Source organism: Bufo bufo, chromosome 2 (genome assembly GCF_905171765.1).
Source record: "Bufo bufo chromosome 2, aBufBuf1.1, whole genome shotgun sequence".
Taxonomy (NCBI): Eukaryota; Metazoa; Chordata; class Amphibia; order Anura; family Bufonidae; genus Bufo; species Bufo bufo.
This window is the reverse complement of record NC_053390.1, coordinates 109653894-109725982: the sequence shown is the minus strand read 5'-3', so window position 1 is coordinate 109725982 and position 72089 is coordinate 109653894. Positions and strand designations below refer to the sequence as shown.

General features: G+C 43.5%; 1 long non-coding RNA gene across 1 annotated transcript; it reads right to left on the bottom strand.

The window, feature by feature from the left end:
* Positions 1 to 28639: 28639 nt before the first annotated feature.
* LOC120992429 lies at positions 28640 to 56776 on the bottom strand. Its single transcript, XR_005776974.1, has 4 exons — positions 56760 to 56776; positions 55191 to 55468; positions 43335 to 43339; positions 28640 to 28650 (listed from the first exon to the last, which is right to left on the bottom strand). It is a non-coding gene; the product is annotated as an uncharacterized LOC120992429 (long non-coding RNA).
* Positions 56777 to 72089: the final 15313 nt, after the last annotated feature.

Below are 72089 nucleotides of genomic sequence, written 5' to 3'. Positions count from 1 at the left end.
GAAAATGTTGTAGGTGTATTCACTGGGAGCGCAATATGTTCATAAAGTGTCCACAGGAATCCTGATAATGTGAAAAGTCTCTTATAGCATATCCTTTTAAGGTCGATATGAGCTTTGAATCGAAGAAAATTTTAAATCGATATTTGGCTTACCGTCTAGCGTCTGTTGTCTCCCTATTGCTTCAATGGAGCTTTAAATATTTGCAGGCTTATTCATCATTGCATCACTTAGCGAGGGCAAAATTATGGCTGACAGAGGGAGCTCCCTCCCTCTGTCTAACCACTTGGATGCTGCTGTTGCTATTGATCGTGGCATCCAAGGGGCTAAACAACCATTATCAGAGTTATCTCTGATCTTTCCAGCTGTAACAGGAGCCCATCTGTTCCTGACAGCACCCATGCAATCATTATGATAAAAATCGCTGTCATGGTGCAAGAACCAACCTACATTTATGTCACAGGTGGTTAGGATATTAAGCTTTTCTAGTATAAAAAAGAAAGTAATATTTCGGGGTGTGGGGATCTGGTAGTATGTCAGTCATTCTGCTGGAGTTTACTTTCACTCAAGAGAAATGAGTGTAGATGAATACAATGACCATACGATGCTCGAGAGAGAGGTTTTGTGTACAGTGGGTGCCCATGTGTAAAGAATGTGTGCCAAAGGCAGTATATCCACCTGACTTTCTACATGGTCTGGCACACATTACATGTATTTTCCGTGACCTTGTGTTAACCTTGACTTAGTTGATATTTCACTCTAATGTTTGTAGCTTAATTAGGATTTGTGCAATAATATACTTGGCAATAAAGAAGAGGTAAAACCGGATTCTCCGGAAAACGTCTTAAAGGGACTGTGACACATATAGCTGATTATGTGGGTAGATAAGAACAAGTTCTGCATTGTTTCCAGGTAATGCTGCAGTGGTATACTTATCAGACTGGTATTTTAGACTTGCGTCAAGGTCTGCTGTACAGCCTGGATTACATATACCCCAGGAGGTAAACATCACGTGTCTAGGGGATAGTTGCTAAGTTTTTAATAGGCGTAACACAGTGTAGAATCATTGCCATGGGGGCACTTATTTGAGTAGGAGGCATTTGGCTTAGGAACATTGCTCTAGAATAGATGCTAGACGTTCAAAGGTAACTGGCACTACAATTTGTCACATGATCGCGGACCACTGGAATGATTGGTTGCCTCTCAAATGGGCCCTGTCTTCAAACAGCTGATTGGCAGGGGTGCCAGGTGTAGGACACCCACCGATCAGATATTGATAACCTATCCTAAGGGTTGGGTTGGCCATAAATATTAAACTCCCAGAAAACTCCTTCGAAGGGGTTATGCTATGATTGAAGTTAAAAATAAAAATCAGACATCATATGGTACATGACAATAACTTTCTAACAAAGCTACAACCAGCCTTGTACCTCATGTGGATCCAGAGATCTCCACATTCACTGCTCTGCTAGACTATCATCATCCTGGCAGCTCTGTCCATGTAACTGCCACGGCTTCTAACAGGACAAGGGGCAGATTAAATGCATCATAGGCCCAGGGTTGTTTATGTAGCATACCAAACCACAGGGGTGGGCCGATGGGTGCAATAGCTCATGTACTCACGGTTAGCAGATGCCTCCCTGGGCTGGCGTACAGTGGATGGGAAGACAGCACAAAATCTTCCGGGGCACTCTCGGTTACAGGGAACATCAGCCAGATAAAAAGTTGAGGTGCCCTTGATGGTAATGGGTGTAAGGTGCTTTTGCGGCTGGGCCCCTGGTTCGTGATGCCAGCACCGTAAGATGCAAATGTTGAGAGTAGTAGTAAGAATGAGGAGACGGTTTTTGTAAACCAGTTGAACATTTACTTAAGAATCAATAGTCTCTGGACAGTTGGTACAGTTCATCGATGGAAAGCGTTTTGTATAGCACAAATAATAATAAAAAAATAGGGATCGACTGATATTGATTTTTTTTAGAGCCGATACCGATAATCTGTGAACTTTAAGGCCGATAGCCGATAATTTATACCGATATTCTGTGCATTTTCATTTTTGAAAAAAAATAATAAATTCTACACAAATCTGCTGAAAATGAACATGTTTATTGTTAACGTTTAGCTTTTTTTGCAAATCTTTATTTTTAATTTATACTTAATATTTTGGTGTTTGTGTTTTTTTAAGCTTTTTTTTTTTTTTACTAACTATTAGCCCCCTTAGGGGCTAGAACCCTTGTCCTATTCACCCTAATAGAGCTCTATTAGTTTGAATAGGACTTTACACTCTCACTGCTGCTCTGTGCTTTGTGCACACATCAGCAGGGAGCCGACTATGGCAGCCAGGACTTCAGTAGCGTCCTGGCTGCCATGGTAACCGATCGGAGCCCCAGGATTATACTGCTGGGGCTCCGATCGGAACTGCCACTGCACCACCAATGAGGAGTCGAGAGGGGACCGTGTGATCACTGCCACCAATGACTAATACTGGGGGCTTGGGTGAGGGGGCGCACTGCGCCACCAATCTTTTTAATACAGGAGTTGGGGGGGCGCACTGCGCCACCAATGAAGATAACTCGCCCATTAATTCAAATACAGGAGGCGGGTGCTGGCTGCAGAATAATATAGCCACACCTGACCTCTATGTGCGGTAGCTGCGATCCGCGGCAGTTAACCCCTCAGCTGGGGCAGGGGTTAACTGCCGCGGATCGCAGCTACTTGTCATAGAGTTCGGGTGCGGCTATATGATTCTGCAGCCAGCTCCCACCTCCTGTTGAATTTGAATGGAGTAAGTTAACATCATTGGTGGCGCAGTGGCCACAGCCCCTCTTCTCCTCTCTCCTCTCACTGGTGGCAGCATCACAGGGGGGAGGGAGACACTGCTTCCCTCTCCCCTGTGCTGCTGAGGGAACATGGATCGCACTGACAGCAGCGCGATCCATGTTTGTGATTCGTTATCGGTATATCGACAAGATTAGATGCCGATACCGATAACTTTGAAAATCCTAAATATCGGAGGATATCGGTCGATCCCTAATAATAAGTTCACTGATAATCCTATTATCGGGTAGTGGCAGTGCAATGGAGGGATTCTTCTAATGCTGATACTTTACAGGCAAGGATCCTGGTGGTAATCCCAAGTTCACTCTATAGTACTCTGGTACTAAAGTATGCTGATATATCTGAAAGAAGGAAGACCCCAGGAGTGCCAAAAGAAAAAGGAGGGGGGGAGGAGATGCCCACCCAATGTATTCACAGAAAACACCCCTGAGAAATAACTCGGTACAAGCTCCCGAGTACAATGGCAGAACAACAAAGAAAATGGAGCTCAGAGTACCAAATGATAAATATTGTAAATATAGAATTTTTTATCCTTGGAACTTCTGTAACACATTTGCGTTTATATATTCTGTATATTTGCATTCTGTAATTTCACATTCATGTTGATGTATTCCCATGATATCTGTGTTGGTCCCCCTCTTTTTCTGTTTTTCTCCTCTCAAATGTCCTTTTTTTTCTCCCCTCCTTTTTCCCCTTCCTGCCCTTCCCTCCCTCCCCCCTCCTCCCCTTTTCCCCCCCTCCTCTCTCTCTCTCTCTCCTCCCCCAACCTCCCCCCCTTATTTCCCTCCCTTTTTCCCCTCTCCCCCCCTTTTTCCCTCCCCTTTACCCCCCCTTCCCTCCCCCCTATCCTCTTTCCCTTCCCTTCTTTCCCCTCTCCCCCATTCCGTTTGGTTTCCCTACCCCCCCTTTTTTTCCCCCTTGGTCCCCTCCCCCCCCTCTTTTTCCTTTTCTTCTCTCTCTTTTTTGCCTCACTCCCCTCCCTTTATTTCTTAGGAGGGTGTTCACATAATAAACTTCCCGGTTGTTATTCCATCGGTTACTTATTCACCAGCACTCATCACCAATTTAGTCACTTTGTTCAGCACATTGCACTTTATTTATATGTATGAACTATTGGCTTTTTTATATAATCTCGCGATTGTTATACACTTTTTAATTGTTTACGGCATTTTATGTTTTTGCACGTACATATGCATACATCTATTCTTCTGGCTTTATTGTATGCCTTTTCATCTAATCATGGATTTATTGATTATCACTATTATCATGTATATAGGAATCATCAATCATGTTTATATTCTGTTGTACACATGTATGCACTTATTACTTTTGTATGTATTTATGGTCAACTACATATGCTTGTGTGTATTATTGTCTATGCATATATGTATATACGAGGATATCACTTATTAATATTTATTATATCATATACATCTTATATCTTATTCTTTCATTTGTCTCTTCTATATACAGTACAGACCAAAAGTTTGGACACACCTTCTCATTCAAAGAGTTTTCTTTATTTTCATGACTATGAAGGCATCAAAACTATGAATTAACACATGTGGAATTATATACATAACAAACAAGTGTGAAACAACTGAAAATATGTCATATTCTAAGTTCTTCAAAGTAGCCACCTTTTGCTTTGATTACTGCTTTGCACACTCTTGGCATTCTCTTGATGAGCTTCAAGAGGTAGTCCCCTGAAATGGTCTTCCAACAATCTTGAAGGAGTTCCCAGAGATGCTTAGCACTTGTTGGCCCTTTTGCCTTCACTCTGCGGTCCAGCTCACCCCAAACCATCTCGATTGGGTTCAGGTCTGGTGACTGTGGAGGCCAGGTCATCTGGCGCAGCACCCCATCACTCTCCTTCATGGTCAAATAGCCCTTACTTTCAAAGTTTTCCCAATTTTTCGGCTGACTGACTGACCTTCATTTCTTAAAGTAATGATGGCCACTCGGTTTTCTTTACTTAGCTGCTTTTTTCTTGCCATAATACAAATTCTAACAGTCTATTCAGTAGGACTATCAGCTGTGTATCCACCTGACTTCTCCTCAACGCAACTGATGGTCCCAACCCCATTTATAAGGCAAGAAATCCCACTTATTAAACCTGCCAGGGCACACCTGTGAAGTGAAAACCATTTCAGGGGACTTCCTCTTGAAGCTCATCAAGAGAATGCCAAGAGTGTGCAAAGCAGTAATCAAAGCAAAAGGTGGCTACTTTGAAGAACCTAGAATATGACATATTTTCAGTTGTTTCACACTTGTTTGTTATGTATATAATTCCACATGTGTTAATTCATAGTTTTGATGCCTTCAGTGTGAATCTACAATTTTCATAGTCATGAAAATACAGAAAACTCTTTGAATGAGAAGGTGTGTCCAAACTTTTGGTCTGTACTGTATATCACATGATGCATGTGGTCATCCGCATGGGTATATATATATATATATATGTGTTTTTAGCAGTTTTTCTCTTCTATGCAATAACGGAGGTGTCCGGACTTTAGAGTTGACAGGTGGATGTCTGTTGCTCCTCCCCCGTTGTGATGCGTGCGCGCGTCATCCGGCGCCGCCTCCGGCACCCCGCGCCTTCGCGTCCTTACGTCATCTCTGCCCGATCAGGTGACCTTGTCACATGAGGTGGGCGTGGTTTGACGGGCCGCTGGCCGCGGGGTGGCCGGACGTGTCTGCGCTGGAGTGTTCGCGCGCCGATTAGCATATGCACCTGGGGACGAGTAAGTACTGGCTCCTGATTCGTTCAGAGAGACCTTAAAACATCTGATCCACAGTGATGGCGTTACCCCCTGACGAAGGCACGCCGAAACGCGCGTTGGGGTAGCGCCATCCTGGTTGTTTCACTCCCGGTCTGATTTAGGTGAGTCTTGACTGCAATCCTACTCCTATGGTCTTTTCTGGCCTGGATGTTCATTTACACGTTAGGCTTTTGATTTACTGTGGCATGCTGTTTATTCTGTTCTTACTCTACAGCCTTTTGTTCCACATATCTTACTTCATGCCCGTGTTTGGCTTTTGCAGTTGATTTTTGACTCACCCTTTATCATGTATACATACTTGGCTCATGGGCTGGTTACTATACCATGTATATCCCATTGACCTTTATATATTTATGTATTTCTGACCGGTGTGTTCCTCCCAGGGTGGCGCCGTTCTTTCCCTCTCCCTGCTTCCCCTTTTTTCATTGTCCTCTGGCATCACATGTATGTAATTTTAATCATGTTTTGTTATACTACAATAAAATTCAATATTTACAATATTTATCATTTGGTACTCTGAGCTCCATTTTCTTTGTTGTTCTGCTGATATATCTGGTTACTATGAGCTATCCTTTAAAGGGGTTGTCTGGGATTGGGGACATTTGTCTAATGGTAATCTAATAACATAAACATTACAAACATGCATGTGGTATCTTTAGAACATATTGCTGACGCTCCGTTTTCCTCATGATAATTCTTGTCCGGAAGTGAGTGTTTTCTTATCTTCAGTGACATACCAGGTCCCTGGAAGGTAAGCAAAGCCTCCTCTTCCTCTGCTCAGGGAGCCCGTGACGTCACTGGCAGCCTAGATAATTATGCAGAGAGGATGGAGGGGCGGTAACTTAGCCGGCCGGCATCGCGCTAAGCCCTGCCCCCCCCTAGTCTGGTGACGTCACCGGGCAGTTAGTATTACAATGAATGGAGGCAGATCACTATGCTTGTTAGTATAGAAAACTCCACCCATCTGAATTACTTGCTAATGGGGCAGACGGCTTTAGAAAGGAGGAATTCCTTTCACCACAACACCACAGGATTACATAGCCATGCTAATTGCATATATTTCATTTAGACAATGGCATGTTGATTGTGTAAAAAAAAAAAAAAGATAATAAAACAATGGCTCAGTTGAAAGAAAAGGTAATAATAGTGAAATCAGTCTGCTTTTTTTTTTTGTTGATTTGAAATAAACGGATAATCCTATTTATGTAATGAGGCTGCTTTTGTCTAGTTGAAAATAATTTATTTTAGCCCTGTACTTGTGTTTTGGACTGAATCTTTTTTTGCACATCCTACTTTTGGAGTTGTAGTGTGTGCATTTCACTTTCCTTTGGTTATACATCGGTTTCAACTGATTGCCAGGTCAGTATATAAGGTTTACCTTGAAATATGTTTATATACAGTTGCAAGAAAAAGTATGTGAACCCTTTGGAATGATATGGATTTCTGCAAAAATTGGTCATAAAATGTGTTATGATCTTCATCTAAGTCACAATAGACAATCACAGTCTGCTTAAACTAATAACACACAATGCTGTCTTGACACCTTTTTCTGGGAGGTCATTATCACCTACTGACTCCAATTAGGATAATGGGATCAACACCTTTGACCCCATGCTGGGTATAATGACCTCTGACCCATGCTGGGTATAATTACCAGATGTTGATTCAGTTACATATTTATTCCCAGAGAATTCTTGTACAGTCACTCAGAATTGAGAAAGCTCGTTGGAAGAACGAGTGAAGCGTTTTCAAGAAATCTACAGTAAGTCCAGTTGATTTATTCTTTACAGATAATAACACACAAAGAATTAAATGTTACCATGTTTTTATTGAACACACCATGTAAACATTCACAGTGCAGGTGGAAAAAGTATGTGAACCCCTAGACTAATGACATCTCCAAGAGCTAATTGGAGTGAGGTGTCAGCCAACTGTAGTCCAATCAATGAGATAAGATTGGAGGTGTTGGTTACAGCTGCCTTGCCCTATAAAAAACACACACCAGTTCTGGGTTTGCTTTTCACAAGAAGCATTGCCTGATGTGAATGATGCCTCGCACAAAAGAGCTCTCAGAAGACCTACGATCAAGAATTGTTGACTTGCATAAAGCTGGAAAGGGTTATAAAAGTATCTCCAAAAGCCTTGCTGTTCATCAGTCCACGGTAAGACAAATTGTCTATAAATGGAGAAAGTTCACCACTGCTGCTACTCTCCCTAGGAGTGGCCGTCCTGTAAAGATGACTGCAAGAGCACAGCGCAGACTGCTCAATGAAGTGAAGAAGAATCCTAGAGTGTCAGCTAAAAACTTAAAAGCTAAAGCTAAAGTATTTGGCATATGCAAACATCCCCGTTAGCGAATCTACGATACGTAAAACACTAAACAAGAATGGATTTCATGGGAGGATACCACAGAGGAAGCCACTGCTGTCCAAAAAAAAACATTGCTGCATGTTTACAGTTTGCACAAGAGCACCTGGATGTTCCACAGCAGTACTGGCAAAATATTCTGTGGACAGATGAAACCAAAGTTGAGTTGTTTGGAAGAAACACACAACACTATGTGTGGAGAAAAAGAGGCACAGCACGCCAACATCAAAACCTCATCCCAACTGTGAAGTATGGTGGTGGGGGCATCATGGTTTGGGGCTGCTTTGCTGCGTCAGGGCCTGGACTGATTGCTATCATCGAAGGCAAAATGAATTCCCAAGTTTATTAAGACATTTTGCAGGAGAACCTAAGGCCATCTGTCCACCAGCTGAAGCTCAACAGACGATGGGTGTTGTAACAGGACAACGACCCAAAGCATAGAAGTAAATCAACAACAGAATGGCTTAAACAGAAGAAAATACACCTTCTGGAGTGGCCCAGTCAGAGTCCTGACCTCAACCCTATTGAGATGCTGTGGTATGACCTTAAGAAAGTGATTTCACACCAGACATCCCAAGAATATTGCTGAACTGAAACAGTTCTGTAAAGAGGAATGGTCAAGAATTACTCCTGACCGTTGTGCAATTCTGATCTGCAACTACAGGAAACGTTTGGTTGAAGTTAATGCTGCCAAAGGAGGTTCAACCATGTATTAAATTCAAGGGTTCACATACTTTCTCCACCTGCACTGTGAATGTTTACATGGTGTGTTCAATAAAAACATGGTAACATTTAATTCTTTGTGTGTTATTAGTTTAAGCAGACTGTGATTGTCTATTGTTGTGACTTAGATAAAGATCAGATCACATTTTATGAACAATTTGTGCAGAAATCCATATCATTCCAAAGGGTTCACATACTTTTTCTTGCAACTGTGTATATATATACTGTATATATATATATATATATAGATGGGAGCGTGCCCCTTAGGCCTCATGCACACGACCGTGGTGTGTTTTGCGGTCTGCAAATCGCGGATTCGCAAAACAGGGATGGCGTCCGTGCGCATTCCGCAATTTGCGGAACGGAACGAACAGCCTTTACATATAACTGCTTATTCTTGTCCGCAAAGCGTGGCCAAGAATAGGACATGTTATATTTTTTTTGCGGGGCCACGCAACGGCCTCATTGAAGAGAATGGGTCCGCATCCGAGCCGACAAAACGGCGGCTCTGATGCGGACCAAAACAACGGCCGTGTGCATGAGGCCTTACAGTGTGACGATGTCCGGTATGTTTATGGATACATGTGGGAGTGTGCCCCTTACAGTGTGATGCTGTCCGGTATGTTTATGGATACATGTGGGAGCGTGCCCCTTACAATGTGACGCTGTCCGGTATGTTTATGGATACATGTGGGAGCGTGCCCCTTATAGTGTGATGATGTCAGGTATGTTTATGGATACATGTGGGAGCGTGCCCCTTATAGTGTGGTGATTTCAGGTATGTTTATGGATACATGTGGGAGTGTGCCCCTTATAGTGTGATGATGTCAGGTATGTTTATGGATACATGTGGGAGTGTGCCCCTTACAGTGTGGTGATTTCAGGTATGTATGGATACATGTGGGAGTGTGCCCCTTACAGTGTGACGCTGTCCGGTATGTTTATGGATACATGTGGCAGCGTGCCCCTTATAGTGTGATGATGTCAGGTATGTTTATGGATACATGTGGTAGCGTGCCCCTTACAGTGTGACTGTGTCCGGTATGTTTATGGATACATGTGGGAGCGTGCCCCTTATAGTGTGATGATGTCAGGTATGTTTATGGATACATGTGGGAGCGTGCCCCTTACAGTGTGGTGATTTCAGGTATGTTTATGGATACATGTGGGAGTGTGCCCCTTACAGTGTGACGCTGTCCGGTATGTTTATGGATACATGTGGGAGCGTGCCCCTTATAGTGTGATGATGTCAGGTATGTTTATGGATACATGTGGTAGCGTGCCCCTTACAGTGTGACGCTGTCCGGTATGTTTATGGATACATGTGGTAGCGTGCCCCTTACAGTGTGACGCTGTCCGGTATGTTTATGGATACATGTGGGAGCGTGCCCCTTACAGTGTGATGATGTCAGGTATGTTTATGGATACATGTGGCAGCGTGCCCCTTATAGTGTGATGATGGCAGGTATGTTTATGGATACATGTGGTAGCGTGCCCCTTACAGTGTGACGCTGTCCGGTATATTTATGGATACATGTGGGAGCGTGCTCCTTATAGTGTGGTGATTTCAGGTATGTTTATGGATACATGTGGGAGCGTGCCCCTTATAGTGTGGTGATTTCAGGTATGTTTATGGATACATGTGGGAGCGTGCCCCTTATAGTGTGATAATTTCAGGTATGTTTATGGATACATGTGGGAGTGTGCCCCTTACAGTGTGGGGATTTCAGGTATGTGTATGGATACATGTGGTAGCGTGCCTCTTACAGTGTGACTGTGTCCGATTGTTTCTCTGTTCTGCAAACACTGAGCACATGACAGTTGCCAGAGCAAAGAGAAGGTTATGGGTGTATATATGGGGGAGGAATATGAGGTAGGATGCATGAATATGCATGAGGGGGGCGGGGGCAGGGACACCAATGTTAGACAGGAGAAATCAGCAGATGCAGCCCTGCACTGGGATCCGCGGCAGGAAGTGAAGGAACAGATAAACAGATATGTAAACAAGCTGGGCAGGACAGTAGGAGCCATGCTCTAGTGTAAAAGATATCTCAAACCACCTTGGGAACATAGACTTGGCTACTAAAGGTGAGTAAGATGTTTTAAAAAAAATAAGTTTGATCCCGGACAACCCCTTTAACCCCTTAAGGACTCGGCCCTATTTCACCTTACGGACTTGGCCATTTTTTGCAAATCTGACCAGTGTCACTTTAAGTGCTGATAACTTTAAAACACTTTGACTTATCCAGGCCATTCTGAGATTGTTTTTTCGTCACATATTGTACTTCATGACACTGGTAAAATTAAGTAAAAAAAATTCATTTTTATTTATAAAAAAATACCAAAAAATTGTAAAAAATTGCAAATTTCCAAGTTTCAATTTCTCTACTTCTATAATACATAGTAATACCTACAAAAATAGTTATTACTTTACATTCCCCATATGTCTACTTCATTTTTGGATCATTTTGGGAATGACATTTTATTTTTTGGGGATGTTACAAGGCTTAGAAGTTTAGAAGCAAATGTTGAAATTTTTCCGAAATTTTCAAAAACCCAATTTTTAGGGACCAGTTCAGGTCTGAAGTCACTTTGCGAGGCTTACATAATAAAAAAATGCCCAAAAATGACCCCATTCTATTAACTACACCCCTCAAGGTATTCAAAACTGATTTTACAAACTTTGTTAACCCTTTAGGTGTTCCACAAGAATTCATGGACATAGAGATCCAATTTCAAAATTTCACTTTTTTGGCAGATTTTCCATTTTAATAATTTTTTTCCAGTTACAAAGCATGGGTTAACAGCCAAACCAAACTTAATATTTATGGCCCTGATTCTGTAGTTTACAGAAACACCCCATATGTGGTCGTAAACTACTGTACGGGCACACGGCAGGACGCAGAAGGAAAGGTATGCCATACGGTTTTTGGAAGGCAGATTTTGCTGGACTGTTTTTTTTGACACCATGTCCCATTTGAAGCCCACTTGATGCACCCCTAGAGTAGAAACTCCAAAAAAGGGCCCCATTTTACAAACTACGGGATAGGGTGGCAGTATTATTGGTACTAGTTTAGGGTACATATGATTTTTGGTTGCTCTATATTACACTTTTTGTGAGGCAAGATAACAAGAAATAGCTGTTTTAGCACCGTTTTTATTTTTTGTTATTTACAACATTCATCTGACAGGTTAGATCATGTGATATTTTTATAGACCAGGTTGTCACGGATGCGGCGATACCGAATATGTATACTTTTTTTTATTTATGTAAGTTTTACACAATGATTTCTTTTTTGAAGCCCAAATTTTTTCAGTTTTTGGGCCATTACCTTGGGTAGGGTATGATTTTTGCGGGATGAGATGACGGTTTTATTGGCACTATTTTGGGGTGTGTGTGACTTTTTGTGATGTAAGGTGACAAAAAATGGTTTATTTAGCACAGTTTTTATTTTAAATTTTTTACGGTGTTCATCTGAGGGGTTAGGTCATGTGATATTTTTATAGAGCCGGTCGATACGGACGCGGCGATACCTATTATGTAAAAAAAAAAATTCATTTATGTAAGTTTTACACAATAATATAATTTTTGAAACAAAAAAAATATCATGTTTTAGTGTCTCCATATTCTGAGAGCCATAGTTTTTTCAGTTTTTGGGCGATTATCTTAAGTAGGGTCTCATTTTTTGCGGGATGAGATGATGGTTTGATTGTTACTATTTTGGTGGGCAAACGCCTTTTTGATCGCTTGCTGTTGTACTTTTTGTGATGTAAGGTGACAAAAAAATTGTTTATTTAGCACAATTTTTATTTTTTATTTTTTACGGTGTTTATCTGAGGGGTTAGATCATGTGATTTGTTTATATAGCCGGTCGATACGGACGCGGCAATATCTAATATGTATACTTTTTTTTTGTTCCCCTATTTTTTACCAATTTTTTTTTTACTGTATTTGGGGAAAATTGCGTTTTTGTTTATTTTTACTTGAAACTTTTAATTTTTTGGGGGGAAAACTTTATTTTTTCAACTTTTTTTTGGTCCCACTTTGGGACTTCAACTTTTGGGTGTCAAATCCTTTACAATGCATTCCAATACTTCTGTATTGGAATGCATTGGCTGTATGAGTAATACTGTGTGTATTACTCATACAGCTTCCGTCCTGTGAGATCCAGGGGGCTGGATCACACAGGCTCTTTACCGGAAGGCAGCGCGATGCCTTCCTTAGGCATCGCGCTGCCTTCCATGCCATCGGGTCCCCCCCACAGCCCCACAGGGACCCGATGGCACCTCCGACTACCGCCGCCCTCACAATAAAAAGCGTCAAACCGCAGGTCTGAATTGACCTGCGGTTTGCGGCGATCGCCGACACGGGGGGGGGGGTCACGGGACCCCCCCGCGCATTTAGCCTAGGTGCCTGCTCAATGATTTGAGCAGGCACCAGGTTCCGATCACCGCCCGCCGGGCGGCTGTGATCGGAACTATACATGACGTACCGGTACGTCATGGGTCCTTAAGGACTCGGGATCCATGCCGTACTGGTACGTCATGGGTCCCTAAGGGGTTAAGGGCGATCTCCCTTGTGGCAGGCAAATACACCTGCTTCATTAATTGGAGGATACTCTTCTAAATAGGTTTAGGTTTTTCCACTATGACCCGGAAGGCTTGTGTAGTGGATAAGGACAATTCTGCGCACTAAATGTCCATTTGTGTCCAGGCACTCGGAAAGCTACTCTTGGTCACTTGTGCTAATGAGGTCCATAAGCTAAGTTTAGCTGTTACCCTCACTAGTCTCTCTTCATCTTTGTACATAGACTCACTGTCTGGTGCTTGGTTGCTGTGGTAGTCTTCTCCAGGCTTGATCAGGGCCCAGAGGAAAGGAAAACAGCTACATGTTTCTCAGCCTGTTTCTCTCCTCAATGAACTTGCTTCTACTCCTCTCACATTCCAACTTCATCTAACTTCCTGTCAAGACACACCCAAGCTATATGTATTATGTGGTGCCAGCACCACCTAGGGGCGAGTGGGTGTAATGACATTGCCAGCCTGATAAAAGGAAATACCATACAATGCAAATAAACACATACAATGCCTTGCAAAAGTATTCACCCCCCTTGCCTCACAACCTGGAATTAACATGGATTGTTTGAGGATTTGCATAATTTAATTTACAGAACATGCCTACAACTTTAACCACCTCAGCCCCCAGTGCTTAAACACCCTGAAAGACCAGGCCACTTTTTACACTTCTGACCTACACTACTTTCACCGTTTATTGCTCGGTCATGCAACTTACCACCCAAATGAATTTTACCTCCTTTTCTTCTCACTAATAGAGCTTTCATTTGGTGGTATTTCATTGCTGCTGACATTTTTACTTTTTTTGTTATTAATCGAAATTTAACGATTTTTTTGCAAAAAAATGACATTTTTCACTTTCAGTTGTAAAATTTTGCAAAAAAATTGACATCCATATAGAAATTTTGCTCTAAATTTATAGTTCTACATGTCTTTGATAAAAAAAAAATGTTTGGGTAAAAAAAAAATGGTTTGGGTAAAAGTTATAGCGTTTACAAACTATGGTACAAAAATGTGAATTTCCGCTTTTTGAAGCAGCTCTGACTTTCTGAGCACCTGTCATGTTTCCTGAGGTTCTACAATGCCCAGACAGTACAAACACCCCACAAATGACCCCATTTCTGAAAGTACACACCCTAAGGTATTCGCTGATGGGCATAGTGAGTTCATAGAACTTTTTATTTTTTGTCACAAGTTAGCGGAAAATGATGATTTTTTTTTTTTTTCTTACAAAGTCTCATATTCCACTAACTTGTGACAAAAAATAAAAAGTTCTATGAACTCACTATGCCCATCAGCGAATACCTTGGGGTCTCTTCTTTCCAAAATGGGGTCACTTGTGGGGTAGTTATACTGCCCTGGCATTCTAGGGGCCCAAATGTGTGGTAAGGAGTTTGAAATCAAATTCAGTAAAAAATGACCTGTGAAATCCGAAAGGTGCTCTTTGGAATATGGGCCCCTTTGCCCACCTAGGCTGCAAAAAAGTGTCACACATCTGGTATCTCCGTACTCAGGAGAAGGTGGGGAATGTGTTTTGGGGTGTCATTTTATATATACCCATGCTGGGTGAGAGAAATATCTTGGCAAAAGACAACTTTTCCCATTTTTTTATACAAAGTTGTCATTTGACCAAGATATTTATCTCACCCAGCATGGGTATATGTAAAAAGACACCCCAAAACACATTCCTCAACTTCTCCTGAGTACGGGGATACCAGATGTGTGACACTTTTTTGCAGCCTAGGTGGGCAAAGGGGCCCATCTTCCAAAGAGCACCTTTCGGATTTCACTCTTCATTTTTTCCTGAATTTGATTTCAAACTCCTTACCACACATTTGGGCCCCTAGAATGCCAGGGCAGTATAACTACCCCACAAGTGACCCCATTTTGGAAAGAAGACACCCCAAGGTATTCCGTGAGGGGCATGGCGAGTTCCTAGAATTTTTTATTTTTTGTCACAAGTTAGTGGAAAATGATGATTTTTTTTTTTTTTTTTTCATACAAAGTCTCATATTCCACAAACTTGTGACAAAAAATAAAAACTTCCATGAACTCACTATGCCCATCAGCGAATACCTTGGGGTCTCTTCTTTCCAAAATGGGGTCACTTGTGGGGTAGTTATACTGCCCTGGCATTCTAGGGGCCCAAATGTGTGGTAAGTAGGTAAATGACCTGTGAAATCCGAAAGGTGCTCTTTGGAATGTGGGCCCCTTTGCCCACCTAGGCTGCAAAAAAGTGTCACACATCTGGTATCTCTGTATTCAGGAGAAGTTGAGGAATGTGTTTTGGGGTGTCTTTTTACATATACCCATGCTGGGTGAGATAAATATCTTGGTCAAATGCCAACTTTGTATAAAAAAATGGGAAAAGTTGTCTTTTGCCAAGATATTTCTCTCACCCAGCATGGGTATATGTAAAATGACACCCCAAAACACATTCCCCAACTTCTCCCGATTACGGAGATACCAGATGTGTGACACTTTTTTGCAGCCGAGGTGGGCAAAGGGGCCCATATTCAAAAGAGCACCTTTCGGATTTCACAGGTCATTTTTTACAGAATTTGATTTCAAACTCCTTACCACACATTTGGGCCCCTAGAATGCCAGGGCAGTATAACTACCCCACAAGTGACCCCATTTTGGAAAGAAGAGACCCCAAGGTATTCGCTGATGGGCATAGTGAGTTCATGGAAGTTTTTATTTTTTGTCACAAGTTAGTGGAATATGAGACTTTGTATGAAAAAAAAAAAAAATAAGCATTTTCCACTAACTTGTGACAAAAAATAAAAAATTCTAGGAACTCGCCATGCCCCTCACGGAATACCTTGGGGTGTCTTCTTTCCAAAATGGGGTCACTTGTGGGGTAGTTATACTGCCCTGGCATTTTCCAGGGGCCCTAATGTGTGGTAAGTAGGTAAATGACCTGTGAAATCCTAAAGGTGCTCTTTGGAATATGGGCCCCTTTGCCCACCTAGGCTGCAAAAAAGTGTCACACATGTGGTATCGCCGTATTCAGGAGAAGTTGGGGAATGTGTTTTGGGGTGTCATTTTACATATACCCATGCTGGGTGAGAGAAATATCTTGGCAAAAGACAACTTTTCCCATTTTTTTATACAAAGTTGGCATTTGACCAAGATATTTCTCTCACCCAGCATGGGTATATGTAAAATGACACCCCAAAACACATTCCCCAACTTCTCCTGAGTACGGCGATACCAGATGTGTGACACTTTTTTGCAGCCTAGATGCGCAAAGGTGCCCAAATTCCTTTTAGGAGGGCATTTTTAGACATTTGGATACCAGACTTCTTCTCACGCTTTGGGGCCCCTAGAATGCCAGGGCAGTATAAATACCCCACATGTGACCCCATTTTGGAAAGAAGACACCCCAAGGTATTCAATGAGGGGCATGGCGAGTTCATAGAAATTTTTTTTTTTTGGCACAAGTTAGCGGAAATTGATATTTTTAATTTTTTTCTCACAAAGTCTCCCGTTCCGCTAACTTGGGACAAAAATTTCAATCTTTCATGGACTCAATATGCCCCTCACGGAATACCTGGGGGTGTCTTCTTTCCGAAATGGGGTCACATGTGGGGTATTTATACTGCCCTGGCATTCTAGGGGCCCTAAAGCGTGAGAAGAAGTCTGGAATATAAATGTCTAAAAATTTTTACGCATTTGGATTCCGTGAGGGGTATGGTGAGTTCATGTGAGATTTTATTTTTTGACACAAGTTAGTGGAATATGAGACTTTGTAAGAAAAAAAAATAATAAATTCCGCTAACTTGGGCCAAAAAAATATCTGAATGGAGCCTTACAGAGGGGTGATCAATGACAGGGGGGGTGATCAATGACAGGGGGGGTGATCAATGACAGGGGGGTGATCAGGGAGTCTATATGGGGTGATAACCACAGTCATTGATCACGCCCGTGTAAGGCTTCATTCAGACGTCCGGATGCGTTTTGCGGATCCGATCCATCTATCAGTGCATCCGTAAAAATCATGCGGACATCTGAATGGAGCTTTACAGGGGGGTAATCAATGACAGGGGGGTAATCAATGACAGGGGGGTGATCAGGGAGTCTATATGGGGTGATCACCACAGTCATTGATCATGCCCCTGTAAGGCTTCATTCAGACGTCCGGATGCGTTTTGCGGATCCGATCCATCTATCAGTGCATCCGTAAAAATCATGCGGACATCTGAATGGAGCTTTACAGGGGGGTAATCAATGACAGGGGGGTGATCACCACAGTCATTGATCATGCCCCTGTAAGGCTTCATTCAGACGACCGGATGCGTTTTGCGGATCCGATCCATGTATCAGTGCATCCGTAAAAATCATGCGGACATCTGAATGGAGCTTTACAGGGGGGTAATCAATGACAGGGGGGTAATCAATGACAGGGGGGTAATCAATGACAGGGGGGGTGATCAATGACAGGGGGGGTGATCAATGACAGGGGGGTAATCAATGACAGGGGGGTAATCAATGACAGGGGGGTGATCAGGGAGTCTATATGGGGTGATCACCACAGTCATTGATCACGCCCCTGTAAGGCTTCATTCAGACGTCCGGATGCGTTTTGCGGATCCGATCCATCTATCAGTGGATCCGTAAAAATCATGCGGACGTCTGAATGGAGCTTTACAGGGGGTTGATCAATGACAGGGGGGTAATCAATGACAGGGGGGTGATCAGGGAGTTTATATGGGGTGATCAGGGGTGATTAGGGGTGATCAGGGGCTAATAAGGGGTTAATAAGTGACGGGGGGGGGGGGGGGTGTAGTGTAGTGTAGTGGTGCTTGGTGCTACTTTACTGAGCTACCTGTGTCCTCTGGTGGTCGATCCAAACAAAGGGGACCACCAGAGGACCAGGTAGCAGGTATATTAGACGCTGTTATCAAAACAGCGTCTAATATACCTGTTAGGGGTTAAAAAAAACACATCTCCAGCCTGCCATCGAACGATCGCCGCTGGCAGGCTGGAGATCAACTCTCTTACCTTCCGTTCCTGTGAGCGCGCGCGCCTGTGTGCGCGCGTTCACAGGAAGTCTCGCGTCTCGCGAGATGACGCGTATATGCGTGACTGTGAGCAGCGCTGCCACCTCCGGAACGCGATCCTGCGTTAGGCGGTCCGGAGGTGGTTAAAGATGTTTTTTTTTTTTTTTTTTTATGAAGCAAACAACAAATAGGACAAAATAACAGAAAAGGTCAATGTGCATAACTATTCACTCCCCTAAAGTCAATACTTTGTAGAGCTACCTTTTGCGGCAATCAGAGCTCCAAGTCACTTTGGATAGGTCTCTATGAGCTTGCCACATCTTACCAATGGGATTTTTGCCCATTCCTCCTTTCAAAACTGTTCCAGTTCCTTTAAGTTGGATGGTTTGTGCTTGTGAACAGCAATCTTTAAATCTGACCACAGATTTTCTATTGGATTGAGATTTGGTCTTTGACTAGGCCATTCCAACATATTTACTTGTTTCCCCTTAAACCACTCAAGTGTTGCTTTAGCAGGGTGTTTGGGTCATTGTCCTGCTGGAAGGTGAACTTCCGTCCTAGCCTCAAATCACGCACAGAGAATGGTACAGGTTTTGCTCAAGAATATCCCTGTCCATCTTTCCCTCAACTCTGACCAGTTTCCCAGTCCCGGCTGCTGAAAAACATCCCTACAGCATGATGCTGCCACCACCATGTTTCACTGTGGGGATGGTGTTCTTTGGGTGATGTGATGTGTTGGGTTTGCGCCAGACATAGCGTTTTCTTTGATGGCCGAAAAGTTCAATTTTAGTCTCATCAGACCAGAGCACCTTCCTCCATACATTTTGGGAGTCTGCCACATGCCTTTTTGCAAACTCACAACGTGCCTTTTTGTTTTTTGCTGAAAGTAATGGCTTTCTTCTGGCCACTCTGCCATAAAGCCCAACTCTATGGAGCGTACGGTTTATTGTCGTCCTATGTACAGATACTCCAGTCTCTGCTGTGGAACTCTGCAGCTCCTCCAGGGTTACCTTAGGTCTCTGTGCTGCCTCTCTGATTAATGCCTTCCTTGCCCGGTCCGTGAGTTTTGGTGGGTGGCCGTCTCTTGGCAGGTTTGCTGTTGTGCCATGTTCCTTCCATTTGTTTATGATAGATTTGATGGTGCTCCTGGGGATTATCAAAGATTTGGATATTTTTTTAGAACCTAACCCTGGTTTCTCAACAACATTGTCCCTTACTTGTTTGGAGAGTTCCTTGGTCTTCATGGCAGTGTTTGGCTAGTGATGCCTCTTGCTTAGGTGTTGCAGCCTCTGGGGCCTTTCAAAAAAGGTGTGTATATGTAATGACAGATCATGTGACACTTAGATTGCACACAGGTGGACATCATTTCACTAATTATGTGACTTCTGAAGGTAATTGGTTGCACCAGAGCTTTTTATGGGCTTCCTAACAAAGGAGGTGAATACATATGCCACTTTTCTGTTTTTTATTTCTAAACAATAGTTTTATTTATATATTTTTCTCATTTCACTTCACCAACTTAGACTATTGTGTTCTGGTCCATTACATAAAATTCAGATTAATAAAACATTGAACTTAAGGCTCTAATGTAACAAAATACAAAAAAAAGTCAAGGGGGGTGAATACTTTTGCAAGGCACTGTATATATATTCAGATGTTTAAAGTGTCCCATTTACACACTGATGTGGGACGCTGCATTTACCCATCTTGGGCCCCCTCCTTCCATTTACCTCGACCATCCCCCCTTTCCAGCGCAAACCGCCCCATATTTATTCTTTTATGGTAAATATTAAAGAAAACTATACCAAATATATAGTATAACACCCCCAGCCTCTCATAGTGTACAACACTCCACAGTATGCAGTATATAACAACCACCAGAATATAGTACCGTATAACACCCGACAGTGCACTGCACATAGTACCCTACAGTATGAAGTATATAGTATAACACCCCACAATATACAGTATATAGTACCCTGCAGTATAAAGTATAACACCCCACAGTATGCAGTATATACTATAACGACCTCTCACCTTTTCCTGATGTAATCTCCACATCAAATTATGGCAAACTTCTCCTGTAGCAACACTCCTCCTGGAGGAGAAAAGAACTGTGATGACCTCATCTATATGTTACTGATCACACGGTGATGATGTCTAGGGATGAGCGAATCGACTTCGGATGAAACATCCAAAGTTGATTCGCATAAAACTTTGTTTCAATACTGTATGAAGCGAGCACACCGTACAATATTAGGGTCCATTCACATGTAGCACTTTGGGTCCGGATCCTTTCTACAATTATGCGGAACGGATGCGGACCCATTCATTTTCAATGGGGACAGAAAAGATGCGGACAGCACACAGTGTGCTGTCCGCATCTCCGGTTTCGCGGCCCCGAACTTCCCGTCCGCAGCTCCAGAAAAAAATAGAACATGTCCTATTCTTGTCCACAACTGCGGACAAGAATAGGCATTTTTATTGGGGTGCCGGCCTGGTGTTTTGTGGATCCGCAAAACAGTGCGGACGTGTGAATGAACACTAAGAATGTATTAGCTCCAATGAGCCGAAGTTATTACTTCGCGAAGTCTCGCAAGACTTTGCATAATAACTTCAGAAATTGATTTATACTGTAAAAAAACATTTCCCGAACTCGGGTTCGGTTCCAAGTTGAAGCCGAACCCCTGCTCGGGAAATGTTTTTTTACAGTATAAATTAATTTCTGAAGTTATTATGCATAGTCTCGCGAGACTTCGCGAAGTAATAACTTCGGCTTATCGGAGCCAATACATTCTAATACTATACAGAGTGCACGCTCTGTACAGTATTGAAACAAAGTTTTATGCGAATCGACTTCGGATGTTTCATTCGAAGTCGATTCGCTTTCGCTCATCCCTAATGATGTCATCACAGGTCCTTTCTCCTACCAGCATCACACTTTTCCTTGCAATGGCTGTTTTGGGTGGCAATGAGCCCCACAGAAGCGTCGGGCCCAGAGCTACTGATCCAAGTGCCCCTGTTGTAAACCACCATTGAACAGGACATACGGCCAGGGCTTTTTTTCTCAGAAAAAAGGTAGTGGAACTTAGCCCCCCCCCCTTGGCCATGCCCCTACCCACCCCTAGGACCGCCCCCTAAAACCGCCCCTTTAGAGAACAGGGATGCAAGTAAAATTTGGGGGGACTATAAAAGTCCAGCCCAGCAAAGAAACCCCCCAGATGGGGATGGCACTGTTAATGGGGGATCTGGGGATGGCACTGTTAATGGGGGATCTGGGGATGGCACTGTTAATGGGGGATCTGGGGATGGCATCCGCAGATCCCCCATCCTATAACAGTGCCATCCACAGACCCCCCCATCCTATAACAGTGCAATCCACAGACCCCCCCACCCCATAACAGTGCCATCCACAGACCCCCATCCAATAACAGTGCAATCCACAGACCCCCCACCCCATAACAGTGCCATCCACAGACCCCCCTTAACAGTGCCATCCACAGACCCCCCCACCCCATAACAGTGCCATCCACAGACCCCCCCCACCCCATAACAGTGCCATCCACAGACACCCCCCCACCCCATAACAGTGCCATCCACAGACCCCCCCCCTTAACAGTGCCATCCACCGCCCCCCCCACCCCATAACAGTGCCATCCACAGACCCCCCACCCCATAACAGTGCCATCCACAGACCCCCCCCTTAACAGTGCCATCCACAGACCCCCCTTAACAGTGCCATCCACAGACCCCCCCACCCCATAACAGTGCCATCCACAGACCCCCCCACCCCATAACAGTGCCATCCACAGACCCCCCCACCCCATAACAGTGCCATCCACAGACCCCCCCCACCCCTTAACAGTGCCATCCACAGAACAGTGCCATCCACAGACCCCCCCACCCCATAACAGTGCCATCCACAGACCCCCCCTTAACAGTGCCATCCACAGCCCCCCCACCCCATAACAGTGCCATCCACAGACCCCCCCCATAACACTGCCATCCACAGACCCCCCCCCCCATTGCCGCTCCAGTACAGTTATAAAATGTGTAAAATGAATAATGATTCTATTCATGAGGCCCCCTCTGTAGTAGAACATTCAATATATCCATCCTACTCACAGGGCTGTTATCGTAATCCAGGCCGGCCGGGCAGACGAGCGGCAGCGTCACTGACTGACGTCACGTGCCTGCGCCGCCTGCTTCATTCATAAAGTAGGCCGGGCAGGCACGTGACGTCAGTCAGTGACGCTGCTGCTCGTCTGCCCGGCCGGCCTGGATTACGATAACAGCCCTGTGAGTAGGATGGATATATTGAATGTTCTACTACAGAGGGGGCCTCATGAATAGAATCATTATTCATTTTACACATTCTATAACTGTACTGGAGCTGGGGGCCGGAGCACAGTGAACGCACCGGCCCCCAGCTCCTCCTCCCAGTCCCTCTCCGCTGATACATCGCAGCCTGCGATGCTGGAGCATGGCAGGCTGCGATGTCAAAAGGTGGCGGAACGCCGTTCCGGTGCGTTCCGCCAGAAAAAAAGCCCTGCATACGGCTGTTGGCAGTTAAAGATTTAGACGATCGACCAGCTCAGTGAGACCAGCCAGTGAGCTTTTACTGAAAAGCTCACTGGCTATACTAAATATTTACTTACATGCAATTACAAAAGTATTTAGATCCAGGTGCCGGTTAGAAAAATGGTGAATATGTTTCATGACACAACGCAGTTTTGGTCCATTTATAAAAATGTCATCACTTTATTTTAAAAGAGCTAGTTTTTACAAAAAGCGGTCTAGGCAATTTGCGGAACAGGTGCAGACCCATTCATTTTCAATGGGGCCGGAATGTTCTGTCCACATCCGCATTTGCGGATCCACACTTCTGTTCCGCCAAAAAATAGAACATGTCCTATTCTTAAAATCCTTAGTATAGAAGGGCTCACACTACAAAAGAATGGATAGCGGAGGGTTCTCTGCTCTCTGAATCACTCTCAATCCAGAAAATATGGAGTACAACATTTATAGATAGGGCAGGCACACCTCCTTCTGGTAGGGAAGAGATAAAATCGATGACCATTATTTTTCTTGCGGTTTGGAGTATGCACCGCAGTGTGTGGAGGAGCTTCTTCCTCACTGTACGCCGTGTGGGTAGTCACGTGTGAGAGTCACATGCCGTGGTCGGCGATTTTATCTCTTCCATACCAGAAGGAGGTGTGCCTGCCCTATCTAAAATTGATGTCCTATTCTTGTGTCACGAGGGTATCAAGAGCCACGTCTGACTCCGTTATACCCGGGGTCAGGAAGTCGCAGCGGGTGGCTGCGCGCTCTATATCTAAAGATCACGGTGTTTCTTAGTTATTGTTTTCTGTGTTTGCCTTGCTATCCTTTTTGTCTCTCTCAGGGATCCGTAGCTTCTCCTCCTCAGCTGTTTCTTGTCTGCCACTCCCTACCTCCTTATATTCTCCCCTCACACTTCTCTAGTTGCCAGTTATAGAGCTTCCTGCCTGGACATCTATACTGACCCACTGGAGTGGTTAATCCTGGTTGTTGTTCCTGTGTGCTACCCTCCGGATCCCTGTTTGGCTTATTGTTGTCTCCTGTTGTCGCCCACCTGGGAATATATGTTGAGTCTGTGTTGTCTGTCCTCCCCTTGGTGTTTTCCCTTAGAGTTAGTGGTGCGGACTAGTGTTCCCATCGCCCTGTTCACTACCTAGGGCTCAGCTCAGGGAAAGCCAGGGCTTTAGGCACGTGATCGGCGTACGGGTGAGGAACCCGTCTAGGGACGTCAGGGCAGCCAGGTGCCAGCCGCCAGGTGAGTCAGGGGTCACCATCTTCCCTCTCACTTGGGCAGGGCCTTCCTCGTTCCCTCCCTCTGTGTCACGTATGTGATAGCCACGCCGACCGTGATATTATAACTGGCCCTTACTTTTTGAGAAAAATAAAATAAAAAAAATAATATTTTTTTTTAATTTTTTGTTTGTTGTTTTTTTTTTTCTCTCTCTACTTAGAATCCAATATGGATCCTATTGATGCCTTGGCAGAACAGCTTCAAAGCCTGTCTTTGGAGGTGGCAGGATTGAAGGCGTCTGTTCTCCAACAACAGCAGCAAATGCAGCAGACCGCACCCCTAGCGGTTGCTATGGGTAACCAGGTTGTCACTGAACCCAAGGTTGCTCTTCCCGACAGATTTTCTGGGGGAAGGGACAAATTTGCGACGTTCCGTGAGGCCTGCAAATTATATTTTAAGTTGCGCCCTTACTCCTCAGGTCATGAAGAACAGCGGGTAGGGATTGTCATTTCCCTGCTTCAGGGGGATCCGCAATCCTGGGCGTTCTCGTTACCCCCTGGTTCTCAGGCTCTTCGGTCAGTGGAGGGATTTTTTGGGGCTTTGGGTCTCATATATGATGACCCTGACCGAGTCGCCCTGGCTGAGTCGAAGTTACGGAGACTCCTACAGGGAGATCGGTCAGCAGAAGAATATTGCTCAGAGTTCCGTAGGTGGGCTACGGATACTCAGTGGAACGACCCGGCTCTCAGGAGTCAGTTCTGCTCTGGGTTATCTGAAAGGGTTAAGGATGCACTGGCGCTGTATGAGACCCCCCTTTCCCTTGATGCTGTTATGTCCCTCTCTATCAGAATAGATAGACGTCTTAGGGAGAGATCGAAAATTCCGGAGCAATTGGTTACCTCTCCCAAGCAACAGTCAGCCTGTACTGACTTAGATGAGCCTATGCAGCTAGGCGGAACTTCTCGTCAGGTCCGTCCTCCCGAGGTTCGCCGTAGGAGGGGGCTTGTTTTTTCTGTGGGGGGAGGGGTCATTTCATTAATGTCTGTCCCTCCTTTCTCAAAAACAAAAGACCGTCGGAAAACTACTAACCCCGGGCTGTGCGGAGGATGTCAGCCGGGGGGTATACGTTTCCTCCATACGAACATCTCAATTTGTGTTACCAGCGGTCATTGTTTTTGGTGTTAAGACGGAGTCTATTTCTGTTTTTCTAGACAGTGGAGCAGGGGTAAACTTGATTGATGCCCATTTTGCCCGCACTACGGGTTTGTCTCTCTGTACGCTGCAGAGACCTATTCCCGTATTCGCTATAGATTCTGCTCCTCTGTCTCAGAGAAACCTCACCCACATTGTTCGTAATTTACACCTTCGGGTAGGGGACCACCATAATGAGTGTCTTTCATGTTACGTTCTGGAGGGCCTTCCCTCTCCGGTGGTATTGGGTCTTCCCTGGTTGGTAGCGCACAATCCAGTGGTGGATTGGCAGGCCAGGGAGATATTGGAGTGGAGTGAGCATTGCAGAGAGAATTGCTTAAATAACAATTGCTTAATCGCCTCCATAGCTTCCCTACCTACATTTATTTCGGACTTTGAGGACGTTTTTTCTGAAAAGGGTTGTCAGAAACTACCACCTCATCGTCCTTATGATTGCCCGGTTAACCTGATTCCCGGGGCAAAATTACCCAAGTCCAGGTTGTATAATCTTTCGGGTCCCGAGAGACAAGCCATGAAAGATTATATCTCCGAGGGGTCTGGCAAAGGGACACATCAGACCCTCTTCTTCACCCGTGGCTGCAGGGTTTTTCTTTGTTAAAAAGAAAGATGGGGGCCTGCGTCCTTGCTTAGATTTCCGTGAGTTAAACCAGATAACCATCCGTGACCCATACCCTCTTCCTCTCATTCCTGACCTTTTTAATCAGATTGCGGGTGCTAAGTGGTTCTCCAAACTTGATCTTAGGGGGGCCTACAATCTGATTCGTATCAGGGAAGGGGATGAGTGGAAGACAGCTTTTAACACCCCTGAGGGGCATTATGAAAATCTAGTTATGCCTTTCGGTCTGACCAATGCCCCTGCTGTCTTCCAACATTTCGTTAATGATATTTTTAGTCATCTCATCGGCAGGTTTGTAGTCATATACCTAGATGATATCTTAATTTATTCGGCTGATCTGAAAACACATGAGGTGCATGTCAGGCAAGTACTGCAGGTCCTACGGACGAATAAATTATATGCGAAAATTGAAAAATGTGTCTTCGCTGTTCAGGAATTACAGTTCCTGGGATATCTATTATCTGCTTCAGGTTTCCGCATGGATCCTGGGAAGGTCCAGGCAATTTTAGATTGGGATCTTCCTGAGAACCTTAAAGCCCTACAACGGTTTTTGGGTTTCGCTAATTTCTATAGAAAGTTCATAAAAAATTATTCAGTGATCGTTAAACCCCTTACCAACATGACTAGGAAGGGGACGGATTTTTCCAAATGGTCTGACGCCGCTAAAGATGCATTTTCCTCTCTAAAGGAGAGGTTTACCTCGGCACCTGTTCTAATTCAACCTGATGTCTCCCAGCCTTTTATTGTCGAGGTAGATGCGTCAGAGGTGGGAGTGGGAGCTGTATTGTCTCAGGGTCCGTCTGCTGGCAAATGGCGTCCTTGCGCTTTCTTTTCCAAAAAATTATCTTCTGCGGAGAAGAATTATGATATTGGAAATAGGGAACTGTTGGCGATTAAACTGGCGCTTGAAGAGTGGCGTCACTTCTTAGAGGGAGCAATCCACCCCGTCACGGTGATTACGGATCACAAGAACCTTCTGTACCTAGAATCGGCTAAACGTCTCACCCCTAGACAAGCTAGGTGGTCGCTATTCTTTACCAGATTTAACTTTGTAATCACCTATCGTCCTGGGGCAAAAAATACCAAGGCAGACGCATTATCTCGTAGTTTCCCTGGAGGGGGTAATGTTTGTGATCCGGTACCTATTTTACAAAGAGGAGTGGTTGTCTCTGCTGTACACTCTGTTCTAGAGGGAAAGGTGTTAGAGGCTCAGGGGGACGCCCCGGCCTCTTGCCCCTCAGAGAAATTGTTTGTACCGTTAAACCTGCGTCTTGAATTATTAAAAGAACATCATAATTCGGCACTTGCTGGACACCCGGGTAGTAAAGCAACCTTGGAGCTTTTATCTCGTCGTTTTTGGTGCCCAAGGTTGCGTCAGGATGTAATGGATTTCGTGTCTACTTGTTCTACTTGTGCACGCGCGAAAGTCTCTCATACACGTCCAGCAGGGTCTTTATTGCCACTTTTCATCCCCAATAGGCCATGGACACATCTGTCAATGGATTTCATCACTGACTTACCGTTGTCGGCGGGTAAAACAGTTATCTTGGTAGTAGTAGACAGGTTTAGCAAAATGGTACACTTTATTGCGCTACCCGCACTTCCTAATGCTAAAACTCTCGCTCAGGTGTTTATCAGTGAAATCGTGAAGCTTCACGGGGTCCCTTCCGATGTGGTTTCGGATCGGGGAACCCAGTTTATTTCTAAGTTTTGGAAAGCTTTTTGTTCCCGTTTGGGGGTTCACTTGTCCTTTTCCTCAGCTTTCCATCCTCAGTCGAATGGACAGACTGAGCGTACCAACCAAAACCTAGAAACATATTTAAGGTGTTTTGTGTCTGAAAACCAAGAGTTGTGGTCATCATATTTACCGTTAGCTGAGTTTGCCATAAATAATCATTATCAGGAGTCCACTGGCAAGTCACCATTCCTTGGTGCATACGGTTTTCATCCCCAATTTTGTACTTTCAAAGAGGGGGGGTCTTCTGGGGTTCCCGAAGAGGAAAGGTTTTCTTCATCTCTTTCATCGGTATGGCAGAAGGTGCAAGTTAACTTGAAAAAGATGAGTGGTAAATATAAATGCATGGCCGATAAGAAACGGTCGCCAGGTCCGGACCTAGGAGTGAATGACTATGTGTGGTTGTCTACTAGGAATATTAAGTTGAAGGTTCCTTCTTGGAAACTGGGTCCTAGGTTCATTGGTCCCTATAAAATAGTAGCCGTCATTAACCCTGTGGCTTTTCGCCTGGAGCTACCTCAGACTTTTAAGATCCATAACGTCTTCCATAAATCGTTACTCAAGAAGTATGTTCCACCTCTAGAACCATCGCCGCTGCCACCTCCTCCTGTTATTGTGGATGGTAATCTGGAGTTTCAAATAGCCAGAATTGTTGATTCTCGTCGGGTCCGCCGCTCTCTTCAGTATCTTGTGCATTGGAGGGGTTACGGTCCCGAGGAAAGAATGTGGGTTCCAGCGTCAGAGGTAAACGCCAACAGGTTAATTCAGACTTTCCATGCCTCTCATCCGGAGAGACCTGGTCCTGAGTGTCCGGAGGCCCCTCGTGAAAGGGGGGGTACTGTCACGAGGGTATCAAGAGCCACGTCTAACTCCGTTATACCCGGGGTCAGGAAGTCGCAGCGGGTGGCTGCGCGCTCTATATCTAAAGATCACAGTGTTTCTTAGTTATTGTTTTCTGTGTTTGCCTTGCTATCCTTTTTGTCTCTCTCAGGGATCCGTAGCTTCTCCTCCTCAGCTGTTTCTTGTCTGCCACTCCCTACCTCCTTATATTCTCCCCTCACACTTCTCTAGTTGCCAGTTATAGAGCTTCCTGCCTGGACATCTATACTGACCCACTGGAGTGGTTAATCCTGGTTGTTGTTCCTGTGTGCTACCCTCCGGATCCCTGTTTGGCTTATTGTTGTCTCCTGTTGTCGCCCACCTGGGAATATATGTTGAGTCTGTGTTGTCTGTCCTCCCCTTGGTGTTTTCCCTTAGAGTTAGTGGTGCGGACTAGTGTTCCCATCGCCCTGTTCACTACCTAGGGCTCAGCTCAGGGAAAGCCAGGGCTTTAGGCACGTGATCGGCGTACGGGTGAGGAACCCGTCTAGGGACGTCAGGGCAGCCAGGTGCCAGCCGCCAGGTGAGTCAGGGGTCACCATCTTCCCTCTCACTTGGGCAGGGCCTTCCTCGTTCCCTCCCTCTGTGTCACGTATGTGATAGCCACGCCGACCGTGATATCTTGTCGGCAATTGCGGACAAGAAAAGGCATTTTCAATGAGAGTGCTTGCTTATGTGCAGTCCGCAAAATGCAGAACGCACATTGACGGTGTCCGACGTGTGAATGGACCCTTAGTCATCTTTCCACTTGACAAGCTGTTATTATGACCTCTTCATTGATCTCTGCACTGGGAAGGTGGTGTGCAGAGTACTGAAGATTAAGAAACTAATTCCTCCTACAGTTTCTGATAATCCAGCTCAGAAGAATGACAAGAATGTTCAATGTAAACTATGACAATCAGTGCAATTGATACATGTCCTCACAAGTCCTAAGAGCTGCAAAATAACTATTTATACGACTCAAAATCTGTATACGTAGTTCAGTAGATCTGTAAAGCCTGTGTTTGCTTTGTTTCAATATTTTACTATGTTCTTTTGTACATTTAACCTAGAACACGTTTATATATTAGCCATACCAATTAGTGGATCAATCAGAATTCAGAAGTAGCTCATATGTCACTGTCAATAGTACGATACATCTCAAGTAACCAGGGTGTCATGTGCCGGAGGCCCAAGGCAGACCTCTGGGACGTCAAGCAAACAGGACACAGGTAAAACAGACCGAGGACCCACAGAGAACTTTATTACAAGTGTAATAAAAGCACATGACAGTAAGCAGGTTAGGCAATAGTGGTTAGCACTACCACAGAACCAAGTGCATCGGCAGACCAGAGGAAAAACCCAGAGGGCAGAGAGCCAGTGAGCCCTGTTCTTCATAGAGCCCCTGGTGGTGGAGATGAACTGGACCGAGTGCTCACTGGTCGCACCTCCAGGAAGGTCCTAGTACACTTGACCCCTACCTGCAAGGGACCACGCTGGTGCAAGCACCAGCAGAACAGACGACAGAACTGGAACGCAAGCAAACACAGGACATGGAACAGAGAACAAGACGAACGGGAACCAGCACAGAAGCAGATGCCTGGACCCTAAGCGGAATGGAAGCATGGCAGTCTCAAACTAGATGGAAGCATGGCGGTCTGCACACAGACTAGAGATCCACACAGACTAGAGATCCTCCCTCCGGAGAACCCAGGGACCCTCTCACGAAGGCAGGACAAACATGGGACAGGAACAGAAGCAGAAAGGAACTACAGGCAAACAACAACAGACAGGGATCAGAAGCAGTTGAGCACTGCCAGGCTGTCAGGCGCAGTAGAGCACTGCCAGGCTGTCAGACGCAGTAGAGCATTGCCAGGCTGTCAGACGCAGTAGAGCACTGCCTGGCTATCAGACGCAGTAGAGCACTGCCAGGCTGTCAGACGCAATAAAGCACTGCCAGGCTGTCAGAGGCAGTAGAGCACTGCCAGGCTATCAGACGCAGTAGAGCACTGCCAGGCTATCAGACGCAATAAAGCACTGCCAGGCTGTCAGACGCAATAAAGCACTGCCAGGCTGTCAGAGGCAGTAGAGCACTGCCAGGCTGTCAGAGGCAGTAGAGCACTGCCAGGCTATCAGACGCAGTAGAGCACTGCCAGGCTATCAGACGCAATAAAGCACTGCCAGGCTGTCAGAGGCAGTAGAGCACTGCCAGGCTATTAGACGCAGTAGAGCACTGCCAGACTATCAGACGCAGTAGAGCACTGCCAGGCTATCAGACGCAGTAGAGCACTCCTAGGCTAAACAAGGAACAGACAAGGATAACATAAACATAATACAGGACAGGTACAGAACAGACAAGGACATAACCTCAAACACCATCACAGAACAGGTACCAACAACATCAGACAAAGCAGCAACAATGAAAAAAGAAAACGAATTCCAGCTCTTCACAATAAAAGGCTTCTTTATTCCACTTCTTTAAAAACAGACATCAAATGCAGAGTAGTATGCTGTGACGCGTTTCGGGCTGTTATATCTTAGCCCTTCATCAAGACAACTAAACAAACTTAAAATCTCCTTTTTATACACAGTGAGGAACAACCCTTCCCACTTGATTGGTCAGTTTCCATGCTCCAGAACAGCATCAGGTGTTCCTGACCTGTTAATTACTCCCCCCTTATCAGCTCTCCGGACGACAACATCCTTCATATCAGACAGACTCTTGAGAGCCGTGTATTCTTCTTTTGATAGGTTTCTCCTACGGTCATTACTTCTGATATGATCCCTAAGAGTGCATAGATCTCTCTCCACTAAGTCTTGGAATCTATCGAGGGCCAGGGACCTCGATTGTATGGGATAAAAATCCCTATTAGAGGTTTTAAAACCAACAGAATAATTCTGTAAAGGAGTATCCTCTGGCTCTCGATACATTCCCTGCAGTGAGGACACAAGAACGAGCTCAGATGTCTCAGCGGCCACATCACACTTTGCGGTAGTACATAAGGGCGATACCTCTGCGTTTTGTGTGCAAGGAATTGAGAGAGTCACGGCTCCAATTAGAGAAGGAGACCGTAGGCAAAAATTGTACAGTCGTGAAACATACTGGATGTTTAATTTGGGTACATGTATACCTAGAGGATTGAATAGGAAACATGACCTAACTTTACAATATAAATGAAGTATTTTCTTTTTTTTTTTTTTTTTTTTTCTCTCTGAAACTGTGGATCACTTCCCACTTGATTGGGGTGTTTCTCTTAGTAATTAACAGGTCAGGAACACCTGATGCTGTTCTGGAGCATGGAAACTGACCAATCAAGTGGGAAGGGTTGTTCCTCACTGTGTATAAAAAGGAGATTTTAAGTTTGTTTAGTTGTCTTGATGAAGGGCTAAGATATAACAGCCCGAAACGCGTCACAGCATACTACTCTGCTTTTGATGTCTGTTTTTAAAGAAGTGGAATAAAGAAGCCTTTTATTGTGAAGAGCTGGAATTCGTTTTCTTTTTTCATTTTGCTCCAGACTGAGTCCAGGTCTGTACATCCGTGCTCTGCTTAGTGTGAGGTGAGAGCTGCAGCAATCTCTACATTTGTCTACCTTAAAGCAGCAACAATGTATTACCAGGTGACACCAGAAACAAGGGCAGATGGGAAAAATCCCCATGGTCAGCAGCAAGGGGCTACACCTAGCAAGACACACTGACCTGGGTGAGCAGCAAGGTGCAACACCCAGCAAGGCAGAAGACAGACTGACCACAACCCCCACAGCTCACAGGTAGAAATAGCTGCTTAATGAGGACAATTCATAAGCCACACCCAGGCACAGATCAGGGTAAGTTAACCCCATCAGAACCAAACAAGGAGGGGAGCCTGCTTGAACAGGGAAGTGAACACACAGGCTGCAGTACTGGACATGGCCCCTGGCAACCAGCAAACACTGAGTCACCCGCAGCCAGTACGCCAGAGCACAAACAACCCGTGACACAATAGACATGCATACATACTAGGCCATGTTCACACACAAGGCCGCAGCCAGCACGTATTGCAGAACCAGCATTTCTACTATGGAGGGGGAACAGAGCCAGAGGGCATTACTACAATGAAGGGGGCACAGTGGGCATTATTACTGTGAACGGGACACATTACTAGCACAGTGGGAATTGCTACTATTAAGGGGACACAAGGGGCATTATTAATGTGAAGGGGGCACAATGGGCATTATTACTATAAAGGGGGCACAATGGGGATTATTACTATAAAGGGGGCACAATGGGGATTATTACTGTAAAGGGTGCACAAAGAGGGCATCACAACTGTGAAAGGGGCACAGAGAGGGCATAACTACTGTGAGGGGGGCACAATGTGGGCATAACTACTGTGAGGGGGCACACATCTGTACAAAACTAATGTGAAGGTTGTACAATGAGGGCAATACTACTGTGAGGGGGTACAATTTCTTGAAAGTATCGGGGGGGGGGGGGGGGGAGAGAAAGGACCCGTCCCGGGAAAGGACCCGTCCCGGGTGCCAAACACCCTAGGCACGCCACTGCTCTGCACACGCCCCCCTTTCATTGATTGACAGGGCTGGACAGGAGGCTGATGGCAGAGCCTTGTCCAGGAGCTGTGTACTAGCATGTAAATATCATATACACTATGTACTATAGTTTCACCACACTGAGATCTGCTCAGAAAGCTAATCTACATATTACTGATTTATTCACAGGCAGAATATATGATTATAAAGACACCAGTAATATATGTTAGCTTATAGGCGTAGAAAAGACACATCTCTCTATGTGGTAATGCTATAGCTTAGTGGTCTGACCCGTATGTATAGATCTAAGGTTCAAATCCAAGGAGATATATCATTTTCTTTCTGTTATTTTTTCCCCCTCATACACTGCGTGCAGAATTATTAGGCAAATGAGTATTTTGACCACATCATCCTCTTTATGCATGTTGTCTTACTCCAAGCTGTATAGGCTCGAAAGCCTACTACCAATTAAGCATATTAGGTGATGTGCATCTCTGTAATGAGAAGGGGTGTGGTCTAATGACATCAACACCTTATATTAGGTGTGCATAATTATTAGGCAACTTCCTTTCATTTGGCAAAATGGGTCAAAAGAAGGACTTGACAGGCTCAGAAAAGTCAAAAATAGTGAGATATCTTGCAGAGGGATGCAGCACTCTTAAAATTGCAAAGCTTCTGAAGCGTGATCATCGAACAATCAAGCGTTTCATTCAAAATAGTCAACAGGGTCGAAAGAAGCGTGTGGAAAAACCAAGGCGCAAAATAACTGCCCATGAACTGAGAAAAGTCAAGCATGCAGCTGCCAAGATGCCACTTGCCACCAGTTTTGCCATATTTCAGAGCTGCAACATCACTGGAGTGCCCAAAAGCACAAGGTGTGCAATACTCAGAGACATGGCCAAGGTAAGAAAGGCTGAAAGACGACCACCACTGAACAAGACACACAAGCTGAAACGTCAAGACTGGGCCAAGAAATATCTCAAGACTGATTTTTCTAAGGTTTTATGGACTGATGAAATGAGAGTGAGTCTTGATGGGCCAGATGAATGGGCCCGTGGCTGGATTGGTAAAGGGCAAAGAGCTCCAGTCCGACTCAGACGCCAGCAAGGTGGAGCTGGAGTACTGGTTTGGGCTGGTATCATCAAAGATGAGCTTGTGGGGCCTTTTCGGGTTGAGGATGGAGTCAAGCTCAACTCCCAGTCCTACTGCCAGTTTCTGGAAGACACCTTCTTCAAGCAGTGGTACAGGAAGAAGTCTGCATCCTTCAAGAAAAGCATGATTTTCAGGCAGGACAATGCTCCATCACACGCGTCCAAGTACTCCACAGCGTGGCTGGCAAGAAAGGGTATAAAAGAAGAAATCTAATGACATGGCCTCCTTGTTCACCTGATCTGAACCCCATTGAGAACCTGTGGTCCATCATCAAATGTGAGATTTACAAAGAGGGAAAACAGTACACCTCTCTGAACAGTGTCTGGGAGGCCGTGGTTGCTGCTGCACGCAATGTTGATGGTGAACAGATCAAAACACTGACAGAATCCATGGATGGCAGGCTTTTGAGTGTCCTTGCAAAGAAAGGTGGCTATATTGGTCACTGATTTGTTTTTGTTTTGTTTTTGAATGTCAGAAATGTATATTTGTGAATGTTGAGATGTTATATTGGTTTCACTGGTAAAAATAAATAATTGAAATAGGTATATATTTGTTTTTTGTTAAGTTGCCTAATAATTATGCACAGTAATAGTCACCTGCACACACAGATATCCCCCTAAAATAGCTAAAACTAAAAACAAACTAAAAACTACTTCCAAAAATATTCAGCTTTGATATTAATGAGTTTTTTGGGTTCATTGAGAACATGGTTGTTGTTCAATAATAAAATTAATCCTCAAAAATACAACTTGCCTAATAATTCTGCACTCCCTGTATTCAAAACCATATTAAAAGGCTATACTATAAGAAATAATATATAATAATAAAAAGGCCTTACTATTAGGGATGAGCGAATCGACTTCGGATGAAACATCCGAAGTCGATTCGCATAAAACTTCTTTCCAATACTGTACGGAGCAGGAGCTCCGTAAAATATTAGAATGTATTGGCTCCGATGAGTCGAAGTTATTGCTTTGCGAAGTCTCACGAAACTTTGGGTAATAACTTCATAAATTAATTTGTACTGTAAAAAACCATTTCCCGAACTCGGGTTCGGTTCCAAGGTGAGAATAGTGTTTTTTTTGTGTTTTTTGTTTGTTGCATTATTCCAGAATTGTACTCCTACAATCTACAGTCTCTAATGGCACTGTGCTGTACGCAGTTCCCCCTACACTTACCATTGGCTACGTTGATCTCAGTTAGAAGAGATGCTCCAACATGAATTTGGCCATAGTGAATCAGTTTTAAAATCTGTGCACGTTACATGCATATTTTGTTGCAGTCAGTTTTGTTTCACCCTTTGCATCCCATTCAGACCCTTTATAGCAAGAATGGGCCCCTCAGGGTTGTTGGTCTCCATCGTGCTACAAGACAGTATTGTAAACTGATTCATCATTTTATTTGAAAGCCACAATACAGGTGTGAATGGAGCCTCATAGCTTCCAGTCACATGCTATGTGCCACGTAAGTCTCCAAAGATCCTGTCTACTAAATGACTCAGGGACTAACCCTCAGAATAAGCTGACATTTCCTTTTCTAAAAAGGAATACACCAGCAACAAAGCGATTACTTACCAGAACTCTGACATCACTCCAAACTCAGTTCCTCTGATAGTCCGCATTGTGTGCCCCAGTGAAGAGTGCTTGGAATTCCCAGTTTTTGCTGTCATTTGTTTCTGATACTTTGGATTAAAGTATTGATTTTACTTGATCTGTAACATTTTTCATATTTAAAGTGATTCCTTAGGTAGAAGGTGGAGAGTAACATGTAAAGAGTATCTATCAGCAGAAGCATCCTTATCTATCAGCAGAATCAACCTACAGCCTGTCTGAATGCAGTGGTGACTGTGGCATTGGTGGCCCAAATGATGAAGTACTGACCAAACTTTCTTTCCTCCACAGGGTCAGAACACACCATGTTTCTCTGCAAAGCTCATAGAACTCCCATTCAAATGGCCATACCGTGAAGTCCCACAGTGGGGCTTAAAACATTTCAGAAAAAAAATAGACAATAAAAATCCCTTTTCTCCTAACAAAATGATGTATTATGGAAAAATATTTATTATCACTGCAACCACAATGATAGTATCCCAGTATTAGTGGAGGGCCAACTCCCGGCACCCCTACTGATCAGCTGCTTGAAGAGAACGTAGTGTAATTACACCTAAGCCATCCCATTCACTTCAATGGGACGGCTCCTTCCTGTTCAAGTGAATATTACAGAGCCGTCCCATTGAAGTGAATAGAATGGCGGAGTTGTAATTCCACTTGTACAAGCGCTGCAGTCTCCTCAAACAGCTGATCGGTGGGGGAACTGGGAGTCAAACCCCTGCCGATCTGATATTGATGACCTATCCTGAGGATCTGTCTGGTTTCCGTTATGCAGGACGGAAAACAAAGTCCTGTCGACACAACTTTGTTTTCCGTCCTGCATAAGGGAAAGCAGATGGATCCTTTATGCTTGCCCATGGACTTCTATTATTATGGATCAAAACGGAATGCCTCTTAAAGGCTTCCGTTATGCATTCCGTCAGGGAATTCCGTTATAGTAGGAACCTACACTCACCTAAAGAATTATTAGGAACACCTGTTCTATTTATCATTAATGCAATTATCTAGTCAACCAATCACATGGCAGTTGCTTCAATGCATTTAGGGGGGTGGTCCTGGTCAAGAAAATCTCCTGAACTCCAAACTGAATGTCAGAATGGGAAAGAAAGGTGATTTAAGCAATTTTGAGCGTGGCATGGTTGTTGGTGCCAGACGGGCCGGTCTGAGTATTTCACAATCTGCTCAGTTACTGTGATTTTCACGCACAACCATTTCTAGGGTTTACAAAGAATGGTGTGAAAAGGGAAAAACATCCAGTATGCGGCAGTCCTGTGGGCAAAAATGCCTTGTGGATGCTAGACGTCAGAAGAGAATGGGCCGACTGATTCAAGCTGATAGAAGAGCAACGTTGACTGAAATAACCACTCGTTACAACCGAGGTATGCAGCAAAGCATTTGTGAAGCCACAACACGCACAACCTTGAGGCGGATGGGCTACAACAGCAGAAGACTCCACCGGGTACCACTCATCTCCACTACAAATAGGAAAAAGAGGCTACAATTTGCACGAGCTCACCAAAATTGGACTGTTGAAGACTGGAAAAATGTTGCCTGGTCTGATGAGTCTCGATTTCTGTTGAGACATTCAAATGGTAGAGTCCGAATTTGGCGTAAACAGAATGAGAACATGTATCCATCCTCTGATGGCTACTTCCAGCAGGATAATGTCACAAAGCTCGAATCATTTCAAATTGGTTTCTTGAACATGACAATGAGTTCACTGTACTAAAATGGCCCCCACAGTCACCAGATCTCAACCCAATAGAGCATCTTTGGGATGTGGTGGAACGGGAGCTTCGTGCCCTGGATGTGCATCCCTCAAATCTCCATCAACTGCAAGATGCTATCCTATCAATATGGGCCAACATTTCAAAAGAATGCTATCAGCACCTTGTTGAATCAATGCCACGTAGAATTAAGACAGTTCTGAAGGCAAAAGGGGGTCCAACACCGTATTAGTATGGTGTTCCTAATAATTCTTTAGGTGAGTGTATAATGGAATACAACTCAAGTGCAAACCCGCTCTAATGGGAAGGCTTCCGGCTTAGTATTGTTGCCTTGATATAGGTCAGAGCTGTGCAGGAGAGGTTCCAACGTGGCACAATACCCTCAGGTACAAGACCACCTGCTGAAGCTTCCTAATGAAGATTTAAATCCTGATCCATCGTACAACAGAAAGGCTGACAAGCAGCAGCCAAAGGCCAAGTCACAGGCGATGTATGGTAAATTGGTCCAATTACTGCTATTGGCAGACATATACAGTATATTGACACAATGGTATTTGAGGCTGATTTCACGCAGTTTGGCATGCTTCAGATCCATACGTGGACCTGGCTTTTCTTTGTGGGATCCACCTTTTTTTATCAACACATTTTAAATCTGCACTGAAAAAATGAGCACCATTGGAATCAATGGTAAGTGGTTTGTGTTTGGATAAATTACAGATTATAAACCAATGCTCATGTTAAAATTCCATCATCTGAATTTGACCTTAAAGGGGTTTTCCGGGATTACTATGGTTTTTAACACACATGCTCATGCAGTTAGCTTACCTCATGTACATCTGTCCCATGCTTTTTCTTTTTCTAGTTGGATTCTCTGACCTGTTTTCACCATGTAAAGTAATCACTTTGGTTTGTTTCCATCCTGTATGTACAACCAAACCCATGTTTATCCTCCCACCCAGCTAGTTACATATACACTGCCCTATCACTGCCCCTAACAACACCCAACTAGTTATAGCTCCTCCCACGCAGCTAGTTACATAGACAATCCCATTTTACTGCTTTTAACAACACCCACCTAGTCATAGCTCCTCCCACCCAGCTAGTTACATAGACACTGCCCTATCACTGCCCCTAACGACACCCAACTAGTTATAGCTCCTCCCATCCAGCTAGTTACATAGACACTCTCCTATTACTGTCCCTAACAACAGCCAACTAGTTATAGCTCCTCCCACCCAGCTAGTTACATAGACACTCCCCTATTACTGCCCCTAACAACACCCAACTAGTTATAGCTCCTCCCACCCATCTAATTACATAGACACTCCTCCATTTACTGCCCCTAACAATGCCCAGCTAGTTTATAGCTCCTCCCACCAGCTAGTTACATAGATACTGCTCTATCACTGTTCCACTCATGGACGTAACATCACAGGAAATAAGAAGGAGCTGCATAGACATGGTCATGTGACCACAGCCCAGAACTGAAGATAGGAGCAATAAAGGTAAAAGTAATACTCTACAAAACGACAAAATTACTTCATAAATGGTTATTTTAACCACTTCACAACCGCATATTGACTATAAACGTCCTATGGGCGGTCATTTATCTCTGAATGGACGTTCTGAAATGTCCATTCGGAGATGGCAGCTGCACGCTAATCGTGCAGATGCTGAGTGGGGGGCCCGCTGTCAGTGACAGCAGGGCAACCCAGAGAGAAAGCAGGGACCATTCCCAGGTGTCCCTGCCTTCTAGATGTGCTTCCTGTCCCGCCCGGTGGTCATGTGATCGCCGGGGCTGGGATAGTGCAGGAGCTGTCAGGTCTTCCACAGACCTCGATCAGCCCTGCACTGAGGCTGTACCGCGCTGTATTATGCTGTACAGCCTCTCTGGGGGGTGTATTTCCCCTGTAACAAGTGAAGTTAAATGTCCCCCAGAGGTCATGTATGACCTTATGGGGGACGCAAAGTGTAAAATAAAAAAAGTAAAAAAATTAAGTGTTTTAAAAAAAATAAACAAAAGTTTCACTTGTAAAAAAAAAATAATTCCCCAATTAAGTAAATAATAATTTTTTTTTTAAATAGAAAAAAATGAATAAAATAGACATATTTTGTATTACCACATCTGTGACAGCCGGCTCTATAAATATATGACATGATCCACCCCGTCCGATAAACACCATAAAAAAATAAACTAAAAACTGTGTCACCTTACATCACAAAAAGTGCAACACCAAGTGATCAAAAAGGCATATGTCCCACAAAATGGTACCAATAAAACAATCACCTCATCCCGCAAAAAAATGAGCCCCTACATAAGAAAAATGCTCAAAAACAAAAAAAACTATAGCTTTCAGAACATGGAGACATTAAAACATCTTTTTTTTGTTTCAAAAATATTATTATTATGTTCAAGTGAAATAAATAAAAAAGTATACATATTAGGTATCGCCGCGTCTGTAACAACCAGCTCTATAAAAATATCACATGACCTATCCCCTCAGGTAAACACCGTAAAAAAATAAAAATAAAAACAGTGCCAAAAAAAGCCATATTTTGTCATCACAAAATTGCAACACCAAGCGATCAAAAAGGCGTATGCCCCCCAAAATAGTACCAATCAAACCGGCACCTCATTCTGCAAAAAATTAGATCCTACCTAAGGAAATCAGTCAAGAAATAAAAAAAACTATGGCTCTCAGACTATGGAGACACTAAAATATGATTTTTTTTTGGCTTTAAAACTGCTATTATTGTGATAAAGTGAAATAAATAAAAAAAAGTATACATTTTAGGTATTTCCACAATCGTAACGATCTGCTCTATAAAAATGTCACATGACCTAACCCCTCAGGTGAACTCTGTAAAAATAAATATATAAAAACTGTGCCTAAACAACCAATTTTTTGGTCACCTTGCCCCATAAAGTGTAATAATGTATGATCAAAAATCATATGTACCCAAAAATGGTACCAATAAAATCGTCAACTCTTCCTGCAAAAAAAGAGCCCATGCACAAGATGATCAGCAGAAAAATAAATAAAAAAATGGCGTTCAAAATGTGGAAACACAAAAACATAATTTTTTTTTTAAAAATGCTTTATTATGTAAAACTGAAACAAACAAACAAAGAAAGTAGACATATTTGTTATCATTGCATCCGTAATAACCTGGTTTATAAAAATAGCACATGATCTACCCTGTCAGATGAATATTGTAAAAAATAAAAACAGTGCCAAAGCAGCCATTTTTTGGTTACCGTGCCTCACAAAAAACGTAATAGAGAGCAATTAAAAATCATGTGTACCCCCAAATAGTACCAATAAAACTGGCACGTTATTCCTTAGTTTCCAAAGTGGGATCACTTTTTGGGAGTTTCTACTGTAAGGGTGCATCAGGGGGGGCTTCAAATGGGACATGGCATCTAAAAACCAATTCCGCAAAATCTGCCTTTCAAAAACCATATGGCGCTCCTTTTCTTCTGCACCCTGCAGTGTGCCCTTACATCAGTTTATGACCACATGTGGGATGTTTATGTAAACCGCAGAATCAAGGTAATAAATATTACGTTTTGTTTGGCTGTTAACCCTTGATGTGTTAATGAAAAAAATTGATTAAAATGGAAAATCTGCCAAAAAAGTGAAATTTAGACATTTCATCTTCATTTTCCTTTAATTCTTGTGGAACACCTAAAGGATTAACAAAGTTTGTAAAAGCAGTTTTGAGTAACTTGAGGGGTGTAGTTTCTACAATGGGGTCATTTATGGGCGGTTTCTATTATGTAAGCCTCACAAAGTGACTTCAGAACTGAAATGGTCCTTAAAAAAGTTGACTTTGGAAATTTTAAAAATGTCAAAAATTGCTTCAAAAATTCTAAACCTTCTAATGTCACCTTACATACATTACTTACCAAAATTATGCCCACATAAAGTAGCTATATGGGGAATGTTAATTAATTAATAGGCATCACTATCTGTCTTAAAAGCAGAGATTCAAATTTTTTATATTTTATTTTATAAATAAAGGTAAAACATATTGACTCAAATTTACCATTAACATGAAGTACAATGTGTCATGAGAAAACAGTCTCTGAATGGCTTGGATAAGTAAAAGCGTTCCAAAGTTATTACCACATAAAGTGACACATGTCAGATTAGCAAAATTAGGCCTGGTCAGGAAGGAGGTAAAGGATGTTCATGGAAATAGGAAAAAAACTTTAAAGGGTTTATCCAATAGTACAAATACCCCACACAGTGCCCGGGCCCCTCCTATAGACGATACTTACCTAGTCCCCGCACTTTCGTCACTTTGGATTCCTGCACCGTTGCATCTCCCCGTCGCACTTTGCAGCCAATAGCAAGCCGTGGCGGTGACCATCCTCCCTAGCGTCAGCCACGATGCTAGGGAGGCTGGTCACCATCGCGGCCTGCTACTGGCTGCTCCTCCCTGTCGCCGGATGTTTTGATCTGCATAACAGGAAGATGCAGTGTTGGCTGTCCACGGATACGAGTCCTGGGAACCGTGTAAGTATCATCTATAGGACGGGCCCAGACGTTGTGGGGGGTATTTGTACTATTGGATAACCCCTTTAATCTTTTCCAGTTTGGAAGAACGTTGGTTTCCTTATAAAAATCTGCCATTAATAGATCCCAAGGTGCTTTGCAACTCTCTTTCCCAAAGGGAAGACGCTTTGAAGTGGTCCACCTGTCTTTGTAATGCCAAGGGTTTGCTGCAAATAACAGCTGATTGTGTCCGTTTGTGGTATTAGTTGGGACATGACTAAGGCCTCATGCACACAAAAAAAACCTGTCTATTTTCAACATTTTTTTAGTTGATGCCTTTCTGAGAAACAGATGTTAAAAACGAACCCATTCAACCCGTCTTTAAAAAGCGGGCAAGATAGAACATGCTATTCACCAGCCGTCAAACAAACTGCCGCGGATCTGACCGTTTTTTTTTTAAAATGAATTTTGCGTGTTCTCCTCATGCTTAAATGGATTGTCTCACTTCCGCAAATGGCCTTAACCCCTGAAAAATTAATCCAGCCAGCAACGGAAGCAATATGGACAATCACAATACATTAGTAAGTGCATTGTATTAACTTTCTCTACATAATAAATGCCACTTGCTGAAGTGACCCAACCCCTTTAAGTTACATGGCTGTGATATTGGCCGCAACATCAGAGTGTATATGTGTGAAATTTATTTGGAGAGATTGATTCATTTGTTGGAATATATGAATAGATAGAAATAAATATATACAGTAATATTTTTTTTTTTTTTCAGATTAGCGGTGTGTAACTGAAAAAGCTGCAATTTACACATGTAGTAGAAGCTCGCCCTCTAGTGGATATTAAAGGAAATGTGTCACCAAAAATTTAATCTGTCAGTTAAAACCAGATAGTAACACACATCCCTTTTTCTAATCTGTTTTTATTTTCTGATTGTACAAACCGGATTATGTTTTTGTCACCTTGCCCCATAAAGTGTAATAATGTATGATCAAAAATCATATGTACCCAAAAATGGTACCAATAAAATCGTCAACTCTTCCTGCAAAAAAAGAGCCCATGCACAAGATGATCAGCAGAAAAATAAAAAAAAAAATGGCGTTCAAAATGTGGAAACACAAAAACATAATTTTTTTTTTAAAAATGCTTTATTATGTAAAACTGAAACAAACAAACAAAGAAAGTAGACATATTTGTTATCATTGCATCCGTAATAACCTGGTTTATAAAAATAGCACATGATCTACCCTGTCAGATGAATATTGTAAAAAATAAAAACAGTGCCAAAGCAGCCATTTTTTGGTTACCTTGCCTCACAAAAAACGTAATAGAGAGCAATTAAAAATCATGTGTACCCCCAAATAGTACCAATAAAACTGGCACGTTATTCCTTAGTTTCCAAAGTGGGATCACTTTTTGGGAGTTTCTACTGTAAGGGTGCATCAGGGGGGGCTTCAAATGGGACATGGCATCTAAAAACCAATTCCGCAAAATCTGCCTTTCAAAAACCATATGGCGCTCCTTTTCTTCTGCACCCTGCAGTGTGCCCTTACATCAGTTTATGACCACATGTGGGATGTTTATGTAAACCGCAGAATCAAGGTAATAAATATTACGTTTTGTTTGGCTGTTAACCCTTGATGTGTTAATGAAAAAAATTGATTAAAATGGAAAATCTGCCAAAAAAGTGAAATTTAGACATTTCATCTTCATTTTCCTTTAATTCTTGTGGAACACCTAAAGGATTAACAAAGTTTGTAAAAGCAGTTTTGAGTAACTTGAGGGGTGTAGTTTCTACAATGGGGTCATTTATGGGCGGTTTCTATTATGTAAGCCTCACAAAGTGACTTCAGAACTGAAATGGTCCTTAAAAAAGTTGACTTTGGAAATTTTAAAAATGTCAAAAATTGCTTCAAAAATTCTAAACCTTCTAATGTCACCTTACATACATTACTTACCAAAATTATGCCCACATAAAGTAGCTATATGGGGAATGTTAATTAATTAATAGGCATCACTATCTGTCTTAAAAGCAGAGATTCAAATTTTTTATATTTTATTTTATAAATAAAGGTAAAACATATTGACTCAAATTTACCATTAACATGAAGTACAATGTGTCATGAGAAAACAGTCTCTGAATGGCTTGGATAAGTAAAAGCGTTCCAAAGTTATTACCACATAAAGTGACACATGTCAGATTAGCAAAATTAGGCCTGGTCAGGAAGGAGGTAAAGGATGTTCATGGAAATAGGAAAAAAACTTTAAAGGGTTTATCCAATAGTACAAATACCCCACACAGTGCCCGGGCCCCTCCTATAGACGATACTTACCTAGTCCCCGCACTTTCGTCACTTTGGATTCCTGCACCGTTGCATCTCCCCGTCGCACTTTGCAGCCAATAGCAAGCCGTGGCGGTGACCATCCTCCCTAGCGTCAGCCACGATGCTAGGGAGGCTGGTCACCATCGCGGCCTGCTACTGGCTGCTCCTCCCTGTCGCCGGATGTTTTGATCTGCATAACAGGAAGATGCAGTGTTGGCTGTCCACGGATACGAGTCCTGGGAACCGTGTAAGTATCATCTATAGGACGGGCCCAGACGTTGTGGGGGGTATTTGTACTATTGGATAACCCCTTTAATCTTTTCCAGTTTGGAAGAACGTTGGTTTCCTTATAAAAATCTGCCATTAATAGATCCCAAGGTGCTTTGCAACTCTCTTTCCCAAAGGGAAGACGCTTTGAAGTGGTCCACCTGTCTTTGTAATGCCAAGGGTTTGCTGCAAATAACAGCTGATTGTGTCCGTTTGTGGTATTAGTTGGGACATGACTAAGGCCTCATGCACACAAAAAAAACCTGTCTATTTTCAACATTTTTTTAGTTGATGCCTTTCTGAGAAACAGATGTTAAAAACGAACCCATTCAACCCGTCTTTAAAAAGCGGGCAAGATAGAACATGCTATTCACCAGCCGTCAAACAAACTGCCGCGGATCTGACCGTTTTTTTTTTAAAATGAATTTTGCGTGTTCTCCTCATGCTTAAATGGATTGTCTCACTTCCGCAAATGGCCTTAACCCCTGAAAAATTAATCCAGCCAGCAACGGAAGCAATATGGACAATCACAATACATTAGTAAGTGCATTGTATTAACTTTCTCTACATAATAAATGCCACTTGCTGAAGTGACCCAACCCCTTTAAGTTACATGGCTGTGATATTGGCCGCAACATCAGAGTGTATATGTGTGAAATTTATTTGGAGAGATTGATTCATTTGTTGGAATATATGAATAGATAGAAATAAATATATACAGTAATATTTTTTTTTTTTTTCAGATTAGCGGTGTGTAACTGAAAAAGCTGCAATTTACACATGTAGTAGAAAATCGCCCTCTAGTGGATATTAAAGGAAATGTGTCACCAAAAATTTAATCTGTCAGTTAAAACCAGATAGTAACACACATCCCTTTTTCTAATCTGTTTTTATTTTCTGATTGTACAAACCGGATTCCAAAAAAGTTGGGACACTAAACAAATTGTGAATAAAAACTGAATGAAATGATGTGGAGATGGCAAATGTCAATATTTTATTTGTAATAGAACGTAGATTTGTAATAGAACGTAAAGGAAAAATACGTTGATTCCAATTTTCACGGTGTCAACAAATCCCCAAAAAGTTGGGACAAGTAGCAATAAGAGGCTGGAAAAAGTAAATTTGAGCATAACGAAGAGCTGAAAGACCAATTAACACTAATTAGGTCAATTGGCAACATGATTGGGTATAAAAAGAGCTTCTCAGAGTGGCAGTGTCTCTCAGAAGCCAAGATGGGTAGAGGATCACCAATTCCCACAATGTTGCGCAGAAAGATAGTGGAGCAATATCAGAAAGGTGTTACCCAGCGAAAAAATTGCAAAGACTTTGCATCTATCATCATCAACTGTGCATAACATCATCCGAAGATTCAGAGAATCTGGAACAATCTCTGTGCGTAAGGGTCAAGGCCGTAAAACCATACTGGATGCCCGTGATCTCCGGGCCCTTAAACAACACTGCACCACAAACAGGAATGTTGCTGTAAAGGAAATCACAGAATGGGCTCAGGAATACTTCCAGAAACCATTGTCAGTGAACACAATCCACCGTGCCATCCACCGTTGCCAGCTGAAACTCTACAGTGCAAAGAAGAAGCCATTTCTAAGCAAGATCCACAAGCTCAGGCGTTTTCACTGGGCCAGGGATCATTTAAAATGGAGTGTGGCAAAATGGAAGACTGTTCTGTGGTCAGACGAGTCACGATTCGAAGTTCTTTTTGGAAATCTGGGACGCCATGTCATCCGGACCAAAGAGGACAAGGACAACCCAAGTTGTTATCAACACTCAGTTCAGAAGCCTGCATCTCTGATGGTATGGGGTTGCATGAGTGCGTGTGGCATGGGCAGCTTGCATGTCTGGAAAGGCACCATCAATGCAGAAAAATATATTCAGGTTCTAGAACAACATATGCTCCCATCCAGACGTCATCTCTTTCAGGGAAGACTCTGCATTTTTCAACAAGATAATGCCAGACCACATTCTGCATCAATCACAACATCATGGCTGCGTAGGAGAAGGATCCCGGTACTGAAATGGCCAGTCTGCAGTCCAGATCTTTCACCTATAGAGAACATTTGGCGCATCATAAAGAGGAAGGCGCAACAAAGAAGGCCCAAGACGATTGAACAGTTAGAGGCCTGTATTAGACAAGAATGGGAGAGCATTCCTATTTCTAAACTTGAGAAACTGGTCTCCTCGGTCCCCAGACGTCTGTTGAGTGTTGTAAGAAGAAGGGGAGATGCCACACAGTGGTTAAAATGGCCTTGTCCCAACTTTTTGGGGATTTGTTGACACCATGAAATTCTGATTCAACATATTTTTCCCTTAAAATGGTACATTTTCTCAGTTTAAACTTTTGTTCCGTGATTTATGTTCTATTCTGAATAAAATATTAGAAGTTGGCACCTCCACATCATTGCATTCAGTTTTTATTCACGATTTGTATAGTGTCCCAACTTTTTTGGAATCCGGTTTGTAGATTTTTTTATTTTATTTCTGAACATGATTATGGGGGCGGCCACCTTGTCTGAGTTGTTCTTAACAGCATTTACAAAGCATTAAAATGAATTCCTTTACAGCAGCACCATGGGCCATAGACACAATGGACAGGGGACCTCATTGGTCATTGTACAAGGAAAGAATAGATAATATGTGACAATCGCCTATTGTGAATGGTGGATCCTGTCTTTGTGAGATGGGGAAACAGCTCTCCTTGTCTGAGTGACTGTGTAAAAAAAATTAAATGATCTGGACTGACACTTTGCTGTTTTGGGCACAAGATGCCGCTGTTTCCTAAAGACAGCTACAGACTGCTTATATTTCCATCTTCATGAGAGGTGGAGTTACACAGAGCCTGGAGACAAAGAGAAAGGAAGCAGCCATCTTAGAGGGAGCTGAGACTTAGGAACTGTGTCGGCAGAGGATCCGACGGCATTCAGGTGTGGGAGCATACCTCAGTGACCAGAGCTGCAGCTAAGTGAAGCTGATTGTGTTCAAGACCCTGATCCTGACCAGAGGAACGAGGATTGCTTTCAGGAATACTGATGAGAGCTGAGGAGCAAAGCGACATACACTGCGGTACCTCATGCTGTTGGAGAGACGTTTGTTCTGTTCAGAGTCACCAGCGGAGGCAGAGCAGACCGGGTCGGTAAGATCGTGCATGCACCTCATTACAGTGTTGGAGCCTAGAGACTGAGACCAGGCCTATAGTTAGTTAGATAGAGTCTCTGTTTGTGTCAGGCCACAAGTATTGCTATTGTTCATTGCAAGGACTCCCCATTGCCAGGCTGGCGTTTTGCTCAGGAGGAATACTCAGGCATGTGTTACAAGACCAATTATGGGAGGGGAATATTGTTGAACTTGGTAAGATTGTAAGCTTTTGTGCTGCACCGCAGGCTAGCCCGTACCACACACCCATACAGTGGTTCTTGTTTTTTTTAGGGTAATAACAGGTAACATTGTGCCCGCCAGTAGGTAAATGACCACACTTTCCTCCTGCATCCATCGGAGGGCGCCGTGCTGTGCAGCACAAGGGTCTCAGCCTTCGGGCTGGGTATATGTAAATTTATTGTACACTGCTCAAAAAAATAAAGGGAACACAAAAATAACACATCCTAGATCTGAATTAATTAAATATTCTTCTAAAATACTTTGTTCTTTACATAGTTGAATGTGCTGACAACAAAATCACACAAAAATAAAAAAAATAAAAATCAAATTTTTTAACCCATGGAGGTCTGGATTTGGAGTCACCCTCAAAATTAAAGTGGAAAAACACACTACAGGCTGATCCAACTTTGATGTAATGTCCTTAAAACAAGTCAAAATGAGGCTCAGTAGTGTGTGTGGCCTCCACGTGCCTGTATGACCTCCCTACAATGCCTGTGCATGCTCCTGATGAGGTGGCGGACGGCCTACTAAGGGATCTCCTCCCAGACCTGGACTAAAGCATCTGCCAACTCCTGGACAGTCTGTGGTGCAACGTGACGTTGGTGGATAGAGCGAGACATGATGTCCCAGATGTGCTCAATTGGATTCAGGTCTGGGGAACGGGCGGGCCAGTCCATAGCATCAATGCCTTCGTCTTGCAGGAACTGCTGACACACTCCAGCCACATGAGGTCTAGCATTGTCTTGCATTAGGAGGAACCCAGGGCCAACCGCACCAGCATATGGTCTCACAAGGGGTCTGAGGATCTCATCTCGGTACCTAATGGCAGTCAGGCTACCTCTGGCGAGCACATGGAGGGCTGTGCGGCCCTCCAAAGAAATGCCACCCCACACCATTACTGACCCAATGCCAAACCGGTCATGCTGGAGGATGTTGCAGGCAGCAGAATGTTCTCCACGGCGTCTCAAGACTCTGTCACGTCTGTCACATGTGCTCAGTGTGAACCTGCTTTCATCTGTGAAGAGCACAGGGTGCCAGTGGCGAATTTGCCAATATTGGTGTTCTCTGGCAAATGCCAAACGTCCTGTACGGTGTTGGGCTGTAAGCACAACCCCCACCTGTGGACGTCGGGCCCTCATATCACCCTCATGGAGTCTGTTTCTGACCATTTGAGCAGACACATGCATATTTGTGGCCTGCTGGAGGTCATTTTGCAGGGCTCTGGCAGTGCTCCTCCTGTTCCTCCTTGCACAAAGGCGGAGGTAGCGGTCCTGCTGCTGGGTTGTTGCCCTCCTACGGCCTCCTCCACATCTCCTGATGTACTGGCCTGTCTCCAGGTAGCGCCTGCATGCTCTGGACACTACGCTGACAGACACAGCAAACCTTCTTGCCACAGCTCGCATTGATGTGCCATCCTGGATAAGCTGCACTACCTGAGCCACTTGTGTGGGTTGTAGACTCCGTCTCATGCTACCACTAGAGTGAAAGCACCGCCAGCATTCAAAAGTGACCAAAACATCAGCCAGGAAGCATAGGAACTGAGAAATGGTCTGTGGTCACCACCTGCAGAACCACTCCTTTATTTGGGGTGTCTTGCTAATTGCCTATAATTTCCACCTGTTTTCTATCCCATTTGCACAACATCATGTGAGATTGATTGTCACTGAGTGTTGCTTCCTAAGTGGACAGTTTGATTTCACAGAAGTGTGATTGACTTGGAGTTACATTGTGTTGTTTAAGTGTTCCCTTTATTTTTTTGAGCAGTGTATGTTCCCAGCATTTGTGGTTGTGTTCATTACCACGTTTAAGTAAAATTCTGTCTTGGCAAAAGCTGTTGGGGGAGTTGTTTTCCTCGTTGGTAACTTTGCTGTATCCTGGGGAGCCCACCCCGGTACACGGCTTACATCTTATGTATACACAGAGGTGATATTATTACAGGCAGGATGAGAATGAGTTAATTGCAGTAAAGTGATCTGTACAAACCAAGAAGTGGCGCCAATTATTAGACATAGTGGCCAGTGCAAAAACTGCAGGATTTTTTATTTTAGTTTACGTATAAAAATTGACATGGAGAATTAAAAATAACGTCATCCAAAATTATTTAAAAATATGTTAAACATAATAAAGTGATTTAAACAGCAGGTCATTTGCTGAGGACACATTCCCTTTAATGGTTTTGCTGCAGGAAAGGAGATATAAGGGTTTTTGTAAGGCTAGTTCTACACTAGCATCTCAGAGCTCTTTGGATCTACCATTGCTGGACGCTGATTAAATGCCCACCTTAACCCAGCAAATATGGCGAAAATCAACTGGACAAATACAACTGTGCACAGCGGTTTTAGTCCAGCCAATTCTCGCCATATTTGCCGGGATGTGGCTGGATCCCCATTATACTTACTGGGGCTGGCGGGTTCCAAAGAGTTCCAGCAGGCTGTTCCCTCCTAAAAAACACTGATGTGAAACTGGCCTAAGCCGCTCAATAATTCCCTTCATATTTAAAGTAGGCTTTTAAAATGTAATAAAAAAATTTTTATCTTACATTTATTTATTATTTTAGCAAAAGCAGTTCTTACCTGGAGTGTACCTAGAAGTAGGCCCCATTGCATGGTCAGGAATATGACTTACCACCACCTTGTTGACACTAGCCTGAGTTCCAGTAATGCACACCGTGGCGTGACTACTTTTACAGCAGTAATCTAGGCTTAGACAATACATGTGACAGACCTTCACAAAGTAAAAGCCATCACCTTGTTTTCCCAGAAAGGAAGTACTAACATTCATTCACTTTATGCCCCCCCCCCCCTTCCTATGTACCCTGGGATATTGCTGCTAACCTATCATAATACATAGGGAGAAATCCACTTTTTTTTAAATTTATTATGAGTAAATTTGATAAAGAATACCTATCACAGTTGCACTGGATTGCTCCATAACCCCTCTAGTCGTCCTGTCCATCTCCTATATACCTCTGATGCAGAAGGATACAGAACACAGCTCTTCAAACTCTTTGGATTCAGAGTAATATATTTTTTTTTTTTACTACACTGACCTCAGTTGGGCACATAATGTCGTATCGTACAGTATGAAGTTGTTAGGAACATGGTAAAATATCAGCATTAGATTCACACTTCCATATTGTTCTGTAGGCCCCTTTCAGGTGGGCGATGCTCTGGTTCACTGTCGGCTGTCCGACTGAGCACGGATCCATTCAACTGAACGGATGCATTTACATGAGTGGTTACATTGGTCAGTTCAGAGAAAGTCACGGCATGTCCTGTCATTCTATGTAACGCCAACAAGTCTCGTTCATTGAAATGAATGAGTCTGTGGGAACTAAAAGAACTGCACATAGACTCCATCCATGTGTGGTCTGTCTTAAAACACGTCTGTTTTTCTTGTAAATTTAGTTTTATTAGGTTTTCATGGATAAGAGCATACAAAAAAAAAAAAGAAAAAATAATCCTTGCATGTTACATCCATCACATATAATCACATTAATAAGCTAAAATATGCAAAATGTTATAGTTTCGTTATTAAGGGTAACAATAAATCAGAAGATATGAAAAGTGGAGCCCACAAAAAGTTTCTCAAAATGTTAAATTTCTCTACTCAGGCTCTCATTAAGGCCTCCTGCACACGACAGTATTTTTTAACGTCCCGCAAAACGTGGTTCCGTTGTTCCGTGATCCGTGCCCGTTTTTTCTGCCGTTGTGCTTCCGTGTGTCCGTGTTCCCGTTTTTTTGGCGGACCGTCAGAAAACATTGCATGGTGAAAAAAATTTAATTTTAATAACTCCACCCAGGATACTGGTATAAATGAGGGTCACCTGAGTATGCATTTGTGGCCATTTTCTGTAGTCTTCACAGAGTACAGAGATTCATTTGGCTGCTTCTCTTTGCTGTTTCACCATGTCTGATTCAGAGGAAGAGATCTTACTGCATTGGGTTGTTTCTCGGCAATGGGGACCGCGCACTCCTTTGTTGAATGAGGAACCGAGTAGAAGGCGACGATTTTGGGTCCATCCGATTGTTTCCCAACAGTACTGGAAAGGACACTTTCATTCCCTCTACGAAGATCTGCGCCTGCATCCTGCGAAATTTTATTCCTTCTGTCGGATGTCAGTGCCTACATTTGATCGCTTGCTGTTGTCTCTACGTACTGTCCTTACCTTCATGGACACCAATATGAGGCGCAGCATTACTCCTGAGGAAAGGCTCATCGTCACGTTGAGGTAAGCAGTATAGTACTTTTATAGTTAAAACAGTAATGTGCACTGCTTCTGTCAGGAGGAACATGTGCTTGAAAATGGCTGCTATTAGACATGTGCTAATGTTTGCAGAAGTAACGTTTCTTTCCCCTTTTTTTTTTTTTCATTTGTTTGTGGTTGTTTTTTTATCCCGTTAATCCCTGGCACCTAACATCCCAATATTGTTATTTTTTGTTTGCTTTTGTGCATGTTTCAAACTTGTGTTCAGCTAACGGCCTCCAGACAATCCATGAATCCTCTGCACTCGCCAGTAGTTTGTTTAAAATGTTGTTCGATTCAGTCAGTCAGCCATGTTACAGCAGGCTGTAACCTGCCTGTCTGAGTGAATAATTTAATATTTTTCTTGAATTACTGGCGAGTGCAGGGGATTTTTGTTGTTTCAGAAAGAATTTGGTCCCTCTGTCAGGATCTCTATCTGCGTGCACCACCCTGTTAGAAGTCTATATACCGGTCTGTACCCTATTTCGTAGGATTGTGCTGCTGCCAACACCTGAGATTTCCATCAAACATCCTCATCATGCCTAATGTTCACATAATTTCGAACTTGCACAACACTCTCAGCATTTTAAAGGGGCTAAACACAGTTTATGTAACTTAGTTGTGGTAGTACTGCCCACACCCCAATAGCTGTCATATACACCTTTTTTTTTTCTTTCAGTTTAATCAACCAAGGACATAGGGCAGTGATGGCGAGACGTTATCAGAATGAGCTGGCAATGTTGTAGCCAGATCCGTTGCATTTATTTCAAAATGTCAACACAGCAATTTTGCATGAATACTGTACTACAATATAGTTTAACGTCATTGCATGTTAGCATTTTGCTCTAATTTCAGGCTTAAATTCAGTGCTGCCTGTCGTTTTCATAGTGTGCCCTGTGCTGATGAATGCTTTGGAAACTCAAGGGTGTATATTTGTAAACCATAGTCTTTTCAATGGGTGTGGGTGCCCACAGAGTGGGCCTTGAGTGCCGCCTCTGGCACCCGTCCCATAGGTTCCCCACCACTAGACATAGGGTGTTTACAATCATGGAGTGTATACAGCATTATACTTGAATCTTGAATCTGTTGTTCCCTTTGATTTGCAGTTTACAGTTTTTTTTTTTCTCAACAGATTCCTTGCAACTGGGAACTCTTTTGCATCACTGCATTTTGAGTTTCTTTTAGGAACCTCGACGATCTCGAGTATTGTACGACACACTTGCCATGTCATCTGGCTGCAACTCCGAGAGACGATGATGCCGCAGCCCAAGGCGGACGATTGGGTTCGGATCGCTGAGGGCTTCCAAAATTCTGCGCAGTTTCCAAACTGCATCGGGGCAATGGATGGCAAGCACACCCGTGTGAAGAAGCCGCCACACGGGGGCCGTTTCTTCAATTATAAACGATATTTTTCGGTAGTGTTGATGGCAGTTGCTGACAGTAACTACCGGTTTATAATGGTTGATATCGGGGCCTATGGAAGCACTGCTGATGCTCGCATCTTTAGTGCTTCTAGAATGGGTGAGCGGCTTCGTGCCAACCAGCTTGCCTTGCCCGAGTCCAGAAGACTGCCCGGATATGCAGGTCCGCCGGCTCCATTTGTCATCGTGGCGGATGAAGGGTTTGCATTGACTCCACATGTTATGCGGCCCTTTCCAAAGCGTGGTTTGGATGTCAGGAGGCGTATATACAACTACCGGTTGACTCGTGCCCGTCGGTATGTTGAGTGCGCTTTCGGGATACTCTCTAGCAAGTGGAGGGTGTTTTTGTCATCCATACAGATGGCTCCAGAGAATGCTACCCTGGTGATTAAAGCATGTGTTGTTCTGCACAACTTCACCAGGATTCACGAGGCTTCCTCTTCTGTTGACATGGAAGATCTTCCTACGTCTTCAGATTTGGGTTTGGAAAGGACCCTGCATAGACGACCTGGGACTGCAGGCATTGCAGTTCGGGAACTCTATGCAGACTACTTTTACAGCCCAGAGGGGTCCGTGCCATGGCAGATGGACGCTATTCGTGGCAGTTTTTGAAATCTTCTGGGCTCTTTAGCTTTTTTTTATTTTGTAGATAGAATACTAAAAATTATTGTGGTAGTTGAGTGTAGGGACTCGCAAGATAATGAGGACCCTTGACGTGGGCTTGCGGGCTGAGATTTTTTGGACATCACATATTTAAATCTGCATATGACTTAATATAAATGATGATTTGGTCAAAATGTCAATTGACTTTAACATCTTTATATTTGTATTTTCTGGTCCAAATTTTTTTCTAATACCTCATCATGACAGTATCCCAAAATAAAGATGTTGCTCATCAAAATAAAGTGTTGCTTTGTGAGTTAAAGTGTGTGGGGTTTCTTTTTTAAATTGAAATTTGAAATGTAAATGTTTTGTGGAGTGTGCCAAATAAAAAACTTTTTTCGCCCAAACAACATTTATGTTGAATATTGAGATCAACGTGATCAAATGGAAGCCAATGGTTCCAACATTAAGGCAAAAACATATAAAGTGCTCCAAACAAAAATAAAAAACATATTTGCAAATTAAGAAGGTCCTGAGTGAAGGAAGCCGGTGCAAACGAGGACCGTGGCCTTACATGGGCCTGTTGAGGTGCCACAGATGTGAAACTGCCCGGGTAAAGGGGCTGACCCGCTTGTTGCATTGGGCCCTGGGGTAGTCCGTACTGGGGTTGTTGTTGGAAAGACGGCCCTTGGGATGTTTGGGGCGCAAACTCAAAGGGTCCTGGCCTTTGCTGCTGTCCGGCATTCTCAATGTCTAGTTTCTTGCCATTTAGTTTCCCCAGAATGTCGCCATGGTTGGGTATTGAAAACATTTTTATAACGACCGCTAATGAAGCAAGGCACTCATGATGCTCCAAAGGAGTGACATGCTTCATTAGCGGCCCTAAGCCCCGTAACATTTTCTCCTCAACACCATCACTCCTTCTCTGGGCAAGAAAATCGATGACGCAGGCGTCAATAACTTCCCGACTCTCTTGCCCAGAGGTAGAGGGAGGGACTTGGCGGCGACGTCTGGGCTGGGGCTGGACAATCCGGGGTGGACTGGCCAGTGGTAGAGGGGCCTGGGCCAGTGTGGAGTCCTCCGGGTCCTCAGCCGGCGTTGGAGCAGGACTTGTTTGGGGGGAGAAAACCGCAGGGGTTTCACTCCCCGACGTGTCCGATTCTTGGGACGGATCCAGACTGTCCACAGTACTGTATTTGAAATAAACAAAAATAAACATTAGATCATTTGATTTCAACATTACAAAAGTACATCGATTATATTAGTTGAAAACAGCCGTGTGTATTCAATATATATACGGAGTGGCAGCATACATGAGAGATTTGATTTTACACAATGAATAACAGCTTCTATGTGAAAATTGCAAACCCGATTTTGATTGCATTTAAAATCTATCGATGGGATAAGTCTTGTAAACGCCTAATGTTACTGTAATGGGAAAACATTGTTTGCTGTTTGGAGCTGTCCAGCCTCTGAAGAGGATTCCTCATTCAAGGACCAAAACCAGTGCTGATATTCAGGCCATCTCATCTGTATGTGCCCCGCTACCACCATCCAAAGATACAAGATGTAATTTTAACCTAGTAGAACATCATTTACAGAGAAACAACATGTACCAGGCCACACTTGACCATGGTGAGAGTAGTAGTTTTAATCCTGCTGGTCAAGCGTAGTTGGAACATCATTATTATCCATTTTCATAGGATCTGGTTATTGTCATTTTATATGAGCAATGTAAGGAATCCATGTTGTGTTTGGTGCAATACCATTTAAGCAATATAAATGACAATGACAATACCTAAAGGGTAACCATTTCCAAAACATCCAAAAGTTTGATAATAGGTCTCTATGGTATAAATCTCACGTCGCCCAAAAATATTTAAAATAAAAACACTATTCAGGGCTCCCATTAAAACGGGAGGCTTTCTGAAAGCTTTTTAAAATATTGGTGTGTGACTAAGAGCCGGCAAACACGATGATCTACTGTATGAGGAAATAATGTGTGCAGTGCGCACGTGTCATCTCCATTCTCTTTTCTTGTTCCGATTGCAAACATCTATGTTCCAGGAGGGTCAATAAATTGCTTCTACATGAACAAAACAGAGAGGGGAGGCGCCATCTGCACACTACACGTGTCGTCTCATCATTCAGCTCATAAGCGGTGGCCCCTGGTTTGACTCCACCACAAAACTGATGTAGACAACCAACACCAGGCATGTACAAACTGTTGCCCACCAGCTGATGCCGAACTACAACTCCAAGCAGGACTGGTTAGCTTACAGCTATTCTGCCATGCTGGGAGTTTCAGTTGGTAAAGAGCTGGATGTAGTCAGTTATGACATGGCTGCCTACAGAAAGTATAGGTCTTCAATACAAGAACACAACTGTATCCATTAATTTCTTGGACACTTTAGCTCGTCAAAATTCAAACGTAAGTGTGAAAATATTTAACATTTAGAAAAAAACATTAAAAATACTTACGGCCTCAATTCCATTACTGGCCTTAAAAACTGCAACTGGGCAGTATAAGGCTACATTCACACGTCAGTATTTTTCTACATCCCGATTTTCGGTCCGTTTTTTGCGGATCCGTTGTTCCTGAAAATGTTTCCGTATGTCATCCGTTTTTTGCGGATCCGCAAAAAACGGAAACATGTGAAAACTCAAATCCGACAGTATATTCTAACACAGAGGCGTTCCCATGGTGATGGGGACGCTTCTAGTTAGAATATACTGAGAACTGTGTACATGACTGCCCCCTGCTGCCTGGCAGCACCCGATCTCTTACAGGGGGCTGTGATCCGCACAATCATTGTGCGAATCATAGCCCCCTGTGAGAGATCAGGTGCTGCCAGGCAGGAGGGGGCAGACCCCCTCCCTCCCCTGTATTAAATGTGACTAGTGCGGCCCCCCCCTCTATATTCATTGGTGGCCAGTGCGGATGTGACCAGTGCGGCCTCACCTCTCCCCCCCCCCCATCATTGGTGGCCAGTGCGGATTCCCAGTATTAATAAATGTGCCCAGTGCGGCCTCACCTCTCCCCCCCCCCCATCATTGGTGGCCAGTGCGGATTCCCAGTATTAATAAATGTGCCCAGTGCGGCCTCACCTCTTCCCCCCCCCCATCATTGGTGGCAGCGGAGAGTTCCGATCGGAGTCCCAGTTTAAATCGCTGGGGCTCCGATCGGTTACCATGGCAGCCAAGACGCTATTGCAGTCTTGGCTGCCATGGTTACTTAGCAATAAATACAAGCATTATACTTACCTGCGACTGCGAGCTGCGATGTGTGTCCGGCCGGGAGCTCCTCTTACTGGTAAGTGAAAGGTCTGTGCGGCGCATTGCTTTTAGCACAGACCTGTCACTTACCAGTAGGAGGAGCTCCCGGCCGGACACACATCGCAGCTCGCAGTCGCAGGTAAGTATAATGCTTGTATTTATTGCTAAGTAACCATGGCAGCCAAGACTGCAATAGCGTCTTGGCTGCCATGGTAACCGATCGGAGCCCCAGCGATTAAACTGGGACTCCGATCGGAACTCTCCGCTGCCACCAATGATGGGGGGGGGGGGGAAGAGGTGAGGCCGCACTGGGCACATTTATTAATACTGGGAATCCGCACTGGCCACCAATGATGGGGAAGGGGGGGGGGGAGAGGTGAGGCCGCACTGGGCACATTTATTAATACTGGGAATCCGCACTGGCCACCAATGATGGGGGGGGGGGGGGGTGAGGACGCACTGGTCACATTTATTAATACTGGGAATCCGCACTGGCCACCAATGATGGGGGGGGGGGAGAGGTGAGGCCGCACTGGTCACATTTAATACTGGGGAGGGAGGGGGGTCTGCCCCCTGCTGCCTGGCAGCCCCTGATCTCTTATAGGGGGCTATGATATGCACAATTAACCCCTCAGGCGCAGCACCTGAGGGGTTAATTATGCAGATCACAGCCCCCTGTAAGAGATCGGGTGCTGCCAGGCAGCAGGGGGCAGTCATGTACACCGTTCTCAGTATATTCTAACTAGAAGCGTCCCCATCACCATGGGAACACCTCTGTGTTAGAATATACTGTCGGATCTGAGTTTTTCACGAAGTGAAAAATCTGATCTGTAGAAAACTTACTGGGAATCCGCACTGCCGCACTGGCCACCAATGAATATAGAGGGAGGGGGGCCGCACTGGTCACATTTAATACTGGGGAGGAAGCCTAATTTCCAGGAACGGAATCCGCATAAAACGGATGACATACGTAATGACATACGAATGTCTTCCGTTTTTTGCGGATCCATTGACTTTGTATTGGTCCAGGATCCGATTTTTGCGGAAAGGAATAGGACATGTTTTATATTTTTTCGGACATGCGGAACGGAACAACGGAAACGGACAGCACACATTGTGCTGTCCGATTTTTTCCAGGACCCATTGAAAATGAATGGGTCCAGATCTGGTCCAGATCTGTTCCTGAAAAAACGGAACAGATCAGGAAAGAAAAAACGGACGTGTGAATGGACCCTAAATGTAGGCCCGTTTCCTGGAGGTTCCCTCCCCACTCCGGCTTGGCTGGTAATCTCCCGCCGGAATTGGTCCCGGCAACTCGCCCAGCGGGTTTTGGTTTGTTTTACTGTTTTGAAATGACATAATAGACAATTGTGAGGTCAAAAGTTTATAAAAGGGGAAAAATAGATGTCTCTTTAATAAACCATGTACAGGCCTTTATGCAAAAGGAGGCTGGACCACAAAAAAAACACTATTGTCACCTCAGGGAATTTAAAACTACATCTTTTGGCCACACAGAGGGCAAGGACAGCACAACTACATTGCTATCACTTACCGAATTCTGCCCGGCCTCGGCTATCAGCTTTGGCCCATTCCCTTTTGCGCATGCTCCGTGCCGCTTGCTCCCACGAAGCATTCTTTTTTACTCGGTCACTATAGGAATTTTGTCGGGTATCCCATAGCTCGGGCCTCTCCTGGACCAGGGTTATAAGTTTTTCAACATTCCATCGCGGCATGGTGGATGAAAATAAAAAGCTTAAATGGCTGGCTCACGACACACAAGCTGTTTGGCACAGATGGCTAGAAATTAGCATATCCTGTGACCTTAAACTTCCTGTATATATTTTTTAAAAATTTTATTGCCACAAGTTTTGCCAGACAATTTGCCCGTGCCATAAGTATGAAATAAAACGGGCGCGGACGCGGGCGCCAATCGGGTGTGCAACCGCGTTTTCCACGGCCCCATTGACTTGAATGGGGCCGCGAACCGTTAGCCGTGAAAAAAATAGGACAGGTTATATTTTTTGACGGACAGGAAACACGGGTCACGGGCGCGGGTGACAAAACGGTGCAGTAGCCGAGTTTTCAACGGACCCATTGAAAGTCAATGGGACCGCAGAAAAACACGTTAAATGGGCCAACGGCCACGGGTGCACACAACGGTCGTGTGCAGGAGGCCTAAGAGAGCATTTATAGATTGGTAACATTAGAGCGTGGAGTTCCCCTCTCTGCATAGATGTAATTTTAATATTTATTTATTCGCTTCTTCAAGAGTGAACTACACACTCATCCATATAGGTAGATCTTTGATTTGAAAGATCTCTCAATCATTTTATTTTATATAAGATAACAGACTATTGCTATATAATTAAATGGATCTCTCTATCTTGAAAGTAAATACTCATATATCAAAGATCAGATAAGGGTCCACCTTCCAATCATGCGTAAATGTAGGAAAAAGGAGACGAATGCAAAATAAAAGGGAAAACAAGGAAAAAAGATAAATAGAACAGGGAGCAATATTGTCACGTCATGACGATATCTTAGTCATACAGGATTAAAGAATAAAAGAAGAAGATATATAACTATTCTAGATATTTTCCCATCTTGTTTGTGCTTATGAAATCGATTTTTGCCACGTTTTCAAATAAGAATTGTATTTGTCTAAAGTAGACCATTTGATTTTTTCCATTTTATTTATCTGACACATATCATTAAACCACTATCCAATGGTAGGGGTCTCTGAGCTAAGCCAATGTTTGGGAATAGTCGCCTTTAATGCACATATGAGAAATGGGAACAATCTGTCTTTCAAGACTAGATTGTGTTTTTTATAGATGTTGAACAGAATCAACTCTCTATCAATCTCAACTTTAGAGCTGTATATTTCAGATACTATCTTAGCAAATTTATTCCAAAGTGGTAAAAACACATCTGTTTTTCTATCTGGAACACGGACAAGTTTTTCAATGGGTCTTAAGGGGGTTGTCCCATCTCAGACATTGGGGGCATATTGCCCTCAATGTCTGATAGGTGTGGGTCACACTTCTGGGACCCGCACCTATAATTAGAACGAAGCCTGCAATGTCGCAGAGGGCTCCCTCCATTCATTCCTATGAGAGTGCCGGAAATAGCCGACTATTTTGATCAGCCCCATAGAAGTAAATGGAGAGGTGGCCGCACTTGCCCGGTGGCGTACCCAATCATTTCAACAGGATTTATGGAAATAGCCGAGCGGGCTGCTCAGCTATATTTGGCACTCCAATAGGAAAGAATGATTTATAAACATGATTAAGCTTTTGTATCACCGAAGGCCAGGTTGAATATTAATGGGGGTTTGACAGACAGCATTGTACTGAATAGAGGTGCCCATCAAGGATGCCCACTTTACTCATTACTATTCGATATACAGTGGATATAAAAAGTCTACACACCCCTGTTAAAATGTCAGGTTTCTGTGATGTAAAAAAATGAGACAAAGATAAATCATTTCAGAACTTTGTCCACCTTTAATGTGACCCTATAAACGGTAGAACTCAATTGAAAAACAAACTCTCTAAAATCTTTTAGGTGGAGGGAAGAAAAAATATAAAAATAAAATAATATGGTTGCATAAGTGTGCACACCCTTAAACTAATACTTTGTTGAAGCACCTTTTGATTTTATTACAGCACTCTAGGGTATGAGCACTTTTGGGTAACAGCATTTTTGGGTATGAGTCTATCAGGATGGCACATTTTGACTTGGCAGGATTTGCCCACTCTTCTTTGCAAAACACTCCAAATCTGTCAGATTGCGAGGGCATCTCCTGTGCACAGCCCTCTTCAGATCACCCCACAGATTTTCAATCGGATTCAGGTCTGGGCTCTGGCTGGGCCATTCCAAAACTTTAATCTTCTTCTGGTGAAGCCATTCCTTTGTTGATTTGGATGTATGCTTTGGGTCGTTGTCATGCTGAAAGATGAAGTTCCTATTCATGTTCAGCTTTCTAGCAGAAACCTGAAGGTTTTGTGCCAATATTGACTGGTATTTGGAACTGTTCATAATTCCCTCTAGCTTAACTAAGGTTTGAAGAAAAACAGCCCCAAAGCATGATGCTGCCACCACCATGCTTCACTGTGCAAAAAAAGGGGCTTAGTCAGCACCTCCCAGTGCGCAGGTGCACGCCGCCATGGCAAAGACCTAGAGGAAAAAAAGAGACAATGCAGCAGCACCCTGCAAATCAGATAAAGTACAATAATGCCAAAAATTATAGTGCTAATGCTACGCTTATTTATAAAGTGAGATGCTTGGCCAATGCATTTTGTACAAAACCATCTGAGCCCGTCTGCCGTACGTCAAGGCGATCTCTGTTAGACAGGTCCTAACACTAAATACTACCTGTTATGCGCCATAAAGTTCAGGGAGTGTTGGATCCACATGCATGCTGGATCCACTCTGCTTTTTTCAATTTTTGGTGGCATAATGGCCTCCATTACAAGGGATGCAGGTACCAACATGCATGCCGAGCCCACTCTATACCTTTCCTTGTGCCAGACAGCTTCCAATGAATGTAGTGAGAGCAGGCTACAGCTTTATACTGAAAGTAATTAAAATCAACCTATGGGGCAGACAGGCTAATCAGGAGAGCACGACTCGCTGGAGTGCCACATCTCCAGAATTGTAAGGCCTATTGCACACGACCGTATGGTTTTTTCAGTGTTTTGCGGTCCGTTTTTCACGGATCCGTTGTTCCGTTTTTTGTTTCCGTTGTGTTTCCGTTTCTGTTCTGTTTTTCCGTTCCGTTTTTCCGTATGGCATATACAGTATACAGTAATTACATAGATAAAATTGGGCTGGGCATAACATTTTCAATAGATGGTTCAGCAAAAAACGGGACGGAAACGGAAGACATACGGATGCATTTCCGTATGTGTTCAGTTTTTTTTGCGGACCCATTGACTTGAATGGAGCCACGGAACGTGATTTGTGGGCAATAATAGGGCATGTTCTATGTTAAAACGGAACGGAAAAACGGAAATACGGAAACGGAATGCATACGGAGTACATTCAGTTTTTTTTGCGGAACCATTGAAATGAATGGTTCCGTATACGGACCATATACGGAACGCAAAAAACGGCCAGTAAACGGGGAAAAAAAACGTCCGTGTGCAGGAGGCCTTAATCTGCAAAAAAAGGGCGCATAACAGGTAGTATTTAGTGTTAGGACCCGGCTAGGGTGTTAGGACCCTTGACGTACAGCAGATGGGCTCAGATGGTTTTGTACAAAATGCATTGGCCAAGCATATCACATTATAAATAAGCGTAGCATTAGCACTATAATTTTTGGCATTATTGTACTTTATCTGATTTGCAGGGTGCTGCTGCATTGTCTCTTTTTTTCCTCTAGGTCTTTGCCATGGCAGCGTGCACCTGCGCACTGGGAGGTGCTGACTAACCCCCTTTTTTTGCAGATTTACTATGCTGGAGATGTGGCACTCCAGCGAGTCGTGCACTCCTGATTAGCCTGTCTGCCCCATAGGTTGATTTTAATTAGTTTAAGTATAAAGCTGTAGCCTGCTCTCACTACATTCATTGAAAGCTGTCTGGCACAAGGAAAGGTATAGAGTGGGCTCGGCATGCATGCTGGTACCTGCATCCCTTGTAATGGAGGCCATTATGCCACCAAAAATTGTAAAAAGCAGAGTGGATCCAGCATGCATGTGGATCCAACATTCCCTGAACTTTATGGCGCATAACAGGTAGTATTTAGTGTTAGGACCTGTCTAACAGAGATCGCCTTGACGTACTGCAGACGGGCTCAGATGGTTTTGTACAAAATGCATTGGCCAAGCATCTCACTTTATAAATAAGCGTAGCATTAGCACTATCATTGTTGACATTATTGTACTTTATCTGATTTGCAGGGTGCTGCTGCATTGTCTCTTTTTTTCCATGCTTCACTGTGGGTATGGTGTTCTTTTGGTGATGTGCAGTGTTGCTTTTGCACCAAACATATCTTTTGGAATTATGGCCAAAAAGTTCAACCTTGGTTTCATCAGATTATAACACATTTTCCCACATGCTTTTGGGAGACTTCAGATGTGTTTTTGCAAAATGTAGCCTGGATTGGATGTTTTTCTTCGTAAGAAAAGTCTTTTGTCTTGCCACTCTACCCCATAGCCCAGACATATGAAGAATACGGGAGATTGTTGTCACATGTACCACACAGACAGTACTTGCCAGATATTCCTGCAGCTCTTTTATTGTTGCTGTAGGCCTCTTAGTAGCCTCCCAGACCAGTTTTCTTCTCGTCTTTTCATCAATTTTGGAGGGACGTCCAGTTCTTGGTAATGTCACTGTTGTGCCATATTTTCTACACTTGATGATGACTGTATTCACTGTGTTCCATTGTATATCTAATGCCTTGGAAATTCTTTTGTACCCCTCTCCTGACTGATACCTTTTAACAATGAGATCCCTCTGATGCTTTGGAAGCTCTCTGTGGACCATGGCTTTTGCTTGGGATGCAACTAAGAACATTTCAGGAAAGACCAACTAGAGCAGCTGAACTTTATTTGGGGTTAATCAGAGGCACTTTAAATGATGGCAGGTGTATGCTGACTCCTATTTAACATGATTTTGAATGTGATTGCTTAATTCTGAACACAGCTACATCCCCAGTTATAAGAGGGTGTGCACACTTTTGCAACCACATTATTTTAGTTTTTTTTGTTTTCTTCCCTCCACCTAAAAGATTTCAGTTTGTTTTTCAATTGAGTGGTACAGTTTATAGGTCACATTAAAGGTGGAAAAAGTTCTGAAATGATTATCTTTGTCTCATTTTTTTACATCACAGAAACCTGACATTTTAACAGAGGTGTGTAGACTTTTTATATCCACTGTATATATATCGAGCCTCTTGCAGCTAGGGTAAGGCAAGACTCTGGAATTGAAGGGTTTGGGATACTGGGAAGGGAGGATCGCATTTCCTTATATGCAGATGATGTATTTTTTTTAATACAGAATACTAATATTATACTCCCAAGAATTATTCAAATAGTTAATTCCTTTGGGGAAGTTTTAGGTCTTGATATTTATTGGTCAAAAACTACTCTTATGCCCCATGACAGTTTTCAGCTTTTTAATGAGGGGCCCCAGAATATCTTGAAGATTTCGGTCTCCTTTGAATATTTGGGTATGTTGATATCTCATAGGATCGAAGATTATTGGCCCCTTAATCTGATTCCATTGATAAGTAAAATGAGAGCCAAAATTGCGACTTGGCTCAGACTTCCTCTATCTAGAACCGATTGAATATCCCTAATTAAGATGGTGATTCTACCCCAGTTCCTATACATTCTGAGGAACTCCCCAATATGGATTGAGGATACATTTTTTAAACTAACCAAGAGAATTTTTAAAGATCTAATTTGGGGAAGAAAGCGTGTAAGACTTAAAATGGAACATTTTTATAAACCGCTAGAAAAGGGAAGGCTGAATCTTCCATATTTTAAGGGTTACTTTATACCTGCTCAGTTATGGCTATTTTGTGAATGGAAGAAAAGCCCATTATGCAGGGTCCTGTGAGCAGATCTTCCTATGATAGCATGTTTACCTTACTGGAATCCGGCAAATTATCTAAGATACAAGAGGACCACAGAGTGGTTGGGAAATTGTTTAGTAAGTCCTGGCGTACTATTAGAGGCTGGTTGGGAATAAAGGGATCTTTAGGTTGCACGCCTCTTTGGCATAATTATTTACAGATTCTAGATGATTTGGTAGGGGATCAGTATTGGCAGAAAATTTTTATTTTTTATGTTGCACAGGTAGTGAGGAATGGGGAAATACTTTCATTTTTGGAGTTAGCACAAAGAGAGAATATAATTAATCTATCTTGGTTTAGGTATTTCAGTCCACAGTCCCCCACCCCTTAACACTGACTGCCCCCCCACTTTAAAATAGGACCTCCACAGCAGCGCATCCCCTTAACTTTGGCCTTCACAGCAGCCCGCCACTTTAACAGTGAGTTTTACAGCAACCCACTCCCTTGACAGTGACCTCCTCAGATGCCCGCCCACTTAACAGTGACCTTCACAGTACCCTGCTGCTTTAACAGTGACCTCCACAGCAGTTGCCCCTTTAATAGTGGCCCCTGCCCCCTTAACAGTGACCTCCACAGTGTCCGCCCCTTTAACAGTGACCTCCACAGTGCCCTGCCCCTTTAATACTAGGGCTACACAACGATATGTGTCGCGCGACATTTTGTCTCAACAATTTTTATAATGATAGGCTATGGTGTCGCACTGCGACATGTGACATGCCAAGATGGAATTTTCTGCGACTGTAGCGTCGCAGTCGCAGCATGTAACATGTCGCAGTGCAACACCATAGACTATCATTATAAAAATTGTTGCGCGACATTGGTGCGACATCAATGTCGCACGACACATGTAGCAGTGTAGTTGTGCCCTATGTGTCGTGTGACTTATTGTTGTCGTGTTGTGTGTATGGCAGTTGGGATATGAAGAGAAAGACTTGCAGGCTTGTATTGGCTATGCAGGTCAATATTTGTGAATATCTCTGGAACGGTACGTCCTAGAGAGCTGTGACCTATACAAGATTTCTTTCCAGGTAGCAAGGGATGTGTATACCAAGTTTCATTGAAACCGATGGTTGTGTTTTTGAGTGATCGCAGAACATACATACATACATACACACATATATACCCTTCTTTTTATATATATATATATAATGAAAAAGAGGGCAGCACAGCTAAAAGAGTGATGGGTGCACGGCCCGCTGGGAAAAGTCAATCCCACAACAATAAGTAGGAAAAAGGCGTCGGCACTGGTGTACACTCAAACTTACTGCGCATGCCCCGGCTTGCGTACAACAGATACGTCACTGTGACGAAAGAGGATCTAATTGAGTATGCGCAGATTAATCACACACATCTCAAGCGGCCATCTTGAAAGAGGTCAAATGACAACACGACTCTCTGTACATTGACTGGATTATCGCGTAAGTCCGGATCTCGAACAAGAGGTCACTTTCATTCATATAAGCATTCACTTGGGCTATACAATGTCAAGTCAACAAATGTTCACCGTCAAGTGAACAATTTGCCGCATACCACCAGGAAAGTCGCATGGATACCTGCATATACATGCCGCATCCATTACAGTTATCGCAGTGTGTCATTATGGGGCCCTGGAGGGATCTCCTCCTTATCATGCATCATGTTGAAGATCATATCAAAGAAAGATGTGCCACTCAGATCCATTCATGTCATGTCTACGCAATCCGGGAACATGCATTAGAATACAATAAATGACTATCTTATATATAAGGAGGTCGCAGGGACATCAGAGCAGTGTAATTTCAATATCACCATGTCCATCATCATCGGCATATCTAAAGAAAAAAGGAAGAAAGAAAAAGACCATTTAATATATGGGTAATAGAAAACAATAATGGTCCAAATACTAACTACCTAACACAGAATAGCGTCAGTGGTCGGACCGAAGAAACAACGGCAAGCCACAATCCTATCTAACCAATCATATATTGTATTCTACATTGAGACCACTTGGTTTGAGTGAGTTAAGTATATAGATCCACTCTAGTTCTTTTTTCTTCAACAGAGTGGATCTATTACCTCCTCGTCTTGGCATAGGTACATGATCAATTATATAGCATTTAAGGTCCCTTTCAGTGTGTTTCTTTTCAAGAAAGTGTTTTGAGACTGGCAAATCAGAGCGCTTCTTTCTAATAGATAATCTATGGTTATTGAGGCGTGTTTTTAGGTCCGTGGAGGTCTCCCCCACGTACAATAGTTTACATGGGCAGGTAAGGACATATACAACATAACTTGAATTGCAAGTTAGGTGGAACCGTATTGGATATTGCTCCCCTGTGTGGGGGTGTAGGAAACATCAGATTGCCATGTGTAAATATTGCCTTTTTTTATAGTCCTCAATATCACGGTTCCATTTTATCCTTTTGCCCTCCTCCACCTCAGTTTGGAAACTTTGTAGATATGTAGAAAATTCTGTCCGGTATTTAATCAACTCATCATTGGACAACATGGTTCCTAGTTGTTGTTCCACCACGATAAGATCATTATTAACAATAGAGAGTTCACTCTGAAGATATTCTATATTCAATAAAATAAAGTCCATTGCGTACCTGTTGGAGAGATTCTCAAATCTTTTACAAAAAGTATGGTTGTTGGAAAATAAATTGGGGCGTAAGTTTGATCTCATCCCCCTGGGAATATGTTGGACTTTGTAATATTCGCCAAGCGTTGTCATGTGTAGACGAAGAGAGGTAGATCGTCTGAATTTTCCACATGTACACATATGTTGTATGTAACTTTATTGATCATGTTTGTAATAGTTGGGATGTATTTACTGACACTATCATGTATGTTTTGAGATCAAGATATGTTTTTAATCTATGTATTCAGATGTTAAGGAGTTAATGCACTAATTATGTATTGATCACGTGATATGACGCAATTAGCTGTGGGTGTATATATATTGTTTACTGTGTCCTGTTACTTTGCTTGAGAAAGGCTCTGATATAGAGCCGAAACGTCGCCATTGCCACTGAGGTGAATAAAGTATTTTTCTAATTTTATTCTTTGGAGTGCTGCCTTTTTCCTACTTATATATATAGATTAGTTAAAGCACTATTTAATAGCACATGCTCTCCTGGACAACGGGCTTGGGGAGCTGAATGTTCAACCATACAACTGGATGATTGGGAGAACATATTGTCTAATCTAAGATTAGTGTCCACAACTTTAATCACGTCTTAGTTCAATTTAATATTTTTACATAGAGTTTATGTTACGCCACTGTGGCTTAATAAATGTGGTGTAAGGAACACATCTAATTGTCCACGGTGTGATTCACCATGTGCTGACTTCACGCATATTTTCTGGTTTTGATCAGAACTAAAAGACTATTGGGTTGCGGTAGTGATTCCTGTTAGGGTGGAATGCTGGATATTGGGTGATCTCTTCAAGATAAACTGTCATAAATATAAAAAGATTCACTTGATAAAGGTAATGTTTTTGGCAAGACTTTTGATTACACGGGTCTGGTTTTCACGGGATATTCCAGATGTGACTATATGGCTTAATTTGGTTAATAAGATTAAAAAATACAAAAAGGTTCTTTATAAACAAGGAAATATAGAGGATAAATGGATCAGGAGATAAGGTGCTTGGAAATTTAAAATTTCCTTGCCTTGACTCCTCCTCTTTTAGAGAGACGCACCGCAGTGGGAGGGAGGGTAGGGAGGGTACTTAACTGTCTGAATGGAGCCTTACAGGGGGGTGATCAATGACAGGGGGGTGATCACCCCATATAGACTTCCTGATCACCCCCCTGTCATTTATCACCCCCTGTAAGGCTCCATTCAGACGTCCATATGTGTTTTACGGATCCATGGATCGGATCTGCAAAACACATACGGACGTCTGAATGGAGCCTTACAGGGGGGTGATCACCCCATATAGACTCCCTGATCACCCCTGTCATTGATCACCCCCTTGTAAGGCTGGCTCCATTCAGAGGTCCGTATGTGTTTTGCGGATCCACGGATCCATGGATCGGATCTGCAAAACACATACGGACGTCTAATTGGAGCCTTACAGGGGGGTGATCACCCCATATAGACTCCCTGATTACCCCCTGTCATTGATCACCCCCTTGTAAGGCTGGCTCCATTCAGAGGTCTGTATGTGTTTTGCGGATCCACGGATCCATGGATCGGATCCGCAAAACACATACGGACGTCTGAATGGAGCCTTACAGGGGGGTGATCAATGACAGGGGGGTGATCACCCCATATAGACTCCCTGATCACCCCCCTGTCATTGATCACCCCCCTGTCATTGATCACCCCCCTGTAAGGCTCCATTCAGACATCCGTATGTGTTTTGCGGATCCGATCCATGGATCCGTGGATCCGCAAAACACATACGGACCTCTGAATGGAGCCTTACAGGAGGGTGATCACCCCATATAGACTCCCTGATCACCCCCCTGTCATTGATCACCCCCCTGTCATTGATCACCCACCTGTAAGGCTCCATTCAGACGTCCGTATGTGTTTTGCGGATCCGATCCGTGGATCCGCAAAACACATACGGACCTCTGAATGGAGCCTTACAGGGGGGTGATCAATGACAGGGGGGGTGATCAATGACAGGGTGGTGATCACCCCATATAGACTCCCTGATCAGCCCCCTGTCATTGATCACCCACCTGTAAGGCTCCATTCAGACGTCCGTATGTGTTTTGCGGATCCGATCCATGGATCTGTGGATCCGCAAAACACATACGGACCTCTGAATGGAGCCTTACAGGGGGGTGTGATCACCCCATATAGACTCCCTGATCACCCCCCTGTCATTGATCACCCCCCTGTCATTGATCACCCACCTGTAAGGCTCCATTCAGATGTCCGTATGTGTTTTGCGGATACGATCCATGGATCCGTGGATCCGGAAAACACATGCAGACCTCTGAATGGAGCCTTACAGGGGGGTGATCACCCCATATAGACTCCCTGATCACCCCCCTGTCATTGATCACCCCCCTGTAAGTCTCCATTCAGAGGTCCGTATGTGTTTTGCGGATCCACGGATCCATGGATTGGATCCGCAAAACACATACCGACATCTGAATGGAGCCTTACAGGTGGGTGATCAATGACAGGGGGGTGATCAATGACAGGGGGGTGATCAGGGATCCATGGATTTTGAAAAAAATAAAATAAAATATGGGGGGTGTCAATCTTGCACAACAGTTTTCTAATTTATAAATCCTCAAGAACCACCACTCTTATACTAATAGAATTTTTATCAATTGTAAAACCATGGGAGTTATTTATTTAACCCTTTGCCTCCGCAGACAGTTTTGGTAATAACTTTGGAACACTTTTACTTATCCAAATTATTCTGAGATCGTTTTCTCACCGTACTTCATGTTTGTGGAAAATTTGATATGTTCGATAGACTCCCTGATCACCCCCCTGTCATTGATCACCCACCTGTAAGGCTCTATTCAGACGTCCGTATGTGTTTTGCGGATCCGATCCATGGATCCGTGGATCCGCAAAACACATACGGACCTCTGAATGGAGCCTTACAGGGGGGTGATCACCCCATATAGACTCCCTGATCACCCCCCTGTCATTGATCACCCCCCTTTGTCTTGAGAGATAATTGGATTACTCCTCGGGTGTCTCCAGGGCAGAGAGGAGGAAACCATGATGCATTGTGGGGATGTGTTGTGTCTGTGTATCCTGAGTTGCTGCATATCTGTCCTGTGTCGCAGTCTTCCTTCTTGTCCACTAGGGGCATGTCCACCAGATGGGGACCTGCATAAATACGGGCGGGTAGCCCTCAATAAAGGTGTTCCTGTTTTATACCTTCATGAAGTCTTGGCTCATGTTTGGGGGATGGACTAACTACACTCTTGTGAATTGCAATATCACAATACTCCCCTGAGTATAAGCTCTTGTAAGAGCTTGCTCCTGGTTCCTGTCTCTGGATTTAGGAGAGGTTCACCCACTTGAGCCTGGAGCCTTGTCGTAGGTTCAGGGTGGGTAGGAGACGGCGAGACCTCCACCAAGCTTCGGCGGTTTGTGGGGTCTGCAGTGCTGACGGTGTCAAGTGGAGTGCTTGGAGTCCCCGGAAAGCACTAGGAGCATCTTTCGACGGAGGTACCCGGTCGGGGTGCTAGGCGTTCCGTTACAATCACCCCCCTGTAAGTCTCCATTCAGAGGTCCGTATGTGTTTTGCGGATCCACAGATCCATGGATTGGATTCGCAAAACACATACGGACATCTGAATGGAGCCTTACAGGTGGGTGATCAATGACAGGGGGGTGATCAATGACAGGGGGGTGATCAGGGAGTCTATATGGGGCGATCACCCCCCTGTCAGGCTCCATTCAGAGATCCGAATGTGTTTTGCGGATCCACGGATCCATGGATTTTGAAAAAAATAAAATAAAATATGGGGGGTGTCAATCTTGCACAACAGTTTTCTAATCTAATTTATAAATCCTCAAGAACCACCACCGGGCACTCTTATACCAATATAATTTTTATCAATTGTAAAACCATGGGAGTTATTTATTTAACCCTTTGCCTCCGCAGACAGTTTTGGTAATAACTTTGGAACACTTTTACTTATCCAAATTATTCTGAGATCGTTTTCTCACCGTACTTCATGTTTGTGGAAAATTTGATATGTTCGATATGTTTTATCTTTTTTTATTTAAAAAAAGATTTACAGAAAATTTTAAAAAATATTTAAAAATAGTAATAGTTATTACTTTACATTCACCATACTCTGGTGAGACCATACCATGGTCTACTTTATGTTGGCATAATTTTATTTTATTATTTTAGGACATTAGAAGGCTTACAATTTTAGATGCAATATTCAAAACCCAATTCAGGACCAGTTAGGTTATGAAGTCACTTTGTGGGGCTTACACAATAGAAACTACCATATCGGCAGACCATTCAAC